Raw genomic sequence first — 59,568 nt, 5'->3', positions numbered from 1 at the left:
CCTCTGTTCCCCAAGGCTCTCCCCCTGCTGCCCTTCACATCCTGAGTCTTCTCATGCGTGTGGCCCACTAGGCCTGCGCCGCTGGCTCCGCCTCCCATCGCGTGATGGGTCAGCAGGAACCGGGGCTCCTGGGTTCCCTACTCAGTCACCTGGCTGAGACTCCAGGCCCTGGGGGCCAACTGGGCCTGCTCTTCGGGGTCCGGGCCTCCACCCCACTTCCCACCCATCCCCTACTCCGCACACCCTCAGACTCTTCCACTTGACACCAGGCTGACCCTCCTTCACCCTCACCAGTCATTCAAATAAACCCTCCTTTCTCTTCTCAAAATCCCTCCAGGGCTTTCCACTGCTTTTAGATCCTTAAACGGGGCCCCCTTGCCTTTCTCGCCTCTTCTCTCACCACGTCCTTGCCGCCAGGTGTGCTTCTGCTTCTGCTTTCCCTCAGCAGGAATTCCTCCCACCCCACTTCCAAACACCCTCTTACACTAAGCTCATCCAGGAAGCCTCTCGGAGTCCCTGAGGTAGGAACCAGCCTCCCCTCTGGGCGCAGCACTTTTCCCAGCTGTCCAGTAGACCACTTACTTCACTCTACCTTTCCGTGGTCGAGTCCATCTCCCGGACTAAGAATATGAAATCTTTGGAGACAGGGCGCCTGAAGGTCATCACATTTCTCTCATGATGCCTAAACGGTGCTTTGTACACAAGGCGCCTTTCGTAAGTGTCTGAAATGAAATGACATGAGAGAGCGAACCCATTCCCAGCTCCCGAGAAAGACACGTACTCTTCCTGGGAATAAAAAAAGAATGCCCAAGTGGGCTGCTCCTCCAAGGGAGCCCTGAGATCTTTCACTGTGATGCACACTGGGGCCCAGCGTGTCGGCTGAAGGGGTGAATGGACGAAGGGAACGTGGGTAACCGCTGGAGGCATTGACGTTGGTCACGCTCCTGCAGCTGTTTGCACTCACACACCTCTCCCTGGAAGTCAGTGATCATTCCCCGTGGCTTCAAAAGGAAGTGCAGCTTCTTCTGCAAGTCCTGGCCCTGCAGAAGTCTATTTCTCTCCACACAAGGGCTGGAGTTCAGAAGCCACGCTCTCTCCTGCAGCTCACGGGATGCAGAGGGAAGAGCTCAGGGTCTGAAGTCAAGGACCTGGGCGGAGGCATCTATGGCTCCCAGCCTCGGGACCTCGGTGCGGAAGTTGTCAGGATTAGGAGGACCATTCAGGTGCAAACGCCTTGCATGGAGCGGGCACACTCAAGTCCCTTCTAACTTTTTGAAAATTACGCCCACACTTCCTCAATTTCTCCTGCCTCTCTAAGAGGAAGGGAACGAACCAACTCAGGGAAGCTGCGACAGAAAAAGGACAGGGAGCCATTGGCATTTACATTCTTATTTGTGGTTTCTGGTTTTTTTGTTTTGTTTTGCTTTTAATTTTTTTTTCTAGAAAAAAAAAGGAACACAACCAAGGGAATTTATATGACAAACTATCAGTGTCAGGAGGGCAGGGGAAAAGAGAAAGAAAGCCCAGAGGCATGGGTAGCTAATAAAAAGTGGGTTCCGAACCACGTGGAACGGTCCACAGGGTCATGTCTGGGTCCTCATGAGATGACCGGTCACTTTGGCATGCGTGTTCGGTGCCCGGTCTCCTGGTCCGCCTGCTCGGACCCCCAGGGTCAGAGAGAGCTGGCTGCACCCTGGAAATCTGCCAAACTCAGACTACAGCAAGTCAAGACTTAATTTAGCTCCTTGGCTTTGTGCTCAGGTATCACATGGCAGTCTTTCTTGCCTAAGAGAAGAGTCTAGAAGAGTGTGAGAGTCACCATGGGACACACTTTGGCATCACAGTGAACCCCACATGGCCACTCACTCAGGCGCAGACATGGCCTTCACCACCGACACAGGTGGTGTGTCTGTCCAGACATCCTCAGGCAGTCTGGCCAAAGAAGGACAAGGGACATGAGAGTCCCTGTCTAGCCACAGGTCAACAATGGTGTCCATTCTCCAGTCTTACTCTGTCTATCGCCTGTGAAGGACACGGGGATCCATCTGCTTTTCGGCTTAACACTGGACACTGATTCCAGAGAAGCTTGGCCATTTGGATCCACACCATAGGTCTCTCCGGTTTCTCCCACTTTACACCCCATATCTCAGGGCAGAAAATTCAGCCGATCCAGAGCCACGTGTGGCCAACAGAACAGCCTGAGTGATGGCCGGGCAAGAAAGAGCCGGTAGCACACTGTAAGACCAGAGTACATTCAAGAAGGGGAGAGGGGCATGCAGCAAGCTGCTGCCCCAGGTCACAGTCTAGGGGACACACTGAGCCTGAAGGGCACAGCCAGGGCCGCTCGCCTGACAGGGGGTTCTGACACCTCATGCAGCAGGGCCCCCCTGGCTGCAGTTCCTACATGGAGAGCGGCGGGCTCCCTGCCCAGCTGCGGCCCCTGTTCCTGCACGGAGGCCAGGTTACGTCTCAGTGCCGCGGTCCTGAGGAGCACCACGCTGGCCAGCCAGCCAGGCCGATGTGGCTCTGGGTTCCACAGGAAGGCCTCAGGGAGCCATGGTCACTGGGAGGGGGGAGCAAAGGAGGAGGGCTGCATTCTGCCAGGAGGGATTCGGGGAGGAACTACCGGGGGCTGGAAGGGTCTGCGGGACCCAAACATTGTAGAGCCAGAAGGGATGGGATAAACAGCTGAAGGACGACGATGACAGTCTTGTCGCTAGTTTAAAAAGAGAGTATTGGTGTTGTTGCTCAGTTTTGTTTTTCCCTTTTAAAACCACTCACATTTTAAAAGGTGACAGGGCTGGGGAGATTTGGCCCCCTTCACACTGATCCTTTCCGGGGGGCCTCAGGCTCACGCCGGGGCGCCGGCCACCAGGCAGGGGCGGGTCGGGGAGAGCACGTGCTCTGCTTCCCAGCAGCCACCCCTTCTCCCTGCAGAACCAGAGCACACGTGACAGGCAGTCCAAAGACTAAAGTGCAGAGAATTCCACAGAGCGGGCAGCCCGGTACTGGGCACTCCCAGAAGCGGCAGGGGCAGGGCTCAGCCCAGAGCTACGCTGTGGGGCACACGTGGACAGCTATGAGGCGATCCCGCAGGGCACGGTCCCCTTTCCCTTGGGCCCCGTGGACGCCTCTTCTAGCGGGGACCGTCCACTGTCAACAGCTCCCCAAGGAAAGTCTCAGTCTCAGAGATAGGGACCACGAAGGGGGAAAACGTGTACGACCATCCCTGGTTGGTAATGACAAGTGACCGTGGAACGAGAGGGGGGTGGAAAGAAGGGAAACAGTGTCATTATCTAAAACCAGTGAACCCCAGGTTTTGAGAGTGGGCATCCATGAACAACGCTAAAGGCAGAGTCTCTCCCGGGGAAGGTTGGTGAAGATGGTCAGGATCCTCCCGGTGAGGCCTACTGGGGAAAGGAGCACCTCTGGGTGTGGAGGGCGCTGCAGAGTGGGGAGGGCTGCCAAGGAGGAGGGCCCACGGCTGGCACTAGGGTGTGTAGGCCGGGGGCGGCTGGAACTGGTTGATGACCTCGTACTCCGCCGGGTAGGGCTCGTTCTCCTCCATCTCCGAGAGCAGCTCCAGCGCCTGCTCCTCTTCCTCCGTGGGGTAGTGGCGCAGGAGGTTGGCTGCTGTGGCCAGGATTGAGGCCCCGCCCGCGCCTGCCACCAGGTAGAAGCTAACAGCAAAGGTGACATAAACCTGGGAACCGTGGTACTTCTTATGTTGCTGCTGCTGGGCCAGGATGAGTTCGGAAGCCCAGTAAGAAAAACCGATGACAGTGGCACACTGCAGGACTGGGGGACAGAGGGACAGCAGAGAAAGGAGGTTAGCAGGCACCCTGCAGCCGGGATGCTTGAGGAATCAACTGCACTCTCTCTACCCAAACTCCATTTTCAGAGAACCTGCCTGGCCCCAGACACTGCAAGGGGGAGCTCTCGTGGCCGGGGCTGGGGACAGAGGCCTGACCTCACCCGGGCCAACTAGATTCTCTCTGTCTTAAGAATTTGGAATTGGGTACTTCCCTGGTGGTCCAGCAGTTAAGACTCTGCACTCCCAATGCAGGGGGCCCGGGTTCGATCCCTGGTCAGGGAACTAGATCCCGTGTGCCACAACTAAAGATCCTGCATGCCACAACTAAAGATCCCACATGCCGGAACTAAAGATCCCGCACGTGGCAGTGAAGATCCCACGTGCCACAACTAAGACCCGGCGCAGCCAAATAAATAAATATTAAAAAAAAAAAAGAATTTGGAATTGGGATACTAGGGCTGCTAGAAGTCATTGGGTGCTTCGAGAGGAAGAGACAAGGTCGTGCAGTTTGGGAGCTGGAGTCGCTGATACCCTAGGTCAAATCAACACACCAGCCCCATCAGAGGGAGGAGAGAAGCCTCGTATGAGCAGAGAAGCCTGGTCTGCAGGGAAGCAGGAAGGGGAGGAGAGAGTCAGAGACCATGTGCTCCAGGGAGACACAGGGAGACACCGTAGTTCCTCCCTTGCTCCTTCCAGGCCCCGTGAGCCTGGCTGAGCTTCAGATCCTGTTCTTAGAGAGCCATGATGTAAATCCTAACAATATTCTCTCCCTACAGCTCAGCCGAGTGGGTTTGTGGTCCTGGCAGGCATACATGCAAATGACGGAAGCAAGCTGCTCTCACACGCCAGTGCTCTGTGAAAGGCTAGAGCTGAAATGAGCATCGGGAACAGTGTCTGCTCCTGACACCCCTTCGCCCCCACCTGCAACTCCAGACAGGATGCCGCCCCTACCCGGTGGCAGTTCCTCCCCGACTGGGAGTAGCCCGAGCTTACCTGTGAGGATGTGGGCGAAGGCATAGCGACGGGTGATCTTCAGGGCTGGATGCTTGGGCCCAAAGACATCCAGAAGGAAGGCGGAGAGACTACACAGGATGCCCAGGAAGCAGAAGGCGGCGATGACCCGCAGGAGCAGGACCGTCTGGGGATTCATGCAGAAATCTGTAGGGGGAGAACCAAATCCTCAGGGTCCCAGGCAACACCCTGGGGCAGGAAGTCCCCACCTGGGAGGAATTCTCCCCTCCACCACAGGCCGGGCGAGCCAGGGGAGGACTGGAGGGAGGGCGTGGTCTCAGCTCCTGCTCCCAGTGGGACTGCAGAGGGGGTGGAGGAGCCTCCCTATTCGAAGACAGGACCCCTGGGTCACTGCTCCCGTGTGCCTCGAGTCCTTCCTCCCTTTCCAACAAGACTAGTCCAAGTGCAGGGCTCCACTTCAGTGTATGGCTGACCCTCGAACAGCATGGGCTTGAACTGCGAGGGCCCACTTATATGTGGACTTTTTTCTCAATAGTAAATACTACGGTACTACACGATCGGGGTTGGTTAAATCTGCGATGTGGAACCACGGATCCGGAGGGCCAACTATAAATTACACAAATTATACACAGATTTTCAACTGCTGGGAGGGTCAGCATCCCTAACCCCATTGTTGTTCAAGGGTTAACTGTACTTGCCATGCTCTCCTAACCATTTTTAAAGACCCTGACAATTAATCAGACATGTTAACTCATTCTGCTAAAGCATGCTTTGGGCTGGCAGGAAAAGCCTATTGACTTCTGAGCTGAGAAGGCCAAAGGGACAAAGGCCAGAGGCCCATTCAAGTCCATTCTCTATCCAGTCACTCATTCACCACCTTTTTGTTCAAAAAGAAGCTGAAGCAGTTTAGAGAACCTTGTAATTACAAGAGAGGACTAAATAGATGGGGAAAGCTGGTAGACTGGACCTCCACATTTATTTTTGCTCCCTCCCAGAACCCTACTAAAACAAAAGAAAAAAAAGATTAAGACATAAACCCACACAAAGAGGAGAAGGGAAAAACAAAATTCCGGAAACTGGGAAGTAACGGGACTTAGAACTAGAACTGACTTGACAGAATAAATAAACTGAAGTATAAGCCGGAAATGGGAAAAGCTAAGAAGCAACTAGGTTTACACCACAGAAGCCTGAAAGGCTCAGAAACGGACAGCCCCAAATACCTTCTAAAATGAGGACAAAGCCACAGGGGGGTGCTCGCTCTACCGAAATGAGGGAATGAACCAAGAAAAAGGAAGATACTAAAACAGGAGACCCAACATTCAAAGAGTAAAGAGCCCCCACTGTCATAGTGAAAGATACCAGGAGGACAACTACACACCAGACACATCAAGCAACCTACATTTCCCTCCAGGACTTTAATACCATTCTTTCCTTTTTTCTTTTTTTTTTTTAAATTCCATCTAGACCATACTGTCAGTTCCCTTTGATATCTACACGAACTGCCATAGTTCTAGAAACACACAGACAGAATAAAGGCTGGTCCAAAAAGATACCATTTTAAGCTGTGATAAAAAGTAGGAAATGGGCCTTAACTTCCTCTATTCAGCCACTGGCAAGTTCTTCTTTTATTTAGGCCATGGGTCACCAAGTGATTTGGGAAAATTTGAAAAGGGCTGGCAAGACTCACACTGTAGGCTCCTTTCCCGAGCTTTTTTTTTTTGGAGGTGGGGGAACCACAAGCTTTATTGGCTGAAAGTTCTCCTCAGGAGCCTGGCCTGCTGGGCTTTCCTGAGTTTTGATCTCAGGCTGAGAGGCTGTTGGACAGTGGTTATCACTCCCTCGTGCACAGGAGACTCACTGGGGTGCTGGTTGAGAGCATGTTCCCAAGCTCCAGAGATTCTCAGCTCTTGGTCTGGAGCAGGGCCTAGGAATCTGGATTTTTATCAGCAGCGCAGGGGGCCTGAGCCTTACACCCCAAGAAACACTGATCCTGGACCTAGAGGGAGGTGAACTGATGAAGAAGAGTCCAAAAACCTGGGGAGGGCACCTGAGATCGACAAAGCAGACTCAAACCAACCGACATTGATCGGCATCATGGGGTCCTGGACAGAGGGCACAGCCTCCCACACGGAAAAACCAGACCAGATATGCAGAGGCCCTGGGCCTTTGTGACAGCACGCACTCCCTGCCTCCTCAGGCTCAGAATTCACCAGGCAGATGTTGCCTGAGCCCACACATGATTCATACGCCTTGATCTGGCTTCAGAGCTACCTGTCACTCTCTTGTCAGCTAACCATCTGTTTTGGGGCCCAATCATTCAGCCTGAGTGATCGCCTGCTGCTAGGAGGCTTGCCTGTGCGTTAGCTCTGCCAGCAACCAGGTCCAGCCTTCATTTAATCCGGCCCTGCGGGCCTGAAGGGGTCTAGAAACCCACAGGGCCTCTCTGAAACCAAAGCTCCTGGAGACGGGGGCTGTTTCCTGGCTGCATTCTGAATATTGCTAAAAGCTCCCTGAGACAGTTCTTCTGGGGTCCACGTGGCGCGTGGCAGGGATGGGGCAGGACGAAAGTGTTCTAGTGCTTCCAAGAATAACCTGCGAGTGGCAGGGTATAGGGGCTTACATCACACTCCGCTCTGCAGCAGGCCGTGTTCAGATTCCTCCAGCATTACTCAACGTGACCTGGCCCTCTGAGTGATGCTTTAATTGTGGTACTTAAAGTCAATTCAGTGTTGCTTTTTTTAAAATTAATTTATTTATTCATTTATTTAATTTTTGGCTGCATTGGGTCTTCGCTGCTGCACACAGGTTTTCTCTAGTTGCTGAGAGCGGGGGCTACTCTTTGTTGCAGTGCGCGGGCTTCTCATTCTGGTGGCTTCTCTTGTTGCGGAGCACAGGCTCTAGGTGCGCGGGCCTCAGTAGTTGTGGCACGTGGGCTTCAGTAGTTGTGGCTCACGGGCTCTAGATCGCAGGCTCAGTAGTTGTGGCGCACGGGCTTAGTTGCTCCACGGCATGTGGGATCTTCCTGGACCAGGGCTCGAACCTGTGCCCCCTGCGTTGGCAGGCGGATTCTTAACCACTGCGCCACCAGGGAAGCCCTCAACTCAGTTTTAATTTAGCAACTAGTTTTAACTGAAAAATGTAACACACAGGGCTTCAAAGATACTTTCTTTGGCTGCATAAGTGAGTACAGGATGTTCATTTGATTACCATCCTTTAAAACGTACGTCCACTGGATACACTTCTATGTGTCTCATGTTTCAGAATACACTTAGTAATAAGGAAGACTTGCACAGATGTCCAGCTGCCCCTCCCAAGAGACAAATATTGTTGGCACTTTCTTGTGTGCCCCTCCAGGTATTCCTGCCTGTGCACACAGGTGGGGCAAACGTTATCTTAGTTAAGCCTCACTCCACTCTGGGGGATTCATCACATGGTTCAGATGAGGAATTGGAGGCTCCAGGAGGCTAAGTGACTTCCTGCAGGTCACTCGGCACAGAGCTAGACTCCAAATCCGGGTCAGGCTCCCTTGCATCATGATGCTCCCAATCACCAAGCACCAGTTAGCCGTTTTCATTTTTCCCCGATGGAGCTTATCAATCAAATCCTAAAGAGCTGTATTTGAATGAAAGGTCAAAAGTGGCTATGAATGCTGGCAGAGCCATCGTCAGTGCCAGCAGCTGCTGAGCTCACTAAGGGAACAGCTGGAAGCATGAAATCTCTTCTAGGCAGAAAAGGTTCGGGTCGTTAAGCAATGAAAGGAGCTCATATTGGGAATTATTGGGCAAAACCTGCTGGGTGTGGTCTAAGCTTCTGCAGTCATCGGAGCCTGGCTCTTAAAAGCAGAAGTCACTGGACTTGGCACCCAATCCTAGCCCTCCCACAGATTATATGTCACCTTGAGCAAGTCACTGAATGCCCTTGGCCTCTGCGCTCACCCTGTCAAAGGGAAGCAGTAACACCTGCGCCACCTGCACAAAGTGCCGCGGGTGAGCCGCCCCGCTCCCTCTGCGCTGGGCGGCCACAGCAGTGTCTCTTCTCTGGCGTGCCTTTCCTCCTTACACCGAGACTGCCCCGTCCACACACGTCAGCCAGTGTGGGCCAAAGGAGGAGCCCGCTAATGCCAGACTGAGGACCTGTGCCACCAGGGTGATGATGCAGTACAGAGAAGGGGCTTTGGACCCACAATTCAGACAGGTTTTGTTTCTACGTGACGCCTTCTGCCTTTCTCTACTCCAAAGCTCTGAGCAAACCTTCAGGCTCAGCGGGGAAGCCAAGTGGGGACTTTCCTTGGACTGATGCTAATACCCCAGGAGCCTGCCCTACACCCCACAGCGGTCTCAGAGCACACAGGGAAGACAGGCAGCGTTATCCCTGACACGCTTAGAACCCAGCTCAGACTCTCCTGGGGTCGGGATCTCAATGTCCCTTTCTTTCCTCCCTGTCAGACATCAGTATGGCAGGGAGGGCAATGAATATCTGCTCCATTGAGAGGGCTGCCAAAGAGAAGCAAAATCCTCAAATGTTATGTGTGTGTTATTTTATTTGTGGAGCGAAACGGCACATGGGGCAGGGTCCTAATTTTAAACTCAAACCAGTGGTGCAGGGAATTCCCTGGTGGTCCAGTGGTTAGGACTCCGTGCTGCACTGCTGGGGGCCCAGGTTTGATCCCTGGTCGGGGAACTAGGATCCCACAAGCCGTGTGGCGCAGCCAAACAAATAAACAAACAAACAAAAATTGTTTAAAAAAAACGAAACGGTGGTGCATCCACTACACTCCAGTAAGACAGAATGCATCCTACCCTCCAGTGGTGCTGTGGCCTGTTTATTTTGGTAACTATTGCTTGACTGTCCCCTCCAGTCACTGGGGAAGAAGGCAGCTGCTGTGTAATAGGATCCCAAGGAACTGACTTTGCCCAAGGTCATTGGTAAGTCACTGGGCTGGATTTGTTTTGAAGGCCCTGGCTCTTCCTGTCTACCTGCCCATGGCTCTCACCCCTCCTGACCCAAAGAGGCTGCAGGCAGGACGCTTAAAGTGGCTTCTGGCCAGTTCCCTTCTGTCCCGTCTCCTATTTCCCCCCTCACTGGAGTCCCTGAGCCAGAGGCACGTCTCCGGGGGCCCCAGTCCTTCCAGCACCCACCTGCGCAGCCACTCCCCAGTGTGACTTTTTTTTCCAACCAAGGCTTCTGGCACAAGACTCCAAGAGGGCCCTCCAGTGCCTGGCAGGGTCATCTCACAGATACCAATGGTCCTAGCCCAGCTGCCTCTGAGTACAGGCCCCACGGGATCGGGAAATGCCAGCTGCATCGGTCACCACCCCTCAGACATTCCGGCCCTTCCTGGAAGGCCCTTGATCTTCCCGTGGCTTGCTGTCAACCGTGATTCCCCTGACTTCACATCCTAAACTCCCTCATTCTCCAGAGATGCTTCCTGAGGCTGTGGTCCCTGCTGCCCTTTGCTGGGCAAGCGTGAGACGCAGAGAGGGACTGGGGCTCAGAAGGAGTGATTCTCTGGGCTCCCCTGCTGGGGGCCACCATCGGTCTGGGCACATCTCTGCCCGCCCCCCCACCCCCCCCCAGGCCCAGACTGAAGAAGAGCTTTGTGAGGAGCAGGGGAGTGGCAGAATTCTGGTCGGATCTTTTAAGCCGACGGCATTTGTTAAAGCCTTCAGGGCTCTGGGAATGACAGCGGGAGGATGAGTGGCTTTGCCTCAGCTCACCAACGTAAGGTGATGAGGAATAAAAAGGCGCAGCTTTGTCTAGGCTTGTGATAAAAACTCAACTAGAATGGGGAAATAAGAGGCCTGGGACAGCTCTGATGGAAGGAGAAAGAAGCCCAGTGTGCGCTACGGTACAGTGGTAAGAGTGGAGTCCACGCCACTCAGATCAGCTGTGTGTCCCTGAGCAAGTGACCTGACCTCCCTGAGCCTGAGACACGTGTGTGTGTCTGTGTGTCTGTGTGTGTGTGTGTGTGTTGGAGCGGGGGGTGGGGTGATGACAGTCCCTACCAAATAAAGATGTTGTTTAGGGGACACTACAGCCAGGCGTGAAGTGGGTTTAGCACAATGCCTGGCACTCAGGCAGGGGGCCAAGAAATGGGAAGACACCGTCCCAAAGCCTGCTGGCCCTGGCCGCTCCCTGTCGCCTGCAGATACCTGGCAGAGTCTGTTCTCCCTCTGGAAGCATCTACAGGCACCGGATCTGTACCCCACAGCTCTGCTCCCTCCTGAGATGGGGAATTTCCCAGGCTTCCATGCTAGGATATCTGCCAGGCCCTGAGGCTCAGCACAATCCCACAGAATAGCGTACATCTGAAGGCCCACTGGGCACCAAAAAACCAACTGGTACAAAGAAGAAGAAGAAGAGAAACAGGGACCCTTGGATTCCTCACCTTCTTCTGTGGTAGCTCAGGAGGTACCACTGTCAACTCCTTTATAAATGGACACCAAGTGTTCCCAGCTTGTAATGGCCAAGAAGATGGCCAAGGAAAACCAGGCTGAAACTATTCATGGGTAAGATCCCTAAACACACGAACAGGCATAATGTAAAGGTGAAGGCGACGTGCTTTATAAAAGACAAAACCTGGCTTGGATTATTTCTCAGAAAAGGTAAATATATGCGTAAACAAAGGAGAACTGCACCAAGAATTTATTCTTATTTTTGACATGGCTTTGACAAGGATGCACGCCAGAGTGGACTGAACAATCATGAGATCATTCCTTATGACGGCTGAAGTAAAGCAAAGGTTACAAAACATAGAGACAGCGTCACTTTAAACTGGAGTCAACGGTGAGGTACACTCAGCTATGCCACTCCCAGCTGTGTGGCCCTGGAGAGATCACTTCACCTCTCTGAGACACCAGTTTCCTGGACCTTTGGAATGAGGACATGGGATCAGATGGCCCCTCCCCTCATGGCATGAATTTCACGAGCCTCCGTAGGAATGATCTGAAATGGAGAAGCATCGTGAACTCTCTCCCAGTTTGGAAATGACACCAAGCCCTTGAAACACTGACCACCAGGGGATCAACTACCAAGGTCTGGGTGAAGCGGTGGAAAGGTGGCAGCTGTTCCTCAAAAAAAGGCAAGTGCAGGGGAACGCGCTAAGGGAAAAACCATCCAGACTCAACTCAAGCTTGATGGGCTTTCTGCCATCAGCTACACGCCACAGAAAAAGCTGCATGTCACACAGCCTCCATCGTGTGGATAACTTTGCTCGTAATGAGCCAATGCAGAGAAAGCTATCATCAAGGTGAAATCTAGAAACAAACCAGAAGCCCCCAACCTGTTCTCTACAAAATCATCCTAAAGCTTCAAAGACTCAAGAGAAATGCAAAACAGCAAGAGAACTCTCAGAGAAAGACAAGATTAGGCCACAAGGATACGGCTTTTCAGCCGCAACCTGCAGAAGTGGTATATATGATCCAAGTTCTCCAAAGGAAAACTTGACCTTTTCACCAAATCCCAGTGCCTGAATCCGTAAAAAGGCAACGTGAAGATATCTAACAGGACGGGCTTCTGATACGTGGGGCAGTAAACATCTGGAATGAATTACAGCCAGGGAGTGGCACAGGGAGAAAACGTTCAAGAATGGTTCAAAAGGCCTTGGGGGTAATGAACTCCGCTGTTACTAAGGGCTGTTTGGAATCCACTGACCATTTTCCCTGTAAAAGCCAGGCAGTGCCATCCTGCCCCCCACACCACACAGCCTTTACCTTCATTACTACAGACAGGGTGGGCAGGATGAGCTACAGGCCTCCCCTGGGTCCAGTAAGGACCATGGTCCCTTTCCCCTTTCCTCTGCCTCCCTGGCTGAAAAGCAGGATGACGAACAAAGCAAATTTACCTCATTCGGGCACACTTGTGAGGGTTCCAAGAGCCAAATTCCTATTGTTTTACTGAGGGTGGCAATGGAACTGACTTCTGGTTATTGAAAATACCATAGACTCCCTTTGTCTCTAACAACAATCAAATTACTGTACAACTCAAAAACATCTTTTAAAATCTAGCCATATTTAAAAGTTCCTATTTCTCCATCAATCAGGCTGTCCCAAAGAAACCTTCCTGTATCCCACAGGCTCCTCAGAAGGAGACAGCTAATTGTGACGCCTAGCACCCTTATCTTCTCTCCATATACGGCGCCCTTCGCCCGGCAGAAGCCTAAAATAGCAGTCCAGATTAGCATGGCGTTGAGGAGTGGGTGCTTGGCTGAATAACATCAGAATTAATGAGGGGCTGGACCCCAAACAGAGCCACCTGGTGGGCATGAACACCAGGCAGGAATGGGGCTGTTTCCTTCAACCAAGTGCCTGCCCCAGGCTATCTCAGCTCCAGCCGGCACCCTACCGAGGAGGCCCTGTCATCCAGAAAGAACAGGGCCGGCGCGCAGCGCCCTCACCTTTCAGCAGGTCCGGGTGCACGGAGCCCAGCACGTCGGAGACCCCCAGCTCCTGGCGGGAACAGGTGCCACCGTGGATGTGCAGCCAGGCAGGCTCGGCGAGGGCAGTGCACAGCGCGGTGATGGACAGGGCACCCGGCAGGGCCGAGGCCAGGCTACGCTCCGGCTGCTTGGGCAGAGCGCTGCCTCCCGGGTTCCTCCGCCGGCGCCCGCCAGGCAGCCCTGCGCCTCCGGGGGCGTACATGCCCGGGGCCGCCCGCCGTCGCTCTGCGGTCGCTGCTGGTCGCCGCCGACCTCCGCCGAGCGCACAGAGCCTGCCTGTCCGGGGGGGAGGAGAGCAACGCACTGGGTTCGCAGAGGTGAGGCTGGCGCAAGGCTGTCAGGGCCGACACCGGAGGATGGGGGTGGGACCGAGGGCAGAGCAGAGACAGGAGAGCTGCAGAGGTTCGGGGGGCGGGGACGGGGTCCCTGGAGTGGGGCTGCGGAGGTGCAGGATGATGACCCGGAGAGGGCTGGGGGCCCTCTGGATCTTGGCAGAGCAGAGTGGGGAGGGGGGCTGGGGCGGAGTTATCTGTTACTGGTGGAAGAGAGACCCAGCCTAGGAGTCTTGGCCAGAGGGTGCCGAGGGGCGGAGGACCAGGCTGGGCCGCAGGGATCGGGGACCCAGGATCTGGGAACAGCGCTCTGGGGTGCGACCTGTGCCCAGAGAGGACCCACCCCTCACCGACTCCTGATCCTCACCGGTCAGCAGGCCTCAGTGCCGGGATGGCGTCGTTCCGTCCCGTCACGGGCTCCTCAGCTGCCCGGGTCCGAGTGATCCCAGGCCCCAAACCCGCAACGCCCGAACCAACCCGGGCCCGATCCACTTCCGGCTTCCTCCACCTCTGCCCCCGCCTCCTCCGGCTCCCCGCCCCGTCCCCGCGCGCGACACAGGCCGGGCGCGCCGCCGGCTCCCTGCGCAAGGCCTCACGGGACTTGTAGTTTCAGGCAGTCCCGCGATGCTTTCCGATGGGGGTGGGGGGCTGTGGGGGAGGGGGTGTGAAAGGCCGACTACAACTCCCAGAGGGCAGCACGGCAGAAGCCGCGGGTGCTTTAGTTCCAAGGAGGACCCCGACCCTCAGGAGGAAGAGGATTTGCGTGGTGGGAGCCGCAGTCGGCGCGGCTGGCTCTGCTCACCTCTGCCTCCTCCTGAGCCGGGCAGCCATGAAGGACTCGCTGGTGCTGCTTGGCCGTATCCTGGCGCACCCGGACTCCCGCTGCTGGTTCCTGGCCTGGAACCCCGCGGGAACCCTGCTGGCCTCGTGCGGGGGCGACCGGAGTGTCCGCATTTGGGGCAGGGAGGGTGAGACCCGGCTGCGCGACCCGTGCCGCCGAGGGGCCTACGTGCGCTTGGTGTGGGTGCCAGGCTCGGGGAGTGCGCAGCCTGAGGGGCAGGCATACCCTGGACGGGGCTCGCAGGCCAAGGGAGAGGATGGAGGGGCCTCCTTAGCCACTCTGAGAAAGGTTTTTCTGGCAAAGGAGTCGGCAAATACTAGAAGCTAAAATATCAATAGGCTGAAACTGTCGAGGGGATTGTGATAGTTGCTGAGGTAGGAAAATGAGGAGAGGAAAAGGAAAGTAGCCTGCAGAGTAATTTGCTATAAATGAAGAAGTTTAAATTTTATCCCAAGGGCGTTTGGGTGCTATTGACAGTTTTAAATTGGGAGGGTGACTCCTTAGATTTGTCTTAGAAGGATGTCTCCAGAGGAAGTGGAGTCAGTTAATATGCTGACTTTCTGAAAGCATGTTGTTAAATACACCCACTGAGCTTTGCCCCCCAGCTCGGCTCCAGTACTGGTCCCCATTACCCAATGGCATTGATAGTGCTTCAGCCCCTTCTCGTGCACCCAGTTCCAGAGCCTGGCCTGTCCTCTGCTTTTAGGTGACAGCTGGATCTGCAAATCTGTCCTTTGTGAAGGCCACCAGCGCACCGTGCGGAAGGTGGCTTGGTCTCCCTGTGGGAATTACCTGGCCTCTGCCAGCTTTGATGCTACCACTTGCATTTGGAAGAAGAAGGATGATGACTTTGAGGTAACCGGGCTGGATGGGACCAGGATTGTTGCCTGTTCCCCGCCCCCCGGCCAGGGCTGGTTGAGGAACATGAGCCAGCCTGGGCCAGTGGGGCTGTGCCCATGAGAAGGACCGCAGGGGTCTTAGCTGCCGCTGACTCTTGTCCCTCTCCCCGGTTCACAGTGTGTAACCACTCTGGAGGGCCATGAAAATGAGGTCAAGTCAGTAGCCTGGGCCCCATCTGGCAACCTCCTTGCCACCTGCAGCCGAGATAAGAGTGTGTGGGTCTGGGAAGGTGAGTCCAGGTCCCTCCAGATGCAGTTGGGAACCTGCCACCAGATCTCCCCCTGTGTCCCTGACAGGGTCGGTCAGCTCAAGGGCTCCTTTCTTTTCTCTTGCACAGTTGATGAAGAAGACGAGTATGAATGTGTCAGTGTCCTCAACTCTCACACACAGGATGTCAAGCATGTGGTTTGGCACCCGAGCCAGGAGGTAAGAGTCAGATATCTTGGTGGGAAGGAATTCTGATGTGGAGGGTTGTATCCAGCCTTCTTCTGCTCTTCGGCCTCAACCTGGCTGTTCCAGGGAATCTCTGTCTGTGACCCAGAGACATCAATGCCTTTATAAAAGCAGATCCCTGGGACTCTCCTGTCCTGGGAGGGAGAAGTGTTGGAACCACGGACACTTCTTGGGCCCTACAGACACGTGCTGTGTTTTCCCTGGCCTCTCCCACAGCTGTTAGCCTCTGCCAGCTATGACGACACAGTGAAGCTCTACCGGGAGGAAGAGGATGACTGGGTATGCTGTGCCACCCTCGAAGGCCACGAATCCACTGTGTGGAGCTTGGCCTTTGACCCCAGTGGCCAGCGCCTGGCCTCTTGCAGTGATGACCGTACCGTGCGCATCTGGCACCAGTATCTACCAGGCAATGAGCAAGGTGAGGGCCCAGCCCGGGAGCTAAGGAAGACCCATCTCTCACGAGGCTTAGTCTACTGAGGGGCTGAGACACATAGATGGGTCACAGGAAACTGGGGTAGAAAGGCAGGTGTGCCACCAGAGGGCTCCAGGTAGAGTGCCGAAAGAGTCAGGGGAGCCTCTGAGGAAGGGGGGCCGTTTCATCTGGACTTGAAAGAGTGTGTAGGATTTTAACACGAGAAGAGAATTCTATGTGCAAACAGCACGAGCAAAGGCATTGAAGGTAAAGACAGCCTAGACTTAGGCCAGGAACAGTGATTCGTGTCGCTGGAGCATAAGCATAAAGGGTTTGGAGAGAAATGAGGTGGGTTGGGCTGGCTGGTGGGCGGCCTTAAAAGGCAGGCTAACGGGTCAGACGTAGTCCGCAGCAAAAGGGTTTTTTTTTTTTTTTTGCTTGCTTAGCAACACTTTTTTTTTTTTAACATCTTTATTGGAGTATAATTGCTTTACAATGGTGTGTTAGTTTCTGCTTTATAACAAAGTGAATCAGTTATAAGCAAAAGGGTTTTGAGGAACAGGACGTATCCTTCTCAGAATTCTGCTGTAAAGATGCCAGTCTGGCTGCAGTGTGTAAGGCAGATCAGTGAGGGTGGAGACAGAGCAATGAAGATGAGGCCTCATGACTGAGGGTGGGGTGGGGCGGAGCAAATTAGGGTCTCCTCTGGGGCGGGTTAGATAATCCCCTGAGATGCCCAGGACACGGACATGCCTGAGGCTCAAGAGAAGTCTGTCATGCAGGGGTGGCGTGCAGCGGCTCTGACCCTAGCTGGAAATGTATCTGCACCTTGTCAGGCTTCCACTCCAGGACCATTTACGATGTCGCTTGGTAAGACCTCCCCACCGCCTCCACCCTGCCACCCCAACCATTGGAGAGATTTTAGAGACGTCTAAAGCCTTGCTGCTCCCTTTCACCTTTGGGAATACATGGGGATAGAGAGTAGCCACACTCAAGTCTTCAGATCAGACTGTCTCCATGCTGGCTCAGAGCTGGCTGGTGTGGGGTACACAGGAGCAGGGGACAGGCTTAGACCCAGGCCTGCACCTGTGTTAAGATTCCAGGCTATGAAGGCAGCTCCAGCCTTTGGGGGTCACACAGCATCATACCATCCAGAAATATTTATTCTTGAAACTGGATTCATGGCTGGAGAATCCAGCCATGAATCCACAGGGCTGTTTCTACCCTTATGGAGTCTAGAAAAATGACACCATTCATATAGGAGATTCGATCTGAGGGCAGTTCTGGCCCTGAGAATCTATCCCTAGGAAATAATCCTAAATAATGGAAAAACCTGATGTGCATCTAAGTTTTATTTATATTAGCAAACATTTGGGAATAGCAAATATGGACTCAAGTAAAAGTATGATAGAATTCAGTGGCCTATTATATCACTTTAAAAAAATGGTCAAAGAATACTTTATTACAGGGAAACTGCTTATTCCAAGTGAGAAAAGTGCAATTCAGAGTTATATGTAGTTTTTTAGGTTAATTGTATTGGAGGAAAACCTAGGTGGCAGCACTTGAAGCTTGGGGTGATGTTTGTGGCTACATATTTGTTAGGGAGGCTCTTCGATAAGACACTTACAGCCGAGGCCTGAAGTTTGGGACGGGAGCAGGCCAGGGGGACTAGAGAACCAATCCCTCCTACCTGATTTGCCAGGTTGGCGGGGGAGGAGCCACCTGCATACTCACTGACGCACACGTTTGTCCCAGGTGTCAGCTGACAGGGGCCCTGGCTACCGCCTGTGGGGATGATGCCATCCGAGTATTTGAGGAGGATCCCGGCTCAGATCTGCAGCAGCCCACCTTCTCCGTGACGGCCCACGTGCCTCAGGCCCATTCCCAGGATGTCAACTGTGTGGCCTGGAATCCCAAGGAGCGGGGGCTCCTGGCCTCCTGCAGTGATGATGGAGAGTTGGCCTTCTGGAAATACCAGCTGTCTGAAGGCCTCTGAGCCACCTTGACTTTGGACAGAATCATGGTTCCCCAGAAAATGTCATAAGACTTTCCCAGGCCCTGAGAGGACCCCGAGGAGCATCCCTGACCTTCCTTTAACTTGGCCCTCCTCCATGCAGACTTGGGTAGAAGTGCAGGCCACAGAACCACTCACTCTTTTCCCTCCTTTGACACAGAGTCCTTGGTAAACAGCTACAGAACATCAGTGTATTGTACTTAAGCCAGATTTTGCTTGCTTTAGGGCACAGTGTTAAATTTGGGGGTGGTGGTGAGTATACTGTTTATAATCATCATATCTATGTGTAGGAGGGATATATCTCAGCCCTTTGTGAAACTATAAGCTTTATAGAAATAATCCATCTGAGTCCCAAGTCCTGTTTTATATTATAAGGACATTCACAATCTAAAAGAATTCCATGGTGAGTCCTTTTCTGAAGTAGGTCCTGCCTTCTCGATTTCTGGGCAAACCCTTGCATTTAAGACATTCAATCAATACTGAAGGAAATTTTTTTTTTTTTTTTTTGGGCTGTGTTGGGTCTTCGTTGCTGCTGGTGGGCTTTCTCTAGTTGTGGCAAGTGGGGGGCTACTCTGTTGCGGTGAGCAGATTTCTCATTGCAGTGGCTTCTCTTGTTGGGGAGCACGGGCTCTAGGCGCGCGGGCTTCAGTAGTTGTGGCTCACGGGCTCTAGAGCGCAGTCTCAGTAGTTGTGGCTCATGGGCTTAGTTGCTCTGCGGCATGTGGTATCTTCCTGGACCAGGGCTCGAACCCGTGTCCCCTGCACCGGCAGGCGGATTCTTAACCACTGCACCACCAGGGAAGTCCGAGAAAGGAAACTTTTAATCTGGAATCACTGCAAAGACAAATGGTTTCTCCAAGTCATTTTATTAGAATGTGTGACTCAAAAGGAACTGCAAAGAGCACGCCTAAAAATGGTGTACACAGTTTATGCCTGTCACCTGCAGACACTAGATCCGAAGTTTGGATGGAGGGGAAAGTAGTGGGGTGGGCTGGGACCGCGACAGCACTGGCTGGCCAGACCTCACACAGACCGGGTCTCCAAGACTGAGGTCCCATGACAGCGTACATGTACCAAACAGGTTCAACTCTTCTCTCTGTGCAAGAGCAAAGGCCTCTGGACTCAGTCTGAGTCACTGTCTGTCTCAGCTTCCTTCACATCCACGCTGAATTTGTACTCCTGGTCACATCCCATGTAAGCGTCGCTCATGAAGTACAGAGTGTAGTTGTGGGCGCCAGTGGCCGGGGCCACAAAGTCGAGCTTCACCTGGAGAGAGCAGGCAGAACTCAGGGCCAGCTCAGACACAGGAAGAGTTCTCACCCTGCCCCATCTCACAGCACGCGAGGGCCAGCGGACACACTCACCTTGGCCTTCTGCTGCAGGGTCAGCCTCTTGATGGAAATGAGGCTATTCGACTTGGCATCTCCAATCACCACCCACCAGCCCTCTTCACGTTTCTGTAGTGACCAAAAGCCAACAATGTCAGCACATAAAACTTGATGATCATGACACCAGGAGAAAAGTTACAAAAGTAAGAAACCAGAAACCAGAAAGAAAGCTTTCTAAAACTTTTTCCCAAACTACAATTGGATATACCTAAGATTTTAAACTGTCTGAGGTGTCTCACATGAATCTTTAAGTAGGCAGATGAACTCATTTGTTGGTTCTAGCTCATTTCCTTGTCCCAAAGTACCTTCTCCCATTTAGTACCTGACACTAAATCCAAGATTCCACTATTAGACATCTAGTCTTTGGGGCCTCGCAGCTTTGAGTTCCTCAGAGACCCTTTCAAATAAAAGGCATATATGCCGGAGGAGAAAAACACGTTAATATGGAGGTGAGCCTGCCAGCACAGAGGATCCAAAGTAGGCCTCGGTCTACCAAGAATCCCCCTCTGCTGGCTGCTCCACTGTCAGAAAACCCAAGCATTCCACTTGAAAGCGCTCTTTCCTCAGAGCCTATTAAACGAATAGTTTGTAAATTTAAACATTACAGTGTATCTGGTTTCTCCTTTCAGCCTTCAGTTATTCTCCCATGTAAGGGATCAGATTTCCTCTTTGGTGGTAAAGAACCAAGCACTGGAAGCAGAGTAAGTGGCTGTGAGAAACGAGAGCGAAGAAACACCAACTAGAAAAGCCCAACTGTCCTGGAGACTTTTTTTTTTTTTTTTTTTTTGGCCGAGCGACACGTGGGATCTTAGTTCCCCAACCAGGGGTCGAACCCGTGCCCGCCCCCTGCATTGGTAGCAGGGAGTCTTAACCACTGGACCGCCAGGGAAGTCCCCCTGGAGCCATTTAGAGTTAAAGATAAATGCTTCTTCACAGCCACAGACGTCAACAACACCGCGCGACTGGGGCGTTCAATAACGACCAGTCACCTAAATTGCCTTCAAGCAAAAAACCACCAAAAACAGAAAACACCCATGGCCCCAAGATTAATCCTCAGGCCTGTGGCTTCGTTATTACCCTAAATTTCCTCCCTCAGTGACTGTGTACCCTTGTAGCCCAGCCTCTAGCCAGTGGGTAGGGCCTCAAGTGGACCCCTGGGAAGCCGCTCCCAGGATGTACCTGTGGGAAGAGAGGCGCAATCACGGGGCCTGTGACTTCCTCCTCTCGCTCCAGCTGCACCAGCACCACAACCGGCCCGCCACTGTGGGGAGAAACGCAGGTCGCACGTCACAGCTGTGCCCAGCAAGGACCCGGGGCGGGGCACCTGGCCCTCTCTGGCTCACCTGCGGATGCTGTCCTTGTCCACCACCTCGTAGGACAGCTCGATGTTGGGGTAGCGGTTACAGAAGCGGGCCACGTCTGCGATCTGGCTATCGGACAGCTGAAGCAACGCGTTGCGCTCTTCGTCCTCCATCTCCATGATGTCAAAAACACTCTCCACCCCCTGCAGCGGGTGTCAGAGGTCAGGGAAGAAGAGAGAATGCAGACTAGCAGCAGAGGGAAGAGGCTCCAAAGAGCGGCTACTTTTACTTCCTATGCCATCAGATCATCTAAAGAAGACACGGCTTCAGAAAGAACATGGCCCACAACTGTCAGGCCCTCTAGCAGCTCCAGGGCTAACACCTCCAGAGAAGCCAGAATGAGAAGGCTCCCCTCCACAACTGCCCCCAGTGCAAGACACTCGGCTCCCAGCCTCGGCCACCCGACACTCCGGGTCCCGGCCTGGCTCACCTTGTCTGTGCAACGTTTGATGTGCTCTGAGGTGAAGTGTGGCAGCTGTTTCAGGTATGAGTCCTTGGACCACATGGCTTGGGTGACCATCTGGGCCAGCTCCATGGCTGCCAGAGCCGGGCTGAGCCACCCGTTGCTGGAGAGGACATCCACACAGGCCTGGATGAGCCGGATGGCCTGAACAGGGACAAGAGAGCAAGAGCAGGCAGGGTTGGAACTGCTGCTTCACGGGCCACACGGGCCTCCCCCCGACCCCACTCGATACCTTGCTAAGGATCTCCTCTGTATCCGACTGCAGCTCAGCACTCAGCTGCATGCGGGACAGGTGAGCCTGCAGAAGCAGGTTGGTCTTGACGTGCGGGTCGTTGAACTTAGGGTTATTCAGCTTGTGGGGGACCTTCTGGGCCAACTGGAAAGTGGAAGAAAAAGAGCCGATGATGAAGAAGTGACCCTGCCTGAGACCCACTCTCAGGCACCACCTGTCCCAGGCTCACAACCCTTCAAAACTCAGAGGGGCGGCTGGGTGCCTGGGGGTGGTGGGGCTGAGACGTGTGGAGGTGCGTGAGGGAGGTCGGGGCAGGAGGGGTCGGTGTCTTCCTGCGGTGACGGGGCATCGCGCGCTCTGGGAACACGGGCCGAGCTTCAGCTCCAAGCATGTTCTCCTGAAGCCGAGGTGCCCTCACCTGCCGCAGGAGATTGTCTTCATGGTGCCGGATGGGAATGTTCTCATACTCGGCCGCATTGGAGATGATCTCAATAAGCCCTCGCACCTTGGTCTTGGCATTCAGGGACATGCTGAAGAGCTCTGAGAGAGGTAGGGAAGGAGATTTGAGAGGAGTCAAAGCAGGCAGAAAAGGAGCAGAGAGGAGAGAGTTAACTCCTGGGCTACCCCAGCTCCACCCCGCGATGCGTGCCTCTGACAAACACCGGATGGGGCACTGGAAGCATCATCATCTCTCATGCCCCATGGGCTGCAGGCCCTGCCTGAGATCCTTCTAGCTCAGGCTCTGCACAGACCCAGCCCCTGCCGGCCCTCACCAATGGTGGTGTAGTTGATGTAATAGTAGGCGGCGATCATGCCCAGGTTCAGAGGCGCCACGTCCATCTCGTCCTCAATGCTGATGCACTTGGACTGCTCCAGGTCACTCAGGGTCTGTTCCACGAGCTCTGACAAGTGGTCAGACAGGTGACGATGGGAGATGCCTGTGAAGGTGAGAGGTAAGTGGGGAGTCACAGGGAGATGGCGAGCAAGGGCTGTGAAAACCGCAAAAGGATAAGGTGTGCTCCAAAGCCACTGACCCTGCAGGTTGTAATAATTGGGGTTCTGTGTCATGCGGCGGTACAGAAAGGTCCAGGTGAGGTAGTCCACGGCGTCCTGCTTGTTCTCAATGGTCTTGGTGACAATCTCAGCATTGAAGTGGTCATGCATACAGTGGTCCAGGTGAGACTCTACTGGCAAAGGCTCATATAAGAACTTTTTGAAGAAATCCTATGGGAAAGAAGATAATAAAGAGTCAATGACAATATGGTCAAGGGGGAAAAAAATGGCCAAGGGAAAATGTGGCCCCTGTGTGACAGACAGACACAGCTAATCAAAATGGAAGAAACCAGCTGCACAGACAAGGTGAGCTGGGTCTGGACCTGGAGAGTTGGGTGTGTATGCCTGTTCCCACTGGCATCACTGGGTATTTCTACAGCAGAGACAGGGGGTACACCACGTCCCACATGCTGAGCAGAGCATGAGGGAAGATGGAACCAGCCAGAGGGAGAAGACCTCAACACATAGAGTCAACAGCAGTAGCAAAAACCAAAGGCTACAAAATTCTATGCAGCCAAGAGGCTTGTTACCAAAGCAACGTGGAAGATAAAAGAGGCAGAAGTTGACAGACAGAATGTAAAAAAATAAGTAAAGACATCTATCGAAAGGGAAACTAAAGAATCTGTTCTGAGGCCCAGGATCAAAAGACAGTGCAAGAGGCCCAGGCTGACCTTTTTGGAGCCCTGGCACATGATGACGCAGCGCCCCTCGTCATCCTGCAAAGGGCGGTTGGCGTGCCCCACCATCTGCAGTACGTCGTAGATGGGGTAATCCACGTACCTAGAGACAGGAGGGGAGAGGAGGCAAAGCTGCAGCAACAGACACTCAGGAGGATGACTCCCTAAATGTCAAAGAATAAAGTGCAAACACGGGGAGACGTGGGCCAATCACAGCAAAACTCTGTTTATGAGTTCCCATGCTCAGGCGCTAGTTTCATGCATTATCTATACATCACTTTAGTTTTCAAGTGTAAGAGTCATTACTTTGTTGTTCAGTGTCCTTGAACCAAAGCTATTAACCCATCTGATGCCAACAGCCAAATAACTCCCCATTAAAGGATCTAATATGTAAGGCAGGCTTCCAAACTTTTCAGCTATATAGTTCATGAGTAATCAAGTCACCCAACTCAAATCCAAATCTAGAAGCAGGTTCAGACATTAAAAATAAGTCCATATAAATAAAACCCTGGCTGGGGTGGAATCTCGGCGAGCTGTTTATTTCCCTAACACCTTTTCTTCACAATAGTGAACTTCTGGATTTGCAGGTGTTACGTTCATCTTAGGAAGGAAGGTCCCATTAACACAGAGCAAGAGCACGGCTGTACTCACGCGTGGATCTTGCCGTTGTAGTACTGGGTATCCATGATAATCACCAGGTGGGCGGCCACATTCATGCCCCAGCAGAGACTCCGAGAAGCTACCACCACCTGGATAGCCCCTGAGCAGCAGAGGGGAGAAGGAGACTGAGCACAGGGCTCCCTGGGTGAGGCAGGACCTGCTGCCTCCTGGGCAGGTAGTGGCTTATCTTGTGTTACGTTTCAGAACTCAGAGCAAAGCTTACCAGGAACAAGGTTTAATGACTAAGGGGCTAACTTGGTACTACAGGAGGTGGCTCTATGTCACTGTTGCTCTGCTGGGGGGGGCTACCCTGGGGGAAACGAGGTAATCCTGGAACAGAATCCCAAGCCCAGGGAAAGCTAGGCTCACACTCCTGCCTGACAGATGGGACTCGCTGACTGGAAAGGGCTAAGGCTGACTCAGCCACGGGCTGGCTCAGTACATGGTAGCAAAATCGAGCTCTGAAGGTGCCCCAGACCAGACAGATTCAGGGGTCAAAGAGTGACAGTAATGATTCTGGCAGGAGAATCTCCACTGCAGCTCCACTAAGCACTGTCAAAATAATACTCTGCGTGAAATGCCTGACGTCAACAAGGGACAGAGGCACACAGCCACCCAAGGGAAACAGAGTTTACTCCATCTCTAAGGCTCAACCACTTTGCCGAGCCTGCTATCTGTAGAAAACCAGGTCTAATGGCCAAATATCCTGGTCTAAAAAACCAGGTTCTGAAAGAGCACAACCTTATGTGCCTGCCTGCTCTCTCACCCAGAAAGTAGGGGTAATATCTGTCCCACCTTCACCACAAGGATACTGAAATCAAATGAGGTAACAGATAAAATAATCTGGTAAGTATCAATATTTTGAAAATGACCAATGTGCTGTAAAGAAGTATCACCCACGTCCAGAAGTTGAACACGCCCCCGTGACACCTCTGGATCTAGCCTCACTCTGCGCTCAAGGCTGCTCTCTACCTGAGCTGAAGAGCTGCTCCACCAGGCGCCGCTCCATGGGGCTGAGCCCCTCGTGCAGGTAGCCCACCCCGTTTAGCAGCGTCTCCTTGAGTGTGCTGTCACTCAGCTTCTCCAGGTAGGGGATCAGGTCCTTCTCCGTGCAGTGCAGGAACCTGGGCGGCATGAGCACTGACTCAGCCCGGAGCGCTTCGCCGCGCCCCCCCCAGAGACCCTTCCAGCTGTGCGTCGCCCAGCCCCGAGCCAGGCGGGGGCCACCCCACCCTTGTGAACAGAACACCCGGCAGGGTAGGCCAGTCTCACCTGAGCCAACCCTCACCTCCCCACGGGCCCCCAGGAGCCAGGCCCCGCCCACCTCTGCCGCTGGATGTCGGCCGCACACGTGGTGAGGATGTCGATGGCGGTGAGGCGCGTCTGCTTGCGAGACGGAACGAAGACAATGACGGGCTTCTTGGGCGAGTGCTTGGTGATGGCGTGGTACACAGGCTTGGCCATGGACAGCAGGCGAGTCTGTGTGTGGCTAATGTTGAAGCCCTGGAAACCGAGAAGGAAGAAAGGAGGTTACAAACCCAGGGAGCCCTGGACGTCATGAGGCCACGTGGGAACAGGAAGAGCGGGTCCCACCTGGATGTGCAGCTCCAAGGGCACGGGGCGCACATTCGGGTGGAAGTTGAAGGTGGAGGTGGCGCTGCACCCCAGCCAGTGGGCCACGTCCTTCGCGTTCGAGAGCGAGGAGCTGAGGGCCACGATGCGAATGGGCCTCTCGATCTGGGAGGAGATGTAGCGCATCCGGGAGCAGATCACCTCTAGGACGGGCTGGGAAGAGGAGCGGGAGTCACTGCAGGCCCGGGCGCTCCATCCTCGGCCCTGAGCTACCTTCGTGTGTAGCCCAACAACCTCGAGATGATCTCCTAACCCTTCCTTGTGATTAAGGGCTCTCCCGTCTTTGGGTCCACCTCCTCCACGGCCAATCTCCACTAAGCAATGCTTTTCTCCAAGAAAACTACAAAAAAGTCTCAGATCATCCTTTCAGAATAAGGTGACGGGCAGAATCCTCTTAGGAGAAGCCCTAGTCTCTGGCCCTCACCTAAGGCCCAAGGCCAAGGCTACTCTGCCGGTCCCAGCCCCCCTCCTATGCTGCAAGGTCAAGCCATACCCCATTCTCGCCCCCGATAAGGTGGACCTCATCCACCACGAAGAGGTTGATGTTCTGGACATTCTTGCGCTGCTTCCACCGCCGGGAAAGGATGTCCCACTTCTCGGGGGTGCTGATGATGATGTTGCCTTTGCCCAGAAGCTTCAGGTCCGTGCTGGTCTCCCCCGTCAGGAGCACCACCTTCTTGCTGAGCCTGTCCTGGAACTTCTCGTACCAGTCCATGTACACCTGGCGGGCGGGCAGAGGGCGGGCAGAAAACATCAGGCCACATCAGGCTTCAGTTCACGAATTATGAGAAAAACATGGGAAGCCAAACACAGAGGCCTGTCGCCCTGTAGCTCTCAAGCTAAATACTTCGTAACCACACACCAACTATAAGTGACCGGAGAGCTTCCCTTTAGTATATGACTGAGGAAATGGCTACCAGCAGGCAAACAGTCTTGCCCCAGTTGGCTCTGCGAATTTCAGGGCTCAGAAAACCTTGATCTGGACTCAGAGATGAAAACGGTTTCTGGGAAAATTCACACGTGACACACCTGCTCCGCCAGAGCCTCCATGGGGGTGATGTAGACACAGCGGCCCTCTGAGTTCTGCAGCAGCATCCGCAGGATGGCGAACTCCGCACAGATGGTCTTCCCGCTGCCCGTGGGGGCCCCCACAAACACGTTGTCATCGCTGTTGTACACGGTGTTAAACACTGAGAAGTGACAGAGAGGCAGCGTGAACACCGAGAGAGACTCGGACACGCAGGAAACTCAGCCAGTCAGCCCAGAATGGCAACCATGAGTGGTGATGGCACAGGGCCCCCAGCTGCAGTCGGGCCTGCGACATCTCTCCCCTTCATCCGCTCCTTCCCACACAAGAGGAGGAGAAGGGACCAAGATCAAGAGTTCAGGGTCCCTGGAGATTTGCGGGAGGACAACAGAAGCAAAGGAGGTCAGGACTCCCTCCTTGCTTCTCAGGGACAGGATGCCGAACCAAGGGGAACTGGCTCCCCTCCTCTGCCCCTCCAACCCTCTCCCGTGTTTCCTGGAAAGAGTCAAATACACAGAGAAGGTAAAAGCCTAATAAGCAAGCCCTGGCATCCAGACTGGGTTAAAATCAAGTTCTACTATTTATTAGGCTGGTTCAATTGGGGTGCTTCTCCCTGCCTCGGTTTCCTCATCTGTAGAACAGGACACTGATGGTAGTATCTCAAATGGTAAATCCCTGTTTGCTAGTATCTCAAACAGGATTGTGGGAGGAATGAAAGAGAAAACACTTGGGATGCACCCAGCCCAGAGTACTTAGAACACAGGGCATGCTCTGGGAACACAGCTGTCGTTTACAGCAATGAAGGCGGAGGAGGCCTCGGTCAACGCTGCGCACTCTGGTTCAATACTGGAGCCTCCTGAGCCTGAGAAATGACAGTGCACCATGATAATAAGACCTGCTCTACCAACCCTCCTCAGGGAGACGTGCAAAGAAGCGAAGCAAATCTAATAGAAAACAAGGGCTTCTGAGAACGGAAAATGTCCCGGCTGCTCCAACAGTTGGCACTGATGAGCTCCCACACCTGCCAAGCACCTGAGGGCCCTCCTCCCCCTCCTCCCGCAGAACCTACCTGTCTCCAGGGGACCTTAAAAGGCCTCCAAAGGAACTGCCCGCCTGGAAATGGAAACACCTACCCTGGGTCTGGATGGGGTTGAAGAAAGGAAATTTATCTTGGTAAAGGCTCTCAAAGGCACTGTTTCTCAGGGCAGACACGGGCAAGGGCTGCAGGTCCAGAAGCTCGGTTGGGGGTGGGTACTTCTCTGGCAGGATCAGGTGCCGGAAGGAGACAGGCAGCTGGGTCTCACAAGCTGCCAGAAAAGAAACGGGAAGGGCGGTCAGCACACTGGGAGCCCCAAGGCAGCATACACAGCACTCTCCCCAACCAAGTGTGGCGCAGTACAAGGGGCAAGACACGCATCTAACTGCCCCGGGAGGACCTGGCCCAGGGGACCCTGCGGAGGAGACGCACTCACAGAGCCAGCGGTCAGACACCACACGGATGAAGTACTGAGGGGGCAGCGGTTCAAAGACGGGCACGAAGAACGTAATGAGGTGCTCGTCCTGCGCATACTTGGCCTTGAGTAGGAAATACTCGTGGTGCAGGATCACCTCGCTGTCCACATCCTCCACCAGAATCCAGAACGCCTCTGATGAACCATGGACCTGCCCACAGGGGCACAAGTGACAGGAGCATGAGCTGGCGGTAACTCAGCCCTCCAATCCCGCTCTCCTCAAGATCCCTCTGAAACCAGGCCCCTGCCTCACACAGCCTGACCTTTTCATCCCACTGGAAGTCGGGCGTGATGGTCAGCTCCACCTTCAGCGTGGAGCGCGTGATAGGCTGCAGGTGCACCGACAACTCCAGCTTGGGGAACAGGTGGACGTATTTGTGGATGGTCTTCCCCATCTTGGGCATGCGGATAAGCTCCCCTGCGAGGACACAAGAGAGCATGGGGCTGCAGCCCAGCCTGCCTGATGTACCTGCAAACCCAGCCCTGAGGGCCACCAAGGGGAACGGGCGGATTCCACTCCAGAAGGGCAGGCTCTTCCCTCCACTCTCAGTGGGCCCAGAGGATTCAAACCCCGAGACCAAGAGCAAGCCTATTGCTAGTGGGACGAGACAAGCGAGCCCAGGATGTCAGGGCACGAGGCCTAGGAACTGGAAAGCAGGCAGGCTTAGGGAGACATCTGAGCTGTGCGGACGAGCAGGAGGACGGCTTCCCACACACCTATCTCATTGTGATTCAGGTCATACAGACGCTCAAAAGGGAAGTTTTTCTTCTCGATCTTCTTCACTACTTCCTCAGGGAGTTTCCGGAACTGGCGCAGAGGACACATGGACTGCCACCTGTCCAGGAAGGAAACAGAACTATCAGTCCCCTGTGCGGGCCTGGAACAAACTGCCCTCCTCACGGCTTCCAATGGATGAGCTGTGACCCACAAAGCACGAATGCTGAAGACAGACATCTCCAACTATGCCACCCTCCCCGACTCCACCCTCCCCGACTCCTCAGCTCCACCCCAAAGGGCCTGCCCCCTTCTCAACTTTCACCCAGGTGCATATTTCACACAACAGGGCGAGATCTGACGCGCTCTAAGGCTTTCCCACCACACCCTCAGCCCGGGGACCCCCACCGTGTGAGTAGCTTCCAGCTCACTGGGCCTTACATGCGTTTGTCAATCATCTTGCAGAGGTTCAGGGTCTTGTCTGTAAGCTGCGCCCAGCCTCGGTTCAGGACAATTTCAAAGATGGCACGCATCAACCGGCCAGCCGACTGGGGAAAGATGAAGCGTTCCCCCTGTCAAGTCTGCACTGTCCCCAGACCTAATAATGCAGCCACCTGACACAGGGTTTAATTACCTCAAGCTCTGATACAACCAGCTACACCAACTCAAAACCCAAGTCCCTCTGTCATGACCCACCCCCGCCCCCAGCAGACGCTGGCTGACGCAGGACAGTCAGAGAAGTGCAGCTAGAGCTCAGCGCCCAGCATTGTAACCTTCCGCTCACTGCATGATCGTAAGGCTTTTGACTCATTTAGCATTTAGAGTCCTAGCAAGAGTAAGGGTGCTAGTGACTTGCCCTGAGGAAAAGACAAAGAGTAGTTAATAAAGCCTTTTGCCATTTCTGGGTTTATCTAGGAGCCCAGCAGCCGTAATGGGAAGTCCCTCTCCACAGGGAAGCAGACACCGTGTCTCGCGATCTCCACGTGGAGCCTCCCCAGCATCTCTGTAAAGGCCTCACCTTCCCACGCGCTCAAGATCAGTAAAACAGAGCGGCCGGACCACACGCGCACCAGCCGACAAGCCACCTGGGGCACAACTCAGCATTCCTTCTCCCTCACTCGTGTCAGGCCTACTTTTTACCAGACACACACAGAACACGGGATGGGAACGTACCAGGGGTGGCACAACCCTGCCCTCACCTGGGTAACATATACCATGTCGGCCATCAACGCAAAGCCCTCCAATTTCAGTTGCGAGATGAAAGCTTGGAGAAGCACATTGATCTGGAAAAAAGCAAATCAGCCAGAAGGAGGCCGATCACTGAACCATCCGAAAAAGTGAATACATTTCTGCTCTGGGCATCCGTGCCCGGTAAGACCTTCTAGAGCTCTTGATTTGCAGACATTAAATAACTGTTACTCCATGTAAAAAGAACATGTGAGAAGGATGCAGAAACTCGGAGAACTGAGCAGATTACCAAGAACAAACCCAAACTCAAGGGTCATCTTTTGTTTTTATTTTTTTTTATTTTATCTTTTTATTTTTAAAATTCTTTTCTAAGGTTCATCTTTTAGAAGACTAGGAAAACCACCTGATCCTTACCCCAAGCAGAGAGGAGCTGGGCTCACCTTCGCACTGGGTTCCTCAATGCTCTCCTTTACAGGGATGGGCACCCTCTCCAGCAGCTTCTGCAGCTCCAGCTTCTCTTCCTGCCACAAGAAGGAAACAGGTCAAGAAAAAGCCAGGAGGCCAAGGAGAGAACCAACCAGTGACGTGGCAGTGGGTGCCAACTTCCAGTTCCAACATGCTGAGTGGACTCACTTCTCTCACGGTGATGTTCTTGAACTCTGAGGACAATGAGAAGACTCTGAAAAGCTCAATCTCACTCAGGGTGGGCTTCAGCAGCTGGTTGTAGGTCTGTACCGTATCATTGGTGATGTAGTAGTGGCTGGCTATACGACCGAGTTCTGTCACCTACAAAGAAGGAAGACTCAATCCAAAGCTGATCAGTAACAAGCGGCAACCTCTCACTGTGGACAAGAGGGGCCCACTGGGTGAACACACAGCGATACAAGTGCCTGGCCCAAGCACAGGAAGAAGGATGGCTCAATAAACTGACCTAGAGTGTGACTTGATGCCCACACAGACAAGAGAGCTGGATCAGCTACCACAGCTCAAGATATGGAAAGGAAGCACCGTCAGGTTTTATACCATTTTAGAAGTTCCCAGGTTCAAAGGGCACAGTCCAATGCCACTTGTTTTTCTGCTGTTCCAAGCAGTGGGCAATTAGGCAGTACTTGAATCAAGACAGTGATCTGAAAAATTGTCTCCTGGGGCTCCAACTTCTGCAGGGACCTCCGTCCCTCAGCCCACTCACCTGGAAGTTGCCCGTCTTCTTGTCGTACTTGACCAGATTGTTCTTATCCAGCATCAAGGCAGCAGTATGAACCAGATCCAGTCGGCGCTGGTCCAGCAGGGGATCTCCCTTGAGGTCATCATGAGAGATGCCATAGAGGGTTGGGGATCGGAGCATTCGGATATACAGGTAGGCGTAGCCCAGCCAGTTCACTGCATCCTACAAGAAACAGATCATGGGCCTTAGCATGCAGAACTGATGTCCAAGTGAAAAGCTCCCACAGAGCACTTAGACATTAATTCCCAACTATGACGATATGTATTATACTGTCTTGTGAACGTTTATAACATTTCATTATTAAGAAGACAGAGTCCTTTCTAAGATTTTGGCAACAAGGGGAGCTGTCAGCCAGAGACCCAAGAAGCTTGAGAGCCTGCTTACACTGAGAGACGTGGGGCCCAGGGTTGGAGGACGCCGGTGCTGGTGGCCCACAGCACAATGACCGAGACCACCTCACTCCTGGTAGCCTGGCCTCTCTGGAGAAGGCAAGAGGTGCCAAGGACAGAGCCCTCCCCTACCTTTGCGTTCTGGACGTTCCCCAGCACGACTTCCGCGTTGAGCATGTCAGGCAGCTTTGATACCATCTGGCTCTCAATAGGAAGCTGCTGATTGAGGAGGGACAGGTAGTACTGCAGCTCCCCATGAGAAGTGATGAGTATGCCTTCGCCCTTGGTGTCATACTGCGGTCTTCCTGCTCGTCCCAGCATCTATAGGTCAGAGACAGCAACCAAGAGGGCTATGGCCACAGAGCTCCTGGGTTTGATTCCAGGCTTCTACATTATGGAACCTCACCTTCCATCTGCCATCTTTTGGGCCTCCTGTGTATAAGACACAGCATGCTTTTCCCCACTGAGAATAAACTCAAAAGCTCCATACCTGCAGGATGTCCAGTGCCCCCAGTTCTGTCCAGCGCCCCTTCTCTGGACTGTACACCTGGGTGCCTTTGATGATGACGGTATGCGCGGGGAGATTTACACCCCAAGCCAGGGTTGCCGTGGAAACTAAAACCTACAGAGGCAAGGCAAGGTAATAAGGAAAACGGACGTTACCACCACAGATTACTATCCTCAATTTCTCTAGGCAACTGGCCTCAGAGCTTCTAGCAGCACCGAGGTGGGTCCCGTACTTGCCAACATAACACCAGAATAAAGAGGAAAGGAGTCCACGGGTTCCTCATCTCTTCAAGAATCAACATTTCAAGGTTCTAGAGACACTTAAGAGACAGATATGCAGACCTATATGAATCAACTTAAGGTTACTAGACAATTTAAAACACAGGCTCTCCTGAGAGAGGGAATGAACAAGGTCCTGACCTATGTCTGACAATATCTGTAGTCACCAACATGTTTGCTTTGCTGGGCTTCTCAGGTGCTTTCCTGAACTCACTCATCTTCCCTCGTGCAGGACATGAAGAGTTGGGAGAAGGGGTATGACATTACACTGACTGTACCTACCCAACCCTCTGACCTGGTTTAACTGAGCCAGAAACAACGAAGTACCAGGCACAAACATATGGCACAACGTCCGATGTTTCCAGTCTTCTCCATCTGTGCTTTGCCCACCCTCACCTGAATGTGTTTATCAGCAAAAAGATCCTCTACAAGTGTCCGGTCAACTCTGGTCATGCCCGCATGATGAATAGCAAAGCCATAGGGCAGGAGATCCTTCAGCTCCAGGTTCTGGGGAACAGAAAAGAACAGGTGATGAGGTGAGCCTTCCTGAGGGAACTCCCCCAGAGACGAAGCAAATCTCTTCAGCTGAGACTCTGCCCCTCATCTACCCACATATCCACAGCCAATCAATCCTCACCCTGTGTGAAAAAGCACCACCACGCACTCCCGGAGGACCACTGGGACAACTCGGATTGAGCCAGTTACCAGGTAGGAATGAGAGAGCCGGGCCTGTCTCGCCTCACCTTGCACTGCTCGGCTTCTGTCCGAAGGACTTCTGTGGAGGCCGAGCCCTCTCTCAGAAACAGACCCAGCGTGTCCTTCTCCAGGCACATGTCCCGGATGGCCCTGGCCGTCTTCCCAGTCTCCTTCCGGGAGTGGACAAACACCAGCACCTGAGTAGAAGCCCCAGTTTGCCACAGTCAAGAGACACAACTCCGACAGTCACCCCCACGCCCCTGAGGAACCAGCAGAAGCAGAGGCTGCACCATTATCAGGCAGGAAACTGAGGTCTTGAAGAGGGGCGATGGCAGTAATGCACACTGGCTCAGAAGCCTAACAGGGCCCACAAGACCCTAAGCAAACGAACCTACCAAGTACAGTGATGAGGGTCCTGTAACTGGGAAACTAAACTAACTCTTAGCACCCCATCTTTTAACAGCAAGTTTAAATATAATATGAATGCACATTCAAGAATCTCAATTAATTTGTGTTCAAGTACCTGATGAGATTCTCAGCTGCTAAAATGTTATATAAAATAACGGGCACTGGCCTTTATAAATGGACTTAGGAAGTAAGTCTCAGTATGAGACAGGCACTATTTTGTAGGAAATAAAGTCCTCCAAGTATTTAGTGCCAAGAAAAGATTTGTGTCTTCATGTAAATTCTTATGTTTTTTAATCAGGCAAAATAGTCAATGTTCCATAAAAAAATTAGATCATACTTACTAGTAAAATGCCCTTTCACTAGTTTTTAATTTTTATCTTCATTTTTACTATGTTTTTAGTGTAAGTCACCCAGATCTTTTATGGAAGAACCCCTGATAATGTAGATAGACAAATTAATTATTTGTGCCTGGTGATTTCCTTTTTGAGTTTTTAAATTACAAATTCAATTTCTTTAATGGTTACAGGACAATTCAGATTATCTGTTTCATCAAGGCTGTTTCGGTAGTTGGTTGTTTTTGAGAAATGGGCCCATTTCCTTTAGGCTGTCAAATTCATGTGTAAAGTTGTTCACAGTATTCCTTTACTATCCTTTCAAATGTAACAGATTCTGTAGTAATATCCCATTTCGTTTCTGGTACTGGTGATTTGTTTTGTGTCTTCTCTATCTTTGTCAGTCTTGCTTGGCTATCAGTAAGTTAAAAATTCAAAAGAACAGAGTTCAAGAATAACGAGAAACTATGACAGACCTGATTTTTTCCAGCATGTTCCATGATTTTCTCATAGACAATTTCATTCATGATCTGGAAACGCTTGATAGCTTTTTTCTCCGTAATGCCCACGTAAGTCTGTTCTAGAGGCACTGGGCGGAAGCTAGAAGTTCAACAGTTAGACAAATGAGGCTTCTGAGACAAAAGTACTTAGGAAATAAACAGTCCTTTCCACTGCCATGGAGCAATATTCCTCTTTTTGGATTCATATCACATCAAAACCCAAAGGCCATTCTAAAACCCAATCTAATAGAGCTCCTTGGAAAAGAAGGACAACAGGAAGGTCACCCTGGTTAAACTTCTCCCAGTCTTTTCTTATACCTGTTGTCGAAGTAGAAGAGGCCCTTGGCAGGGTCCACACGCAGAAAGGTGGCCACATCTTCATAGTTGGGGAGGGTGGCACTAAGACCGATGAGTCGGACATCCTCTTGGGTCATCTCAATGTTCCGGATGGTCCTGGCCACCAACGCTTCTAAGACAGGACCTCTGTCATCGTGGAGAAGATGGATCTCATCCTAAAGAATGGGAGGGCAGCAAATTACCTGTAGGACTAGAGAAATGTGGCCCCCTTTCCTGAGAGTATTCCCATTTTGTAGGTACACACCTAATATGCCAAATAAAGAAGAAAAGGGACCCCAAAGCCAAGGAAACCCAAAGGATGAGATAATATTCACCGTGAAATACCCCAGGAAATAACATGTTCCGACCACGAGCTGCTTTGCTACAGGTCAGTGAAACAATGCTTTACGGTAAGAAAATCTGATACTTCGGGTAAATGAATTCATAACTCCACTCAAAGGAAAATTTCTTTACTAAAGATAAAGCTTCTGATCAGACCATATTTATATCATATAAGGTTTTACCTCTGGGCAGTTACCTTTACCAAGAACGAATTGCATAATGCATCAAATGAAGAATTCACATAGCCTAAGGCAGTGCTTCTCAAATTTCAGCAGGCATACAAAGCAGGAGGGGATCTTATTAAAATGCAGATTGTATTTCAGTAAGTGGGGGCGGGGACAGGGACTCTGCATTTCTTTCTTTTTTAAAACTAATACTTATTTATTTATTTTGGCTGCGCTGGGTCTTAGTTGTGGCACGCAGGATCTTTCTTGCAGCACGTGGGAATCTTTAGTTGCAGCATGCTGACTTCTTAGTTGCAGCATGCAGACTCTTGGTTGAGGCATGTATGTGGGACCTAGTTCCCTGACCAAGGAGCAAACCCAGACCCGCTGCATTGGGAGCATGGAGTCTTATCCACTGTGCCACCAGGGAAGTCCCAGGACTCTGCATTTCTAACAAGACTTTGAGTAGCAGACTCTAAGCAGGGGCTAGCAAATTTTTTCTTGAAGGCCAGAGAGTCAATATTTTAGGCTTGTGGGCCATACAGTCTCTGTTACAAATACTCAATTCTGTCACTGCAGCACAAAAGTAACTGTGAACAATATGTAAATGGGTATGGCTGTGTTCCAATAAAACAAAAATCAGTAGCCACAGATTGCCAACCCTGCTCTAGAATGCTGCAAATCAACAAGCAAGGTCTCCTTTCTGCTTCCCCAGACAACCAAAAGAAACAGCACTCAGACTGTCATTCCTCCCTGGGGGCTTCTGTGTATACAGGACACAATATCCTGACTCTTTACTCATTCCCTCTGAGAATGGATTATTTATAAAGCCCTTTAATGTTCTGGGAGGATATAAGCATCAACAGTTTTTTTAATTGTCTGTTTACATTTATTTCAAAATATTTGACATAAAAAAAGTATACATGGGGCTTCCTTGGTGGCGCAGTGGTTGAGAATCTGCCTGCCATTGCAGGGGACACGGGTTCGAGCCCTGGTCTGGGAAGATCCCACATGCCGCGGAGCAACTAAGCCCGTGAGCCACAACTACTGAGCCTGCGCGTCTGGAGCCTGTGCTCCGCAACAAGAGAGGCCGCTACAGTGAGAGGCCCGCGCACCGCGATGAGGAGTGGCCCCCACTTGCCGCAACTACAGAAAGCCCTCACACAGAAACGAAGACCCAACACAGCCATAAATGAATGAATAAATAAATAAATGAATAAATAAAAATTAAAAAAAAAAAAAGTATACACGATATGGTAAGGAGCATGCACCTACTGGGAAGTGTTTCAATTCGGTGCAGATTCTCATTTAGCGGAAAGAGCAATGCTGACAATAGCTGCCATTACGAAGGCCAGTAACTGCAGGAAAGGCACTGAAGAAAAGTTTAGCATTAAAACCCAGCAACCCCTCCTCAACCAGGCCTGGGCTCTGCGTTCCCACAAGGACCCCCTGCTCACCAGGATGATGAGTCGCACGAGCTGGGTGTAGGTCCGCTCCCCACCCTTGCGGGTAATGATGTCCCACTTCTCAGGGGTGCAGACAATGATCTGAGTGGCACTGATCTCCTCCTTGCACAGCTGGTGGTCTCCAGTCAGTTCTGCAACAGTGATGCCGTACGTGGCCAGGCGCTGGGTGTAGGAAAGGCACATCAGGCAAGAATGCTTGGAGGGGGCCTGGACTCCACACTCTCTGTCTGTGAAGTCTGAGTGTGGGGTACTGGAGGTAGGTATCAACCCTTCAGGGAAATATCAAGTGTATGAGGTCGATCATATGAACATTTATTTCTAAAACAAATCCAAGTTTACACTCAGGCTAAGGAAGCAGAAAAATGCTCTCTGGGAGCTCTGCACACAAGAGGGGGAAATGGAAGCTTGCAGACAACAGACCTGGAATAACACTAGATCTATTATCAACCACCCATGTGAGTGTTTCATAAATACTCCGATAATGCAAATGATACCAACTGCAGAAAATTGCTAAGGGGAAGATTAAAAAGATGGTAAACCCTTGTAAAAGCCCAAAACAGATCCAGAACTTTCTCCTTTCACAAACACTCTGTACTTGGGTCAAGTTCCACCTTCGAAGGAGAAAAAAAAACACCACACAAGGCATTCCAGAAATGCCCTAATATAAGAAGCAGAGAAGCACCAGGCCTGTCCCCAGTACTTTGATAGCTGCACCCAATATCTTCTGGAGGAAGGTTCTACCCCCTTACCTTTCCAAAACTGCCCACCATCTCCTGCACCAAAGACCGCATGGGGGCGATGTAGATGATCTTGAAGTCATCCACGTTGATAGTGCCATCCATGTTAATGTGCTTCCCTATCTCTCGGAGCATACACATCAGGGCCACGTTGGTCTTACCCGCACCCTATGGGAGGTCAAGGACAAGAAGGCCTGTGTACCTTGTTATGCTCACTACCCCAATTTCTAAGGGCTTATCACCAAAACAGAGCATGTCCTGCGGATTTTACCCTACCATTTAACATCTCTTCCACCAAATGAAGAATTAGGGGGTAAGGATGGAAATGAACAATATTGCCACCTAAAATATACACCGCGTTCCACAAGAAAAAAGCAGGCAGGGCAGTGCTTACGGTAGGAGCGCAGAGCAGCAGATTCTCATCCGTCTCCAGAGCAGCACGGTAGAGCTTACTCTGGATCCGATTCAGTGTTTTGAAGCCCTCAAATCCAGCCTGGGCATATTTGGGCAGTTTCTCCACTGGAAGAAGTTGCTAGAAAAAAATGCCATGCACATCACATGAGCAGCACCCTTGAGCAGACTGTGGTTTTGCGAGATTGCACTTTCCAGCAACCTCCCTGCATAACGCTCCACTAAAGGCCAGACCAGAGAGATCAGTATTGTCCCCAGGGCTCAAAATCAAAACAGGAAAACTCTGCAGCAGCTTCCACTTCTGGAATAAACTATCTGTGAGACAAGGCCACACTTTGGTCAATGGGTGGAAATCCAAACTGGAAGGGAGGCGAAGTGAGCAGAAAACTTAGAAAAGCAATTCACTCACTTCTTCAGAGCCGAAGGGCTTGGGCTTCAGAGCAGGTACATGCACCTCTTCATAGCCCTTGCGCTGGCGACGGAAGGATCCGTCAGGAAGCTGACAGCGTTTGTTGGCCATGAAGTGGCTCCCCTGGGTAAAAACTAGGTCCTCCAAGTCCAGAACCTGTCGTGGAGCCAGTGCCTGGGAGTATGAAAAACAAGAATATAAAGTGAGCAAGCTGAGCAAAGGAGTTTCCATCCCTCACAGCCTTGGAAATGGCCTTGGTACCTACCTCTCCACCCTGGTCCAGATCCATGGTTTCCAAATCTGTGTCCATCCGGGACTGACGCACTCGCTCTCTCCGAGACCTCTCCTCCTGTGATGCGGAAAGACAGAAAGAATAGCAATGATTCATCACCATCCCAGCTTCTTGTCCTTTTCAGTCCCTTGGCTGAGCTTGACTCACAGGTGCTGACTAGTAAGTCCTGAAACAGAAAGGTGGCCCTTTACGTTCAGACCCTTGAGGACCACCAGAATGATGAAATCAAACCACTTTCAAGGGACAATACATAGTCCTGGGATTTCAAAAGTCGATGTTCAACAATGCAACATCAAGGGCTATCCTTAAGGGACAGAGTGTGGGTTCTGTGTTCAGCAGACACGCGTTGTGTTCCTGTACTACCAGCAGACACCATGACTTATTGTGTGAACAAACAGCAAAGGGCCCAGGTGCTGGTGACGATAGCAGCAGGTCAGCAGTCTCTCGACCACACCAGCGTGAAGGTGTTGATTCCATGCTGTACCAATGACCAAACTCAAAGAATCTGGAGAAATAATCCACTTCTTCAACTTCCTGCTTTAACAGGACTTTAGCTTTTTGCTGCAATCTTCTAACTAGCGTCTCTTTTCCAAAGCAAACACTCTAACTCAGGAGTCAGACAGACAAACCAACCCAGCCCTTACCCGGATCAGATCCTCCTTCTCCGTTTCGTGGAGCTGGTAGAGGAACTTGGACAGCTCTGGGTCAGCTTCCATCTTTCCCATGATCCTTTCCTTTTCAGCTTCACTCTGTGCACTGGCCAGCAAGGTACAGTATAAAACTGCCAACAGCAAAAGGAAGAAAGGGAAGGTGAGATACAAAATCAACCTTCAACCCTGGGGTAGAAAGAAAAATACATGAAACAACTGGCGAGGCTATGAAGGCAACACAACCTCTATCACACACCTACCTACGACCCAAAAGCGTTCTCCATATATACTCACTCATCATCCTGTGCTGCCGCAACACCTTAATAAAATCAAAAGTGTTGAAGCCAAGGAGCAGAACCAGCTGGTTCTCACATTCCCGGTCATCACTGGCCGTCTGCAGGGAGAAGGTAACACCACGATTAAGGACACAGCCATCTGCTTCCTACACTGCCCCATCTGCTAAGACACACGGAACACAAAAACATTATCCCGGCTGTACCTTCAAAATCTCCAAGACTTCATCTGCCTTCTTCTGCGACACAATGGCATCATCATAGAAGCGACTGAGCTGCCGCTGGAGCCAAAAGGCATCAATATCCCGAGGGTGCAAATCCTTCTTCTTGGAACTCATCAGTTCCCCTGAGGCCACAAGCTACAAAGTAACCAGGCACTGAGCTCACTGTGTCTCCATCTGCCCCACGTGCTTTCTTATCATCCTGCAACAAAGCTCTGCAGGCCACCCACCCACAGCCTACCCTCTTCCGAGGACTTTCGGGGTGGGGGGGGGGAGGGCAGGGGGCCGGGGGGGGATGACAACTCTGCTATACTGAGTTCATGAGCACACCAAACCCACCAAGACTTCATCAACACATGCCTTTGAGAAAGAGGGTGACTGACTGAAACCTTAAGAAAAATCAAGACACGAAATGTTTATCACAGCTCACCCTATGAAAAGGTAGCTCAATACATAATACATGACAGGACCTATGGGAAAGGTATGGGAAATACATAATACATGACAGGACCTAGGTATGGGAAAGAAGTGCTACACCCAGAAATAACCTGCCCTGCAGCGGCGGGCAAGAGCAAGCTGTACTCACATTAGCCGAGAGGGTGCAGCGTACCACCGCCTCGTCCCCTTCCATGTCGTCGTCCGATGCCTCTTCTCGAACCTCCCCGTACACATCTTCATCACCTTCCTGTGGAAACAGCCCGAACCCCAACTCGTGACCTGGAGCTGATCCTGGCATCACCACAGAACCTCTCCCTCAAGTCACTTAAAATAAGCTCCATGGTTAGAGCAAAGGCTTCTGCGGTGGAACCAACAACTTACTGGAACCAGGGTCAGCCTCATTCCAGAGTACATTTATCAGAAGGACCAATACAGAAGCACACTTGGGAAAGCACACAGTGACCAGAAATGTAGAGGCCACACTTCGCTTGCTCACTACTGTCTTTACTCACACACCTGCCTACAGATGTACTGTGTACTGAGCACAGGGTCATGTTAAAAGCAGGTCCTTAATAATAAGCATTTGTTCAATGAATGAATGCTATGAGCAAAGCATTCTTTTAGTTTGTTGCTACTTAAAATAAAGAAATTCTACTAACTCTACTGGAGGAAGGGGCTCAGCAGTCATCTACTTAATCATATCGTTTGAAAGGTGGAGACACTGAAGCAAAATGACCTGTCCGACATAGGACCAAAATTCAGCCCTCTCGGCTCCCAGCTTTGTGCTCTCTCCTCTGACTCTCCTTTGCTACCCCTTCTTCCTGTCCTAGTTTATGATATCCCAAAGCTGGCGGTTTACCTTTCAGGAAGCCAAACACACCCACTGAGAACTCGAATGCAGCTCTGCACATTTTTTCAAGTGCCCCACTTGTTCCTATTAGTTATATTCAAGAATTCTAATTAGATGGTAAACCTCAGTGGCTGCTGCAACTGTTACTGACACAACCATGTACAAAATATGCCCATGCTCTGTGGCAAATGTGCATTTTTTTTTGAAATTGGCAGTAGGACACAGTACTGGAAAGAGGAAAACTATCACAGTACAGTTAAAATGCAGTAAAACAGGACAGCACATTCCCGAAATGAAGTATATGCTGTACTTACCTTTTTTTCTTCCTTTTTGCTGACCCACTTGGTTTATCTTCAATTATTATATTAACTTACATTTATAAGTTCAAATTTGCTTTATAAAACCAAAAAATAACCATAACAATTTTTCAGCGAAATAATATTTATGCCCAAGTTTGACACCAATACAACACCATAAAACTTATCTGGCTTAAATTACGGCACTTCTTTATATCAGAAGTGGTCCCCTCACCTTAACAACTGAAAAAAAAAAAAAGACGAGACTGGGTCTGTTTGCTTATCACTTACCTCCTCATCAGACTCAAACTGTACATTCACACCATATGTTTCATCAATGTTGTCATCTGAAACGGTGAGGGATTAGAAAAAGAGGACAGGGAACAGTTAGTAAAATGAGGCACTAGGGAGCTAATTTCCTCCCTAACTGCCTGACTTGCCTCTCCTCAGGACAGACCTAAGGTCTAAGGACTAACAGACAAATGATCAACATAAGAGAGCCTGGGACTTCCCTGGTGGCGCAGTGGTTAAGAATCGCCTGCCAATGCAGGGGACACGGTTTTGATCCCTGGTCCAGGAAGATCCCACATGCAACAGAGCAACTAAGCCTATGCGCCACAGCTACTGAGCCTGAGCTCTAGAGCCCACGAGCCACAACTACTGAGCCCGCGTGCCCCAACTAACGAAGCCCACGCGCCTAGAGCCCATGCTCCGCAACGAGAAGCCGCTGCAATGAGAAACGCGCGCACTGCAACGAAGAGTAGCCCCCGCTCGAATCAACCAGAGAAAGCCCACGCACAGCAATGAACATCCAACGCAGCCAAAAATAAATTAAATAAAACAAATAAATGTACAAAAAAAAAAGAGAGCCTCCTGTGCTGCCACCACCAAGGCCTGCTCCAATCTGCCGGCCGTGGATACGGCCCTGCTCTGCCTGCTCCACCCTCCACCCAGGCCCTATCCAAGTTTTCTCCCATGTTTTATACAATAAAAGGGTCTCAGAATGAGAAATGGCTACCGGAATCCAGGGATTCTGGTGTCCATCAATCATAACCCCTCCAAAAAGACCAAACAGGTTATGGAAACCTTGTAAAGCATCTTTCAGATGCTTTAATGGCTGAGGCTAGAAGATCACCTTAGGGGTCAACGAGTATCCAGTTAATATGGTCAGGACACAAAGAGCTCACTTACCCATATTCTGGATTTCCTTGTCTCCACCATAGTCTGTGATCTTTTTGCCCAGGTTCACTAACACATGGTATCTTGTATCATCTGTCTGACCCAGAAGCAGATCAATCTCCTTTCTCCTTTCCTTGTCCCGAAGCTTTTCATTCTTTAAAACAGCTAGAACTTCATCAGCTGCCCCACAAAGGATATCACGTGGCTGGCGGCAAAAAAACAAAACAAAACAAAAAAAATTCAGAACGAGACAAAGACAAAGAACATCACTGACCAGCTTTACGTGACAATAGGATGTGAAGAGCTGTATCTCTTTAAAACCTGCATACCAGGTTCCGACCATTTTCACTAATGTTACTTTAAAAATGCCACCAAAGGTCACAAAATTGAAGGAAGACTCATCTGTTTCAAAAAATCAGGTAAGTGGTCTTAGGAAGACAGACACGGCTTCCACAGCAGTGTGCCACAGTTCTCCAGACGGGAGAGGCACTCTGCAGTCCTGCCCTAGCCTGCCAAACTTGTGGCAATTCTTCATCCTCACCTCCTCTGGCAACCACCTCACCAGAGTCTCTCAGAGACCCACAGAGGTCCTTAATCTAATCACATGTATAATGCTAAGAGCACAGATTCTGGATATAAACTACCCGGGCTTACATCCTGGCTCTGCCAAACACTACCTCTGTGACTTGGGAAGATTACTTAAGTATTCTTTGCCTCACACCTCTCTTCTGTAGAATGGAAAGTAAATATTAATAGCACCTGGTCATAGAGCTAACATGAGAACTGAAAGAGAGAAGACATGTAAAATGCTATCCCATATAAAGTAAGTGCTCCATAAATATTAGCCACTTCTGCATATCGGTATGGCCCACACAGGAAAATACACAGACAAGGTTCCTCTGGTGCCTCCCAGTTGTGACTTCCTCCCTCTCCAAAAACATGGCTTCACCCTCTGGCTGCCTCACCTGGTCCCCAAGTGCAGCCTGGATGAAGCTGAGCAGCACTTCGTAGGTCTCCCGGGTCTCTTTAGTTTTGGGCTTGTAGATGATGCCCACCATCTCATCAATGCCCTCCGAGAGCAGAGTATAACCCTTCATCTTGTTGATATCATGCCGGTCCTCGTCACGCTTTCTTCGCCTAATGGACAGAGTGTGATGCTGAACGGGCAGAACCTTCCCTCTCAAAGGCAAGACTAAAGGAAGCCCACCCCACCCTCCTCCACACAGGTAATACTTAAAACCACAAATCTGTATCTCAGCAAATGATTCCCATTTGGCCTTAGTCACTTGCAGGAGTATTTCTTTATGGGAACACAGTAACAGAAAGGGAATACTCTGACATTCTCTCACTAGATGCATGAAATTTTACAATGAGACATCCTCCACGTTCATTTAAAAGAGACAACCCTTTCTACTTTGTCTGACAATATATGATTGGATTTTGACTAGTTTTTTATTCCTCAGACACATTTTCTTTTTCTAGCCAGAAAACCGAAGCTCCAAAGGAATCTACTGCCATCAATTCCTGGAGAAGAAGTCATACTCTGCAAAGTGGAGGACCAATGATATGTAACTCATTTCAAATACAACTGCTTTAATCAAAACCGGGCCTACGAATTTTTTAGACTTCATCATGAGAGAAGAGGAAGACAGAGACGATCAGGGTCGAAAGATAACAGTGAGATAAAGTTCAATGATTTTTTTTAAGTTTGGAAATATATCACCCCGCAAAAGTAAAAAACAACAAAAAAGCAAAACAAAACACCTGCCTTTCATGCTTGAACGGTAGTTTATAACAACAAAACTGGAAGTGGGCAACAGCAGACAAAAGAAGTAGGGGTGGTTAGTTAGTAATAAAAGAGAAGAGTGAGAAGAGTTACTGAGACAAGAGTTTAACGGGACTTCCCGGGTGGCGCAGTGGTTAAGAATCCACCTGCCAATGCAGGGGACACAGGTTCGAGCCCTGGTCCAGGAAGATCCCACATGCCGTGGAGCAGCTAAGCCCGTGCGCCACAACTCCTGAGCGTGCGCTCTCCTGCGAGCCACAGCTACTGAGCCCGCACGCTTAGAGCCCGTGCTCTGCAACAAGAGAAGCCACCGCAATGAGAAGCCCACGCACCACAACAAAGAGTAACCCCCATGCGCAGCAACGAAGACCCAATGCAGCCAAAAAATAAATAATTAAAAAAAAAAAGTAAGGGGTTAACAGATAAACTACTATATGTAAAATAGATAAACAACAACAACAACAACAAAAAGAATTTACCAAGAATCTTCAAAATACCATGAAGAAAATTAAGATCTCTCTATGGATGAGAAACACATGTTGAAAAAAGATCTAAAAGTTGTTTTCCACTTCAGATACACTTGTTTAGGCCAAAGAACCTTTCGATTCGTATGTTCTGTTTTTATCTTTACTGAACTGTTTTAACGCCACTGACATCTCACTTGCACCAAGCAATTCAGCAAAAAAAAACCACTGCTCAAATGCCAAGGGAAAATTGACTTTGAGTCTGAAGAAAAATCATTTTCCCCCTGCTACTCACTTGGCTCTTCTTTCCTCTTGCATCTGTGGTTTCGTCCGTTGAGCCTTATCTCCCATCCGGGTGCCCTCCAGCTTCCCAACCAGGGACAGAACCTCTCCTGTGGGTTCATCCCGGCGGGTCCGGTCAATGAGAGAGCGGTCAGCTTGGAGGACAAGATTCGAGTTCTGAAAAGATCACAATGTTATCGAAACTCTGACAGGAACAGGGCCAATGCCGGTACCAAAGGGATACCAGCTGATAACAAAGGAAGTAAGAACTGGGGCAAATAAGTGACGGAAATCACTAGTCGGAATAAAAAGATGTTTTCCTTAAGAAGCGCATCATATAATTGAGCATAAGCAAAGGGCAATCAAATCATTAGAACAATCCTTGCTCCTAACACTGCCCATAACTCCGCCCTGGGAACACTGTCGGGCACGCTGGGGATGACATACGGAAGGGGGCGGGAACAGGGCCGAAGGGACAGGGAACAAACACTCCTGGCAGAGCTCTTAGCCCATCCCGCTCGGCCCAGTCACCAGTGGGGTTATTCATATCGTCGTGTACCCCCTCCTTCGCCTGAATCTGATTTCCCCTCTGCTTTCGCGGTTCTCCCGTAGGCCTTCAGAGTGAAACTCCCTTCCTCAGCCTCCCGCTCCCCACCGGCCTCCTCAGCCCAGAGCCCTCCTCCGAGCCCACACGCACCGCCTTGTACTCGTACTGCAGGCTACGAGCGGTCACATCCGCCATGGCCGCGGATGCTCAGGGGGTCTCAGAGCTCCGCTGCCCCCACCACACGCTATAGACTGCCGCCGCTCTCCACTACCGCCGCGCCTGACGCAGGAAACACGCACAGGAGGGGAAAAAAAAAAAAAAAAGAGACTGGCTCCCTTCCGCTTCCGGGTCGCGCGCCGGGAAGTGCAGGTGGGGCATATCTCCGGCGGATGCGCCCCGGTTTTCTGCGACCGTGTGGGCTCGGTGGGCGGGACCGGCAAATCCCGGGACTCTCGAACGACGGGTCCGGGCCAAAGCCAGTACTCTCCCTATCTCGGGTTCCGGCCTTCGTGCCGCAGGACTCCTCACATCTTAGCGAAACGTATGCCTGCTTAGCCCGCTATCCTGTCCCACGCGCTTCTTCCCCTGGTAACAGTCCTGTGAGCTCTGCAGGCAAGGAGGGGCTAATGAGCCCCATTTCCGGCTGAGGAAACTCAAGCTCCTTGCGAGGGACTGAACTGTGTGTGTGTGTGTTTCTGGTATCTGGTATCTTCCTTTGGGTTTTTCCTCTATATTGAACAATTGAAAGAAAGCTCTGTTTCCGCCCCCCCCCCATCCCATTTAAAACCGTGCCTCCGAGACCCTCGTTCTGGGCATCAGGGAAACTCCTTTTTGCCCCCAAAACGCTTGTCACATTCCGCAGCAGGGCCCTCTCCACCGCCCAAGGAACATCAGGGAAAGCAGTTGCCCTCCCAGCAGGGCCAACTCCTTGAAGACAGTGACTTAATTTCTTCTCCAAGAACAAAGCCCCCCAGGGCCAGAAGGCACCCCTGCCCTCCCCCAGTCAACCAGTTCTGCTCTGTGGAATGGCAACGAATAGCTGAATGGTTACCTCATTTAGAGCCTGTTTGCTTTTTTTTTTTAAATAAATTTATTTATGTATTTATTTTTGACTGCATTGGGTCTTCATTGCTGCGCGCAGGCTTTTCTCTAGTTGTGGTAAGCGGGGGCTACTCTTCGTTGCAGTGCGCGGGCTTCTCAATGTGGTGGCTTCTCTTGTTGGACAGCACGGGCTCTAGGCGCGCGGGCTTCAGTAGTTGTGGCTCGCGGGCTCTAGAGTGCAGGCTCAGTAGTTGTGGCCCACAGGCTTAGTTGCTCCGCAGCATGTGGAATCTTCCTGGACCAGGGCTCGAACCCGTGTCCCCTTACACTGGCAGGCAGATTCTTAACCACTGTGCCACCAAGGAAGTCCAGCCTGTTTGCTTTTGAAAGATGAATGAAGGGAGGCTAAAGGAATTCATCCTCAGTAGCCGTCTGCTGGGCCAAATTTGACTGTGTGGGTATTTTGTTTGACTCATTATTGGTGCCTTATTTAAAAATTGGGATAGTTCACACAATCTGGATTTCCAGCATCTAGGAAAGAATCAGAATATTAGCCACATGAGACACACGTTCCTACATGGCTGCTTGCCCAGTGCTAATCAGCAACTGCCACCCTTAGAGGATGTATATGCGCCTCCCACTGCACCTGTTTTCTCTTACTTGAACCCCTCACTCCTTGGTGTTAGCTGCCTGGCCCCTGTGGGCATGGAGTTTGCAGCCCTGACCGTATTTTTGTATATCTAACTGGGCCTTCCAAGGCACAGTCAAGTCCTATGACGGCTCTGCTCCTCAGCAGCTATATGACTTTGAGTGGCTACCTTGTCTCTTATGTGAGTGTCATTTTGCCATCCTTAAATTTGAGGCAATGAAACTTTCCTCTGAGGACTTTTATGATTAAATGAGGTGGTGTGATTAAAAGCACATACAAAGTGCCTGACTCAAGGTGGGGGCTCACTGAAGATTATTTAAATCTGAATCCTCAGGACTGACTTTCATTCCGTGGCCATGCTGTGGATCACACAGATGACACAAAAGGGTCTGAAAAGTATTTTAGGGATTCTGCTCTGCATTTAGATAGAAGTGGTACTCAGGTCCACAGTTGAGCCTGGGCCACTGGCAAATCTGTGAAGCAGGGAAAAAAGGAAAATTCCCCATCTTCCCTTTTCCTCTCTAAGCAAGCTCTATCAAATATAATTTTCCAGTTAGTAATTTAGATGGCTTTGGACATCAGAACTGGAAGGAGCCTTGGAGATGGAGTAGTTCAGCTTCCCACATGAGGAGGCTGCAGCCAAAAGAGGACTGTCACACTGAAACAGGAAGAAAAATATTGTGACTTAGAAAACAAAATGCCAACTGTGCTTCCTCACTCTAGGGAAGGGGCAGTGTTTACGTCAGAGATGGGAGTTCTGTTGGGGGAAACACTCGGGAAAACTTCATGGGCCTTATTATTAGAAAGGGTGAGGCTGGGGAGTCTTGGTGAAGGTAAGTCAAGGAGAGAACTAAAGTGCCCTTCATCAGAAAAGGAGGAATGGGGGTTGGAAGCTGGCATGTAGAGAGGGGAAGAGAAAGCTATCCAGGGAATGGGAGAAAATATTTGCAAACGAAACGACTGACAAAGGATTAATCTCCAAAATATAAAAGCAGCTTATGCAGCTCAATATCAAAAAAACAAACCAAGCCAGTCCAAAAATGGACAGGAGACCTAAATAGACATTTCTCCAAAGAAGATACACAGATTGCCAACAAACACATGAAAAGATGCTCAACATCACTAATCATTAGAGAAATGCAAATCAAAACGACAATGAGGTATCACCTCACACCAGTCAGAATGGCCATCATCAAAAAATCTACAAACAATAAATGCTGGAGAAGGTGTGGAGAAAAGGGAACCCTCTTGCACTGTTGGTGGGAATGTAAGTTGATACAGCCACTATGGAGAACAGTATGGAGTTTCCTTAAACTAAAAATAGAACTACCATATGACCCAGCAATCCCACTATTGGGCATATACCCTCAGAAAACCATAATTCAAAAAGAGTCATGTACCACAGTGTTCATTGCAGCTCTATTTACAATAGCCAGGACATGGAAGCAACCTAAGTGTCCATCAACAGATGAATGGATAAAGAAGATGTGGCACATATATACAATGGAATATTACTCAGCCATAAAAAGAAGCGAAATTGAGTTATTTGTAGTGAGGTGGATGGACCTAGAGTCTGTCATACCGAGTGAAGTAAGTCATAAAGAGAAAAACAAATACCATATGCTAACGCATATATATGGAATCTAAAAAAAAAAAAAAAGATTCTGAAGAACCTAGGGGCAGGACAGGAATAAAGATGCAGATGTAGAGAATGGACTTGAGGACAGGGGGAGGGGGAAGGGTAAGCTGGGACGAAGTGAGAGAGTACATTGACATATATACACTACCAAATGTAAAATAGATAGCTAGTGGGAAGCAGCTGCATAGCACAGGGAGATCAGCTCAGTGCTTTGCGACCACCTAGAGGTATGGGATAAGGAGGGTGAGGGAGATGCAAGAGGAAGAGGATATGGGGATATACGTATGCATAGAGCTGATTCACTTTGTTATACAGCAGAAACTAACACAAAATTGTAAAGCAATGTTAAAGGAAAAAAGAAAAAAAAGAAAAAAGAAAGGTATCCAGGAAGCAAGAGAGCCCAGGAAGATGACAATTAGCCAGGACCTAAAGGAGTCACAAACAAGGAAAAATTTACCATCACAGAAACTGTCTGATGCACTTTTAGGCAGTGATATCTAAATTGTTTTTCTAAGTTGCTGCCTGTATGAACTTTGCAAGATTCTCCATTCATTTACTCAAATCCTGAGTAGGAGTTTGCCACACACTATTGTGTTTGTGGTACTCTAGGGCATGAAGCAATGGAGGTGGTATCCAGGGAAAGTTGAAATGGAGTGGGAAGGTCTAGGTTATAGAAGACAAGACTCAAAGCTGAGAGAGAATTCAGTGAAAACAAGGAATTGGTACAAGAGGTAAGGGGGGCAGGGAATGTGTCCCTGAGAATTCCCAGACCCCTGGCAGTGGGGAAAAGCTGTTGTCCTCATTACATGTAGAATGACGCTTGATCCAATGTGTTGTAAATTTGAAAGCGAGATAAACACATAGCTCAATGGAATAGAATCAAGAATCCAAAAATAAAATAAACCCCTGCATTTATGGGCAATTGATTTTTTTTTTTTTTGTATTTTGGTCATGCCATGCCACTTGGCACGTGGGATGGTTCCCCAACCAGTGATCAAACCTGGGCCTCCACAGTGAAAGTGCTGAATCCTAACCACTAGGCTACCAGGGAACTCCCTGGGCAATTGATTTTTGACAAGGGTACCAAGACAGTGTGATGAGGAAAGAAAAGTTTTTTTACCAAATGGTTTTAGGACAACTGGATTTTCACATGCAAAAGCATGAATTTATACCCCCTTTTGTTGAACCCAAGTTTGTGTGCCTGATGCACAGTAAGGTCAAACAAACCAAAATGTTGGAGTTTGGAGCAGAGAAAGTTTTATTGCAAGGGCCAAGCAAGGAGAAGGGGTGGCTAGTGCTCAAAAGACCTGAACTCCTAGATGGTTTTCAGGGAAGAGTTTTTAAAGGCAAAATTTGTGGTTAGGGTTGCAGAGTGTGTGACTTCTTCTGATTGCCTGGTGGTGAGGTAACAAGGCAGTGCTCCAGGAATCTTGTGCTCAGCCTGAAGTTACCATCCTCCACCTGGGTGGGGGCCTTAGTTTCTGCAGAAGAACTCAAAGATATATTGTTTTATTTATTTGTTTGTTTGTTTATTTATTTATTATTTTATTTATTTATTTTGGCTGCACTGGGTCATAGTTGTGGCATGCAGGATCTTTAGTTGTGGCACGTGGACTCTTAGTTGCAGCATGCGGACTTCTCAGGTGCAGCATGCAGACTCTTAGTTGAAGCATGCATGCAGGATCTAGTTCCCCAACCAGGGATCAAACCTGGGTCCCCTGCATTGGGAGCACAGAGTCTTACCCATTGGACCACCAGGGAAGTTCCAATATATTGTCATGTATATCCCTTGAGGAGGAACTAGGACTCTGCTTTACTGCTGTACTATTGTTCCTTTTTTTAAATAAATTTATTTATTTATTTTTGGCTGTGTTGGGTCTTCGTTGCTGTGTGTGGGCTTTCTATAGTTGTGGCGAGCGGCAGCTACTCTTTCGTTGCAGTACGCAGGCTTCTCATTGTGGTGGCTTCTCTTGTTGCGGAGCACAGACTCTAGGTGCACGGATTTCAGTAGTTGTGGCACATGGGCTCAGCAGCTGTGGCTCACGGGCTCTAGAGCACAGGCTTAGTAGTTGTGGTGCACGGGCTTAGTTGCTCCAGGGCATGTGGGATCTTCCCAGACCAGGGCTCGAACCTGTGTCCCCTGCACTGGCAGGCAGATTCTTAACCACTGCGCCACCAGGGAAGCCCACTATTGTTTCTTGACTGTTTTTCCTTTGTTTCTGCATTCCCTCCCTTTCCTAATTAGTAACTGTTTGAATCTGCATTTTGGAACTCAGGGAAAGTCTAGGAGGCTGAACTCTTTTTCCTACAAATAAGAAACAGGAGACATGTAAAGGCTTTTGTACCTGGGAGGGCCCCACAGGGTCCTGCTCAGTTGCACTACTCCCTCATATCATACACAAACATTAATTCAAAATGGATCAGACCTAGATATAAGAGCTAAAACTGTAAAATTATTACAAGACATAGGTGTTAATCTTCATGACCTTGACTTAGGCATTGATTTCTTAGTTATGAGGCCAAAAGCACAAGCAGCGAAAGAAAAAACTGATAAATTAGACTTCATCAAAATTGAAAATGATTGTGCTTCAAAGGACACCATCAGGAAAGTGAAAAGACTGATAAGGGACTAATATCCAGAATATATAAAGAACTCTTACAAGTCAATAAGAAGACAAATAACCCAATTGTAAAATGGGCAAAGGATTTGAACAGATATTCCTCTAAAGAAAATATATAAATGGTCAATAAGCACATGAAAAGATGCTAACAACATTAGTAATTAGGGAAATGCAAGTCAAACCACTTTCAGACACTACTTCACATCTACTAGGATGGCTATAATAAGGGCAGACAGTAACAAGTGTTGGCAAGAATATGGAGAAATTGGAAATCTTATACATTTCTGGTGGGAATGTAAAATGGTGCAGCCACTTTGGAAAATGCTTTGGCAGTTCCTCAAAAAGTTAAACAGACATCATTTGACCCAACAATTCTACTCCTAGGGCTCTATCTACCCAGAGAATTGAAAACAGATGTCTACACAAAATCTTATATACAAATGTTCATAGAAACACTATTCATAATAGCCAAGAAGGGCTTCCCTGGTGGCACGGTGGTTGGGAATCCGCCTGCCAATGCAGGGGACACAGGTTCGAGCCCTGGTCCGGGAAGATCCCACATGCCGCGGAACAACTAGGCCCGCGCGCCACAACTACTGAGCCTGCGAGCCACAACTACTGAAGCCCGCATGCCTAGACCCCATGCTCTGCAACAAGAGAGGCCACCGCAATGAGAAGCCCACGCACCACAACAAAGAGTAGCCACCACTCGCCGCAACTAGAGAAAGCCCTTGCGCAGCAACAAAGACCCAACACAGCCAAAAATAAATAAATAAAATAAATAAATTTATAAAAAATAATAATAATAATAGCCAAGAAGTGGAAACAACCCAAATGTCCATCAACTGATGAATGAATGCACAAATTCATTAATAGGCAAATCTATCAGGACAGAAAGTAGAGTGGTTGCCAGTGGGGTGGGAATGGGGTGGAGGTAAGGGAGGGTGTAGGAGAGGATGGATGGGGTGTAACTGCTAATGGAACAAATTTTCTCGTTGTGGTGATGAAAATGTTCTAATATTCGACTGTGGTGATTGGTGCACAACTCTGAATGCAGATTTAAAACCACTGAACTGTAAATTCTAGATGGAAGAATTGGGACTTCCCTGGTGGTCCAGTGGGTAAGACTCCACGCTCCCAATGCAGGGGGCCCGGGTTCAATCCCTGGTCGGGGAACTAGATCCCACATGCATGCCACAACTAAGAGTCCACATGCCGCAACTAAAGATCCTGTATGCTGAAACTAAATGTGCCGCAACTAAGGCCCGGTGCAGCCAAAATAAATAAATAAATACTTTTTTAAAAAAATGGAAGAATTGTATGGTGTATAAATTACATCTCAATAAGGTTTTTTTGAAAAAAATTAAAAACAGGATTATCCCCACGAAGCTGAAGGACCTGGGAGCACCCCAACAGGCACAGACCCTTAAGGGGACATTAGTTACCAAGTTGGGCTCAGCTCTAGCCTCATTCCAGTCTGCGTGTGCCCCTTTGTGCTGCCTCTCCCGGACCTAGATACAGGGTTACCCAGGCTCCCAGGCCCTACATTTCTGTACCTTAAGGCCTGTCACTTCATATAGTTACCTCTCAGATATTTATATGTGCAGTAAACTCCGTGAGCACTTTTAGATACACAGAGAAAAATGAGACACAATTAGAACCGTTGAGAAGTTACAGTCTTGCGGGAGAAATAAAACATACGAATAACTGCAATTAAAAAGCGGAATGCTGTCAGTGCCACAAGGGGGCATTGGAAGATCAGAGAGCTCACTTCTAATTTAGGAGACTGGCTGAGGCTTTGCAGTTGTGATGTAAAAAGGCCGATCAGGATTTCAGTAGAGGCAGGGAGTGGAGGAGATTTCAGGGGGACACAGAAAAAGCAAAAGTATAAATGTGGAAAGACAGAGGCAAGTCCCAGGAACTGTTAAGAGTTCAATTCAGCTGAGTGCAAGGCAAATGTAAGGAATGGAACAATGTGACATAACTTGGATAGATATAACTTAGAATCCCTTGAAAAAATAATGTCATTGTAAAGAGATTTTGCTTTACCCTAGGAGACATTAGGAAGCCTTAGCAAGTTTCTGGTTTGGGAGGTTTTGTTTCTTGCAACTTTATAGCAGGTGTTTGATTAGAGGGACCAACATTTAGATTACGCAAAAAAAAAAAAAAAAATACTATTGATCACGTGGCAAGCATTTGCAAAGTACTTTATTTTTTTATTTTTTAAAATTTATTTATTTATTTATTTTTTGCTGTGTTGGGTCTTCGTTTCTGTGCGAGGGCTTTCTCTAGTTGTGGCAAGCGGGGGCCACTCTTCATCGCGGTGCGCGGGCCTCTCACTATCGCGGCCTCGCTTGCTGCGGAGCACAGGCTCCAGACGCGCAGGCTCAGTAGTTGTGGCTCACGGGCCTAGTTGCTCCGCGGCATGTGGGATCTTCCCAGATCAGGACTCGAACCCGTGTCCCCTGCATTGGCAGGCGGATTCTCAACCACTGCGCCACCAGGGAAGCCCAGTACTTTACTTTTTAAAAATTAATTAATTAATTAATTTGGCTGCACCAGGTCTTAGTTGTGGCATATGGGATCTAGTTCCCCACAGGTCTTACTCACCAGGGAAGTCCCTGCAAAATACTTTAGCACACATAATCTCATTTAATTCCCATAAAGTTCTATGAAATATATTGATTTTTCCCATTTTACCAAGGAAGGAACTGAGGCCCATAGAAGATAAGTGACTTGCCTGGCTTCACCTGCCTCAAAGCCGGGCCATCTCATTACAGATCCTCTTTGCAGGGGTTTCCTCACAGAGCTAGTTATGGAGAAAGTGATGCTGACAGTGGTAGGTAAGATGGAGAGTGGGAGAGCCAGGGGTGGGGAACCAGAGACAGGGAGTAGAGCTGGGAGGCCACTGCAGGAGGTGGAGCAGGAGATTAGGTACACCTGATGGAGGGACCATGGGCAGGGGCTACGGACTGTTAGAAATGAGAGTGAAACACCAAGGGACTAGGTGATTGTCTTCGGTGTGTCCCGGAAGCCTTTAAGTTGCCTGAATTCTTGGGGCTGAGAAAGAGGAGTGCTGGGTCACCCAGAAGCCCTTTAAAGGTAACTTGCATATTGGATGGTGAAATGGCTCCTGACTTAGGATTGAACATGCACCTTATAGGGTTAGAGTGAGGCTAAATCAGATGACTCCAGGAAACACAATGTCCTACATCAAGAAGGGAATCAATAAATGATACTTCCCTCTTTATTTGCCTAGAACATCAGTTCACCCAGTAATGCATACTTTGAACTACTTTATTCATTCACTCACTTCTTTTTTTTTTTTTTTTTTTTTTTTTTGTTTTGTTTTGTTTTGTTTGTTTTTTTATACTGCAGGTTCTTATTAGGCATCAGTTTTATACACATCAGTGTATACATGTTCACTCACTTCTTCATGTAGCAAAATTTACTCTCTCCTATGTGCCAGTCACTATACTAGTTCCAGGACTGTACCAGGAAACCAGACAGAATTCATATATATATATATATATATATATATATATATATATATATATATATGATTTAAATATGTAGAGACAAAATTGATTTTCTAATTATTTCATCTGGTGCATGTTTCTAAAAAAGCTTTGTTCCCTTCCAGGCAGTTTGATGTAGTGATTAAAAGCATGGAGTCTTGGGACTTCCCTAGCAATCCAGTGGTTAAGACTTCGCCTTCCAATGCAGGGGGTGCAGGTTCGATCCCTGGTCTGGGAGCTAAGATCCCACATGCCTTGGGGCCAAAAAACCAAAACATAAAACAGAAGCAATATTGTAACAACTTTAATAAAGATTTTAAAAATGGTCCACATCAAAAAACCTTTTTTTTAAAAAAAGTATGGAGTCTTGTGTCAGACTGCCTGGGTTCAAATCCCAGGTTCACCCCTTACTAGCTGTGCAATCTTGGGTAAGTTCTTTTGTTTGGCCGTGCTTCGCGGCTTGGGAGATCTTAATTCCCTGACCAGGGATCGAACCCAGTCCCCCTGCAGTGAAAGCACAAAGTCCTAACCACTGGACTGCCAGGGAATTCCCCTGGGTAAGTTCTTAGTGACTCTGTGCCTCAGGTGCATTGTCTGTGTAACAGGGAGAGTTTTACCTACTCCATAGGGCTGCTGGGCACCTAGAACTATGCCAGGAAATAGTGCTTCTCAAAAGTATTTATGAAACACTTTGTGTTTGGAGACAGTTTGTGACTCAAACACAGGAAGACTGCCTCATTCTTTGCCATATCCTTCTTTTCTTATCCCAAATGGTCCTACCAAACCTGATGGCCCTTCCACACCGCACACTGGGTTCTGAATGACTCTTGGCTCTTCCCCAAACTACAGCCCTCACAGAGATGGCAGTTTGCCAGCATAAGGTATATCCAGCAGCATCGCTGTAGGTTGGGGGCTGTACCAGAATGCACTGTTGGTCTGAATATGTGGCCTCTCCAGGTGATTGACTTGAAGGGACTGAGAATTCATTTTTGCCTGTGGGTTGCCATATGCTCGTTTAAAAATGAAATAATGTCATAACTATATAGAAATGTTGACCCCCTGCAAAGGCAGTCATGTGTTAAGGTATGGCTCATACTGGCTCTTTGATAGAACCAATCAGGCAACTGGTGGCTTGCAGTTTCGAGGACTGGTTTCTATCACAGACGGAGGACAGACTTGTGACCGGCTGAGTATCCTACTGGGCAGATCCTCTCTCAGGCTCCCTGATTCCTACCGTGCTATTCCCTCCAATTTCTATGGCAGAGTGGAGCCTTTAAAGAAAAAAACCATACTTGCATTGCATCTTACTGCACTCCTGCCCACCTTTCTCTCTGGGCACCAATTTGGTTTCATCTTGGCAGCTCCAAGCCCCCAGCCCAGACTGCCGGTTGGGATGAACTCCAAATCCCAAGCCCTAATAATCTTTTCCTGAGGCACCATAGTCTTCCCAACTGTGTATCAAACCAACTTGTTTTTTTTTTTGCGGCACCGCACGGCTTGTGGGATATTAGTTCCCTGACCAGGGACTGAACCCGGGCCCTCAACAGTGAAAGCGTGGAGTCCTAACCACTGGACTGCCCGTGGAACTCCCTGCAACCAACTTTTTAATAAGCCAACAAGCATGGACACAATACCTGCCATGTACTCATGACTGTGCCCGTTGTGAGGAGGATCACCAAACGTAAGCCCTTCTCAGAGGCAGGCACAGCTGAGGGCAGGTTTAGGGAAGGCTTGGAATACTAATTCCTGCCAGAGACCAAGGTGCCAAAGAAATAGGAAAAGAGATCATACACCTATGTGCCCATCACCCTAGAACCTCAGAAACCCCATGGGGGGCCTCCAGTGGTTCCTCCCACTCCCCCCACCAGAAGTAACCACTTTCCTGACTTTTATGTGAACCATTCTTTTGCTTTTGTTTATAAATTTAATACTTGTGTATGATCTGTAATCAATATATTGCTCAGGGGGCTTCCCTGGTGGTGCCGTGGTTAAGAATCCGCCTGCCAATGCAGGGGACACGGGTTCGAGCCCTGGTCCAGGAAGATCCCACATGCCGCGGGGCAACTAAGCCCGTGCGCCACAACTAGTGAGCCCACGTGCCACAACTAGTGAGCCCACGTGCCACAACTACTGAGCCCACGTGCCACAACTACTGAGCCCACATGCCACAACTACTGAAGCCCACTCACCTAGAGCCCATGCTCTGCAACAAGAGAAGCCACCGTCATGAGGAGCCCGTGCACTGCAATGAAGAGTAGCCCCCGCTCGCTGCAACTAGAGAAAGCCCGTGTGCAGCAACAAAGACCCAATGCAGCCAAAAATTAAAATAAAATAACTTTATTTAAAAAAAAAAATATATATATATATATATTGCTCAGTTTTGAGAAAACGGGTAGCAAGCACAAACCCAGCTGTGCAAAGAAAGGGCAATGTGGTCCCAATAGATGGAGGCACCAGGAGAAGGTTGGATGAGGCAGAATGTCTGCCTAAGAGGCTGCCTTCATCTTCCCTGGGCGTCTACCAAGCAGGCGAGGCCACGAGGAGGCCTGGAAGCACAGGCAGTTGGGCAGTCAGCAAGGTGGTGGTTTCAGCTTCTTGAAAAGGGGTACAGGGAATTCCCTGGCAGTCCAGTGGTGAGGACTCCGTGCTTCTACTGCAGGGGGCCTGGGTTTGACCCCTGGCCTGGGAACTAAGATCCCACAAGCTCCACAGCCAAAAAAAATTAAAAAATGAAAGGTATGAAACTAATACTCAACACAGCATATAGTAGGTGAAGTGCTCAAAGACTGGTAGAATTCAAAAAAAAAAAAAAAAAAGAAAGAAAGAAAAAGAAAGAAAAGGGGTACACGGGAGGTTGTACTTTCTTTTTAAATCTTGTATGGCTAAAACCCTCTTTATTCCTACTCTCTTGTTTGGTAATTTGCCTGAGCATAAAATTCTAGACTTGGAAATCATTTTCCTTCAGAACTTTGAAGGCATTGTTCTTTCATCTCTTTGCTTCTAATGCTGTGCTGAGAAGTCTGACACCATTCTTTCTGATCCTGTGTATGTGACCTGTTTCTGTCCAGAAACTTGTAGAATCCTCTGTTTGTCCTGAGTGTTCTGAAGATACCTTGGTGTGGGTTTATTTTCGTCCATGTGCTGGGCACTCAGTTTCAATCTGAAAACTCATGTCCTCCAGTTATGGGTACTTGTTTCATTATTTCTTTGATGAGATTTCCTCCTTTACTTTTTCCCTGTTCTTTCTGGGACACCAAATTGTCATATGTTGGACCTACTTGGCTGACCCTTGTAACTTTTCTCTACTCTTTTCCAGCCCTTTGCATGTTCACTCTAACTTGGGGAGATTTCTTTGGTTTTATCGTTCAGTCTCTCTACAGAGTTTTTCATTCCTATTATCAAGTTTTTAATTTCCAAAAAATCCTTTTGGATTCTAATATTTTTTAATTTGAATATAGTTGATTTACAATGTTGTGTTATTTCAGGTGTATAGCAAAGTGATTCAGTTATATATATACTCATATACATATATGTTCTTTTCCAGATTCTTTTCCATTACAGGTTATTACAAGATATTGAATATAGTCCCCTGTGTTATACAGTAGGTCCTTGCTGTTTATCTGTTTTAGTGTGTATCTGTTAATTCCAAACTCCTAATTTATCCCTCCCTCCCCAGGACTCTAATTTTTTAAAGGGTATCTTGTTCTAGTTTCATGGAGAAAATGTCTTCTCGTAAATCTTTGAGGGTATTAATGAGAGTTCTTTCATGAAGCATTCTTCTCACTGCTTTGTAATGAATTCAGAATTAATTGAAATATGTAATAGTGGTTTAGTTAATTACATCAATCTATAGAATATGACATTACAATGATTACATTCATAGAAAAGACTAATAACATAGGATTATCATGATACATCTTAGAGCAGAAACAGCAAGTTAGTACCACAGTATTATATATTATTTTCCCCATTTTTTATATATTATTAAAAATTTTAGTCATACCAAAAAACTGAAAGAATTTTATGATAAACACTACCTCAATTCTACCATTAACATTTTACTATACTTGCTTTATTACATATCTATCCATCTATCCAACCCTCTATCCATCCATCAATCCACCTTATTTTTGATGCATTTTGAAGTAAATTACAGGCACCAGTATACTTTCCCCTAAATACTTCAGCATGAACATCATTAACAACATTTCAATATTTGCTTATAGTTTTTTGTTCATTTGAAATAAAATTTACATGTAATGAAATGCACAGACCTTAAGTGTAAAATTCTCAGTGTTTTGACAAACTCATAAATCTGTGTAAACTCAACCCCCCACCAAGGTATAGAACATTATCATTACCCCAGAAAGTTCCCTCATGCCCTTCTTAATCAATCTCTATCCCTAGGGGGATTCACTGTTATGATTTTTTTCTACCATAGGTTAGTTTTACCTGTTACAGTATTTCAGGTTGTTTTTTTTAAATTTATTTATTTATTTTGGCTGTGCCGTGTCTTAGT

The 59,568-nt window shown here is 49.6% G+C and overlaps 3 protein-coding genes across 4 annotated transcripts; 1 reads left to right on the top strand and 2 right to left on the bottom strand.

The window, feature by feature from the left end:
• Positions 1 to 1,373: 1,373 nt before the first annotated feature.
• Positions 1,374 to 14,069, bottom strand: TMEM127 (transmembrane protein 127). Of its 2 annotated transcripts, none has more exons than XM_059942483.1 (4): positions 13,923 to 14,069; positions 13,182 to 13,557; positions 4,808 to 4,972; positions 1,374 to 3,798 (listed from the first exon to the last, which is right to left on the bottom strand). In XM_059942483.1, exons 2-4 carry the CDS (start codon positions 13,423 to 13,425, stop codon positions 3,491 to 3,493), a joined length of 717 nt encoding a protein of 238 aa, XP_059798466.1. In that variant the 5' UTR covers positions 13,426 to 13,557; positions 13,923 to 14,069; the 3' UTR covers positions 1,374 to 3,490. The 2 variants fall into 2 exon arrangements, with proteins under 2 accessions (XP_059798466.1, XP_059798465.1); XM_059942482.1 differs by having other exon boundaries at positions 13,182 to 13,499.
• Positions 14,070 to 14,225: 156 nt separating this feature from the next.
• CIAO1 (cytosolic iron-sulfur assembly component 1) lies at positions 14,226 to 18,571 on the top strand. The gene is made up of 7 exons (XM_059942481.1): positions 14,226 to 14,523; positions 15,103 to 15,251; positions 15,414 to 15,525; positions 15,634 to 15,722; positions 15,966 to 16,167; positions 16,944 to 17,031; positions 17,917 to 18,571. The coding sequence occupies exons 1-7, from the start codon at positions 14,385 to 14,387 to the stop codon at positions 18,155 to 18,157; spliced, it is 1,020 nt and encodes a 339-aa protein (XP_059798464.1). The 5' UTR covers positions 14,226 to 14,384; the 3' UTR covers positions 18,158 to 18,571.
• Positions 18,572 to 19,022: 451 nt separating this feature from the next.
• On the bottom strand, positions 19,023 to 45,875 carry SNRNP200 (small nuclear ribonucleoprotein U5 subunit 200). The gene is made up of 45 exons (XM_059942479.1): positions 45,732 to 45,875; positions 45,048 to 45,211; positions 43,468 to 43,639; positions 42,515 to 42,707; positions 41,615 to 41,670; positions 40,326 to 40,424; positions 39,725 to 39,877; positions 39,520 to 39,619; positions 39,220 to 39,356; positions 38,549 to 38,632; positions 38,284 to 38,457; positions 37,858 to 37,995; positions 37,476 to 37,631; positions 36,718 to 36,888; positions 34,737 to 34,930; positions 34,395 to 34,518; positions 33,226 to 33,375; positions 32,879 to 32,989; positions 32,187 to 32,318; positions 31,829 to 32,017; positions 31,272 to 31,469; positions 30,716 to 30,868; positions 30,523 to 30,603; positions 30,094 to 30,177; positions 29,336 to 29,442; positions 28,897 to 29,015; positions 28,443 to 28,597; positions 28,141 to 28,330; positions 27,802 to 27,975; positions 26,671 to 26,831; positions 26,135 to 26,362; positions 25,603 to 25,794; positions 25,334 to 25,512; positions 24,982 to 25,133; positions 24,001 to 24,109; positions 23,344 to 23,452; positions 22,654 to 22,843; positions 22,393 to 22,557; positions 22,038 to 22,159; positions 21,620 to 21,763; positions 21,355 to 21,531; positions 20,907 to 21,067; positions 20,743 to 20,824; positions 19,540 to 19,632; positions 19,023 to 19,441 (listed from the first exon to the last, which is right to left on the bottom strand). Exons 1-45 carry the CDS (start codon positions 45,774 to 45,776, stop codon positions 19,298 to 19,300), a joined length of 6,411 nt encoding a protein of 2,136 aa, XP_059798462.1. The 5' UTR covers positions 45,777 to 45,875; the 3' UTR covers positions 19,023 to 19,297.
• Positions 45,876 to 59,568: the final 13,693 nt, after the last annotated feature.

Source organism: Balaenoptera ricei, chromosome 13 (assembly GCF_028023285.1).
Source record: "Balaenoptera ricei isolate mBalRic1 chromosome 13, mBalRic1.hap2, whole genome shotgun sequence".
Taxonomy (NCBI): Eukaryota; Metazoa; Chordata; class Mammalia; order Artiodactyla; family Balaenopteridae; genus Balaenoptera; species Balaenoptera ricei.
Note: the sequence above shows the minus strand (reverse complement) of the source record. Positions and strands in the feature narration are given on the sequence as shown.

Bases quoted from the DNA above. Each gene is read 5' to 3' on its own strand.
- TMEM127 (XM_059942483.1), bottom strand. From the start codon at position 13,425: ATGTACGCCCCCGGAGGCGCAGGGCTGCCTGGCGGGCGCCGGCGGAGG. The intron at 4,973-13,181 runs GTGAGGGCGCTG...CTCCCCCTACAG, and splicing joins GCACCCGGACCTGCTGAAAG to ATTTCTGCATGAATCCCCAG. The intron at 3,799-4,807 runs GTAAGCTCGGGC...TCTGTCCCCCAG, and splicing joins CTTCGCCCACATCCTCACAG to TCCTGCAGTGTGCCACTGTC.
- CIAO1 (XM_059942481.1), top strand. From the start codon at position 14,385: ATGAAGGACTCGCTGGTGCTGCTTGGCCGTATCCTGGCGCACCCGGAC. The intron at 15,252-15,413 runs GTAACCGGGCTG...CCCGGTTCACAG, and splicing joins AGAAGGATGATGACTTTGAG to TGTGTAACCACTCTGGAGGG. The intron at 16,168-16,943 runs GTGAGGGCCCAG...TCTGTCATGCAG, and splicing joins TCTACCAGGCAATGAGCAAG to GGGTGGCGTGCAGCGGCTCT.
- SNRNP200 (XM_059942479.1), bottom strand. From the start codon at position 45,776: ATGGCGGATGTGACCGCTCGTAGCCTGCAGTACGAGTACAAGGCG. The intron at 41,671-42,514 runs GTAAGTGAGCTC...TCACCGTTTCAG, and splicing joins CAAGGAAATCCAGAATATGG to ATGACAACATTGATGAAACA. The intron at 22,160-22,392 runs GTGAGGGCCGGC...TACCTCTCTCAG, and splicing joins CATCAACTACACCACCATTG to AGCTCTTCAGCATGTCCCTG.